The sequence below is a fragment of the Paroedura picta genome, chromosome 5 (assembly GCF_049243985.1).
Source record: "Paroedura picta isolate Pp20150507F chromosome 5, Ppicta_v3.0, whole genome shotgun sequence".
NCBI classification, from domain to species: domain Eukaryota; kingdom Metazoa; phylum Chordata; class Lepidosauria; order Squamata; family Gekkonidae; genus Paroedura; species Paroedura picta.
The window spans coordinates 8,340,746-8,411,772 of NC_135373.1; the positions used below are offsets into that span (position 1 = coordinate 8,340,746).

The window sequence follows — 71,027 nt, forward strand, 5'->3', positions numbered from 1 at the left end:
AAGGTATTGTATATCTAGATGATGGCCTACAGCAGGGGTGGCCAAACCGTGGCTCTTCAGATGTCCATGGACTACAGTTCCCATAAGTCCCTGCTGGGCTGTTAGGGCTGCTGTCCCCATGTTGGGAATTGCCTGGAGATTTGAGGGATGGAGCCCAAGGAGGGTGTGGTTTGGGGAGAGGGGGGACTTAACTGCGGTCTAATGCCATGGAGTCTATCTTCCCAAGCAACCGTCTTCTCCAGATGAGTGGATCTCTCTTGCTTGAAGATCAGCTGTAATTCCTGGGAGATTTCCAGCCCCTAGCTGGAAGTTGGCAACCCTACACAACACAGTTGTCATGAGCAGACCATAGCCCATGGCCCCCGGCAGAATCGCCATGTGGGGATGTGTTCTAAATCAATGGTTCCTGAGCTGTTTGGGTACAGTGACCCACGAGTCCAAATTTAATGGGTATGGTGACCCACTTAACAAAAATGGGGGAGATAACAATCAGTGGGAATGCAAATGCCTGTGATCCATTTTAATGAGCTCCCCAACGCATTTTCAGCAAGCATTTTGCCAATGTGATACTACAACTACTACTATGACAGTATATTGGAAGAGCAACCACTGACGAAGATGAAACAGAAAGCGTGTCACTTACCCTAGGATCCCATTTTGGTTGACTCTTTATGTTTGATCATATGTTTGACCATTTAGACTTTGTAATAACCTTTTCACTTATAAACATAGAGAAGACTACTTTATCATTGTGCCTCGGGATCTCCTTTTTTCTTCAGAATTCCAAAGGTACCTATCGGCTGAAAAGCTCTGGATACTGTCCAAACTCCCCACTCCCCTCTTACAGGGTAGGCAAGAAGCCCCCTTCCTCCAACATGGATGCTGCTTGGCCATAGCAATTTTGCACCAGTCAAGGGCCACGGAAGAGGCATCTATAGGCATTGAAAGGGTGGGTGACATGTTGCCCCCCTCGAAGCCTAAGAAGCCCTCATGGTGAGAGGAAAGAACTTCATTAAGGGCATCTGGCTTACATACCTAATTTTCATTTTTTACCCACTGGGGACTCCAAGCGAAGCCAAATAACACCTTATTGCAGACATGGTGATCTGGGTGGAAAGACATGGGGGAAGTGTCTAAGATGGCAGGGGAGAAATGTCTAAGAAAACCATCTTTCCTTCCCGCACCCCCCACCCCCTGCATACCCAAGAACGTCTTTGCAGAAGTTGTTTGCTAGCACTTCTGCTTTTTCTGGTTCCTGCCTATTTCTCTTGTTCTTATTTCTCTTCAACAAAATTCTCCCCCAACTTCATGTTGCAGAAAGCAAACGGCCAGTGACACAACTGGGGGCCCTCTCTGGCTGCAAGAGAAGTAAGTCTACTTGGAGGGTCTGTGGAGAAGGGGAGGGAGATTCTAGGGGCAGAAAGAGAAAGGAGCCAAACATAAATATGAGAGAGGAGGAGGAGGAGGAGGAGGAGGAGAGAGAGAGAGAGAGAGAGACAGAGAGAGACAGAGAGAGACAGAGAGAGACAGAGTGAGAGAGAGAGACACAGAGAGACAGAGAGAGACACAGAGAGAGATGCATATCCTTCCTGATGCTTTGGCCAATTAAGGAGCCATTCATCAACCTTCTGAATCTGATCTCTCTGCTGACCAGGTCTCGGAGTCTCTGTAACCAGGAGGTCAAACCAAGCCAGAATCTAAACCAAAAGCATTTCTTACAAGAGATTCCCCCACCCCGAGATTTGAAAGTGAACCCGAACCAATTTAGCTGCCTTGAAGCTGAAGCAAACCTTCTAAACACAGACATTGCAGCTCATTCAAAAGGTGGCTTAGTATTCAGAAGACCCCAGCTGAGATGGCCCAGGCTAGGAAAAATTTGTCAAATTTTGGAAGCAAAGCAGGGATGGCCCTGGTTAGGGCTTGGATGAAATTCTGCCATCAGAGAGCAGAAGCAGGCAATGGCAAAACATTGTCTTCTCTCTTGCGTTGAAAAACCTCCCGGGAGGCATAGGTCAGCTCTGACTTCCCAAGTCCACCATACAGAAGATCTGGAGATACTCTGGAGGACAGGAAGAAAGGGCTCTATCTCCACCAACCTTTAAGGCCACCAGCTTCCACATGTTAGCTGGAGATCTCCCGCTATGACAACTGATCCTCAGGAGACAGAGATCAGCTCACCTGGAAAAAATGGCGACTTGGGAAGTTGGGCTCCAAGGCATTATATTCCAATGAAGTCCCTCCCCTCTCCAAACCCTGCCCTTTTCAGGCTCCACCCCCAAAGCCTCCAGGTTTTCCCAGTCCAGAGCTGGCAACTCTTCCAATCAGAAGGGTCCATTGTTCCGGGGTCACCATTGGGGAAAGAAAGATGAGTCCACAGCTGGAGAAAGAATTCTGGGATCCTGCCACCTGTGATTACTTTGGCCCTAAGAATAAACTCTGAAAGCAAATCTTACTCTTGCGTCCTTCACAGGTCTCTTGCATGCCCCAGTCTTTCCCTGGGATGGAAAAGTCCGGATGAATCCTTTCCAGAGACATGGTTCATACGGTGGACTTGAATTTTTTTTTTCTTAGTGTTGAGTTTAAAAAATTGTCTTCAGAAAAATATGCATGTATCAGCCCAGAAATCAGGCCGCCTAGGCTGATCAGCTCTAGCTGGGGCTATCCAGGGAGTTTAAACTAGTTTATATAGTAAACGATTATAAGGTACATTTTATTTTATCACATATATCTTGTAAATGCATTGTTGTTGGTACTGTGTAAAGATCTATGGCCTAATAATAATAATAATAATAATAATAATAATAATAATAATAATAATAATAATAATAATAATAATAATAGCAACAACTATTAAAGAATATCCTTTATGACAAGGATTAAAACCCAGCCTTGGCCTTATAATGTTGTTTGGCTTCAGCCCAGAAAATAAGTGCCCCAAATGGCACTTTCCAGATATCAGGACCGTGTGGGACTTAAAACAGTTCGTCAGAGTGTGCATTCTAGTATGCATCCATATTTTAGTACTCAGATGGTTTAATCTTCTCATTGTATTGACTGTGTCATGAGCTGCCCTGAGGCCTTGGAGAAAGGCGTCATAGAAATCAGAAAGTAAAATAAATACAAAATCTCTAGTCTGGAGATGAGCTATAATTCCCGGGGTTCCCCAGGTCCCACCTGGAGGCTGGCATCCCCAATAGGAAGTGAAAACGAATGGTGATGCGAGGGAAAGTGGTCTGCTCTGGACTGCAGGCCTTCTTCCACCCTGGCCACCGCAAGGTGTTCCCAATACCTCGAGAGCTCTCTCTCTCTCTCTCTCTCTCTCTCTCTCTCTCTGATAACTAAACTCATCCGCCATCTAATCTTTGTAAGGAATTGCCTGCTGAGAGGGTCAGGATTCCCAGCTTCCCTTTCAAATTCTGAGGCCTTGCTTCTGTGACCTCTGCCATCTAGTGCCTGGCTTTCATGTGGACAATTTACTGCCTGGTGAACCCCTGGAGGACTAGTCGCTTGGCAGCTGCCAGCCTTCCCCTTCCTGGAGCTCCATTTTAGAATAACATATCTGAGACAATGGGGGGTCTATGACCGGTTATGCACTGGAGGTTTCATGCCAGGCTGCAGGCTGGAGTTTTAGTTGTAGCAGGTTGTCCCATCTCTTCCTGCACCCACATGGGAGAGCATTTGGCCTGGTGCACATTGTCCGCCCCTGATTTGTGCTCCTGCACAGGAGCTGGGGCAGTGAAGTTCCCAGTGCATAAACGGTCTATGTGGTACAGAGAACCACTACCATCCTCCAAAGTTATATTTATTAAAAAGAAAATGTTTACAAGCACACTTTTAGCACAGCACCAGATTGAACAAGGGATTCCAAAAGAAATGGGTAAAAAGGAAGTTCCCTGACCCTCTCTCTGTACGTGCTTCCTTAGCTTAAAAATGTGCAGATTTCTACAGAGGGTTTCATTACCTTGAAGCTTCCTTCAGCTGTCCAGGCCACCACATGGCCAATGCCTGTCCTCCTCAGGCCTCAGTTAAGAGTTCTGCCTGCCCTGATAGGTTCTCACAGGCTCACCAAGCCTGGGGCATCTAGTGGTACTAGAACTAGAATCAGTGGTACTACTAGTTGTACTAGTACTCGAAGCTCTAAGGCAGGCTTTCTTAACCAGGATTTTATGAGACCCCGGCATTTCTTGGCAGCCTGGGAAGATCCTCCCAAATGGGTGGGAGTTAATTAATGTGAATGTATTTTATGGGATGATGTGACCATATATGGTCATGTCAACCCGCCCTCCATCAATGGCTAATGATGGGCCTGGAGCGGGTGGGCATGTACACAGCTATGCTCCCCAACCATATTCTGCATGCTCGCGCCATTCCTGGGATTTCTTGAAGCCTGAAGAGTTTTCAGGGGTTTCTCGACAGTAAAGAAAAGTTGAGAAAGGCGGCTCTAAGGAGCCCTATGGCTTTTGTATCCTCATCTCTTTATTGTCCTACTTTCCTTCTTCCTCAGCTGCAGAGTGCCTCCCCCAGAAAGAAACTTATAAACGGATGCTGGGGAAGAGGCAGCACCAGCAGAGCATGTATCCCCCCTGGAAGGTGATGAATCCAGCCTCCTTCTCGGCTACTTTAATAGTTCTGATCTTTGCTGTCCCTTACAAAGGTAGGTGTCCTGCGTGGAAGTAACACAATGCTTGGAATACGCCTCTAGCTCCAGACCAGTTCAGCTCACTGCAACAATCCATCATAGCAAAGGAAAGTTCTCACATGGGTTTTCAGCATGGGTTTTCTACACCTCTCACCTAGTCAAAATTTTACATGACTGAATTGCATCACATTCATTGATTTCTTACCCCTGTGAGCAGGAAACCTGTAGGAGGGGTCAAACATGGTGTCATCACATCATGAGGCTGTTTGGCTGGATCATTTGCCAAGGTTTATTCATCTCCTCAAAGATCAGGAGCTTGGAACCCCCTTCAATCATGCAACATTTGGAGAAGATCTCTAGGTTGCATCTGTACACAGGTCCGCTTCTGGTCTCTAGCGTGGGCTCTCTCTCCTTCCTTCCTTCCTTCCTTCCTTCCTTCCTTCCTTCCTTCCGTGATTCGTTTTCGTCCCTTCTTCTCCATCCAACCCCAATCCCTTTCTCTGCCCTTCTAGTTCCAGCTGCCTTCCTTTACTCTGCCTCTGAGCTTTCAAAGCCCTGCCTGTCCACCCTCTAATGTCCAGCTGTTCAAGCCTCTGGGTAGCCAGAGTCCCACCCTCCTTTTGTTTGGCCATCAGGGCATGGGAAGTGCCGGTGTTCATCTGCCCATTACAACTGGCCATTGCCATTGTGGGACGGTCCTTTTCTCCCTGGGCCCCTTTGTCCCTCTCCAGGTGGCAGGGCCAGGTGCAAGGGTCTTCTGGCCTGCCACACTAGGCCCCGCTCTTTTGATGCTGGAACCTTTTGGCAGCTGGCATGGCTTGGGAGGCAAGGCATCATTCTCCTGGTGGTATTGCCAGCCTGACCTGGCTGGTGCAACTTGTTCTGAGGCTCTCCACATGCCCCAGGTGAGTCTTAGATTGATGGAATTGTGAATTTCTTATAACATTGTTGTAAATGGTTCATCCTTCTTTCCCACTGCTAATGAGTTCACTAATATCTCTCCTCATGTCTGCTGTGCATTGGATTACTGCATTTGTTCGCCTACCATACTTGGGAATGTTCGACACTTCCTTATTGGATCCGGAACAGAAAGTGACCATCTCCCCGTAGAGCTGGCATTACAATGTAACGAACAAATTCAGCATGGGGATCCCCTCTACTACTACTAGATAATGATCCTGAAGAATTAAATGGTCTTACTCATTTGAAGAGACTTTAAACTCTTTCCTTGAATCTAAAACTGCACTGTGGTTGGGCCGTAGGGGAGCAGATCGGGAATCGCGCTTGCCCTCTCTGGCCGGAATGCAACTTAAGATCACGTCTCAGGCCAGAAACCTGGGGGTGACCATGGATGCCTCATTAACAGTCGAGGCACAGGTCAAACAGGTAGCTGGCCAGGCATTTTTCCATCTTCGCCAGGCTCAGCTACTAGCGCCCTATCTGTCCCCCGAACACTTGGCCACAGTGATCCATGCGATGGTCACCTCCAGATTAGATTTCTGTAACTCGCTCTACACTGGCCTGCCTTTGGGCTTGATCCAGAAATTTCAACTGGTCCAAAATGCGGCTGCTAGGGTCCTCACGGCTACACCTTGGAGGGCTCATATCCAGCCAGTGCTGAGGCAGCTGCACTGGCTACCGGTTATCTTCTGGATCAGGTTCAAGGTTTTGGTTTTGACCTTCAAGGCCATCTATGGTCTGGGCCCAGTGTATATGAGGGACCGCCTATCGCTCTATGCCCCCCGCAGGGCCTTACCTATTGGTCATTCCCAGTCCCAAGGAAGCTCACCTGGCCTCGACCAGGGCCAGGGCCTTTTCGGTCCTGGCCCCAACCTGGTGGAATGAGCTCCCAGAAAAGCTGAGGGCCCTGTGGGAATTGTCATAATTCTGTAGGGCCTGCAAAACGGAGCTCTTCCGCCAGGCTTTCGGTTGAGGCCGGGCAGCAAGAAGATCTAGCCCCCCTCACAAATGTGACGATTGCGTCAGTCATCTGCCCCCTCCCTTTCCCTTGGTTGCATCAGTCATCTGCCCCCTCCCATTCCCTTCTTAGTGGGTGTGGGATTGGGTTAGTTATATTGAATTTTGCCGCCATTCTTGTCTTAACTTTGGTATTAATGGTATTATGTTTTATTGTTTCAGGGGATTGGTTTTTATATGACCCGCCTCGAGCCTCCGGGGGGGGGGGATATTAAATAAATAAATAAATAAATAAATAAATAAATAAATAAATAAATAAATAAATAATAATAATAATAATAATAATAATAATAATAATAATAATAATAATAATAATAATAATAATAATAATAATAATAATAATAATAATAATAATATACAGCTTCTGGATTGAGGGTTTGGGGTCTTTCTCCCTGGCTGGGTACAAAGCATCATTCCCCTCAAGCTATGAGCTTTGGACTCATCTGGCTGCTTTCCAGTGTCCCGAATGGCCCTGGAAGGCCCGGCTAGACCTATAGAAGACCCAGGGCGAAACATAACTTGATGGTCCCTCTGTTGAATTGCCTGTTAATTCCTGTCTTCTTTCTCTGGAAGGTTTGCAGGGCCAGAATCCGGACTACAGCTTGACGGTTCCTGACTCTGTCTCTGTGCAGCGCGGCCTCTGCGTTCACATTCCCTGCAGCTTCACTTATAAACAGAGAGATTGGCCCAGCCCTAGGAAACTCTATGGTTATTGGTTTCAGAAGAAAGACAGATATTGGCACGATTTTACCCACGAGCCCAGCCGCCATATTCCAGGTATTCTTGTGGCCACAAATGACAAGAGGCAGGAGCTCCGGGCCTCTGTGTCGACCCGTTTCCAGTTAACAGGAGAACCAGAAGAAGGCGACTGCTCCTTCAGCATCCTTGATGCCAGGTCAGAGGATGCAGGGGGCTACTACTTTCGCATTGAGGACGACCCACTGAGATGGAGCTACAAGGCTGGAAGACCCCAAGTTCTCGTGACAGGCAAGACCTTCCTCCTGATATATATCCTGGTGGCTTGATTGTCTCTTCTGTGCTGAGGTGGGAGAAAGAGGCTGGCAGTTATGGTTGGCGGTCTTTTCCCCACTGAAATCCCTTCTGTCGTCCGAGCACCTGGCAAAGATGCTTTCCTTTGCCTCAGTTGCTGCTTCCAGCTTCCTTTCTCTGCTGGAGCCTATTGGACAGGCTGCTGCTTCATCATTATGGCTGCTCTGATAACTGTGCAGTTTGGGGTGTTTACTTGCCAGCCTCCAGGTGGGCGAAGTCAAAAGGAACTGACAGTTCAGACAAAGTGAAAACAACTTTAGAAAGTCAAAAGTAAAACTGAACACTTGGCTACACTTTAACACTGTGATTGCCCCTAAGCGTCCTCTCTGCCCTCGACTCAAACGGGCCCCCTGGTACACGGGGTGCTCCGGGAGAAGAAGAGGGAGGTGAGACAACTAGAGCGAGTGTGGCGGAAGACTCACGACGAAACTGCAAGAACATCTTATTGCACGCATATGAGGGCGTGTGAGATGGCGGTGAAAGTGGCAAAGCGGGAGTTCTTCGCCACGGAAATCACATCCGCAAGCTCTCGCCCGGCCCAATTATTTAGGGTAGTTAGATCCCTCACCGCCCTTCAGGGGCGCCAAAATATTAGTCAATTGGAGCTCGGCTGCGAGGCATTAGCAAGTTTTTGGTGGATAAAGACTTGTCGCTTCGCCGTGACCTTCCTGCCACAATTAATACAGTAAATGAACTGGAGGCCTGTTGGCCACCTTTGGTAGCGAGGTTCGATGGCTTCAGACGGCTCTCTTCCTCCGAAGTGGACAAGTTGCTAGGGTCGGTCAGGGCGACCACCTGCCCCCTCGATCCCTGCCCCTCTTGGCTTCTCAGGGGGAGCGGAGAGAAGACAGGAGGCCAACTCAGGGACATCATCAACTTCTCCCTGAGCTCTGGGGAGTTCCTGAGGGGCTGAAGGAGGCGGTGGTTCGCCGTCTCCTGAAAAAATCAGCACTGGACCCGCGAGACCCTGCCAACTACCGCCCGGTGGCGTATTTAGAGTTCCTGGGTAAGGTGGTGGAATGGGCTGCGGTGGAGCAGCTCCTGGCATTTTTGAAAGAAACTTCGGCACTCGACCCATATCAGTCTGGATTCCGTCCTGGCCACGGGGTTGAGACGGTGTTGGTCGCACTGCTGGATGATCTCCATCACCAGCTGGATAGAGGCGGGTCATCCGTGCTGGTCCTATCAGCTGCTAGGGTCCTTACTGGTACACCTTGGAGGGCCCTTATCCAGCCTGTACTGAGGCAGCTGCATTGGTTGCCAATTGCTGCCTGGATCCGGTTCAAGGTTTTGGTCTTAACCTTCAAGGCTTACACGAGTTGGGACCCACATACCTGAGTTGGGACCCACATACCTATTGCCCTATGCCCACCACAGGGCTCTGCGCTCTGAGGGTGAGAATCTACTGGTCGTTCCCGGCCCTAGGGAAGCACGCCTAGCCTCAACCAGGGCCAGGCCTTTTCAGTCCTGGCCCCTACCTGGTGGAATGAGCTCCCAGGAGAGCTACGTGCCATGCAGGATCTTTCAGCGTTCCGCAAGGCCTGTAAAACGGAGCTCTTCCACCAGGTCCACAGTTGAGGCTGGGGTCAGCATGGTACATTGATTGCTCCCCCCCCCCCCGGGCTTCTTCTTGAGCATCGTTGACCTCCTTCTTCTCCACCCCCGTTTAGTAATGGGGGATAGGAAGGGGATTTTTGTTCTGCCATGTTGTGATGGAGTTTTAATGGAGTTTTAAGACAGTGTAACCCACCATGAGCCCCTTGGGAGTGGCGGGAAATAAATTGAATAGTAATAGTAATAGTAATAGTAATAGTAATAGTAATAGTAATAGTAATAGTAATAGTAATAGTAATAGTAATAGTAATAGTAATAGTAATAGTAATAGTAATAGTAATAGTAATAGTAATATTCTTTGCCAGATGTATTCAGTACCCTAGTTTACACAACGTCTTTACTGACATTTCTTCAGTGACAAGCTATACCCAGCTATACTTCAGAATTGGTTTTAGATAAGAGTGCATTATTCAATAATATTGACCACTGAGGAAGACCCAGTAGGGTCGAAACACGTTTGGTCTGTTCGTGTGCAGTTAGATCATTATAGGTTTTTTTTTTTAATATGGACTTCACTTTGTTTTTAACCTAATATTGGTGCACTTTAATAAATAATTGTTTAAATTTTATATTGTTTTATAGCTCAACTTTTGAGTTCCCGATTTTGTTAAGGTTGGGTCTTTGTTGCCTTTTTGGTTTTGTTTCGGGTTACACAGAAATGTCATACAAAAGACCAAAAGATACATATCTAAGAAATCACTGCAATGGGAGGCTTTTTTCCCCTCCATTTTTAAGTTATGTATTTAAACTGAAGAGAAAAGTGAGGCATAAAAAAAATAAACCGCCTGTTTCTTTTGCTTTGCTTAGAGTTAGAGGGGCCACAGATCTGGGCCTCATCCGCAGTGCTTTCTGGGAAGGAGGCTCTTTATGCCTGTTTGGCACCAGGGCCCTGTGTTGAGATTCAGGCCTGGATTTCATGGACAACTTCTCTGAGAGGATATGAGACGACTGACTGGAATCAACAGCACATGAACCGCAGCTGGACTTATGGGTCCAACTTCACCTTCACACCCTCCCTAAATGATCAGGGTAGAGAGCTCACCTGCCGGGTCTGGTACCCTAATATCCAGGAACAAGTTACAAAGAGCATCCGACTTGAAGTTGCCGGTGAGTATCTTCCTCCCCCTTTATTTTGACTTCCCTCCCCCTGGGACTGTCCCCATCACCCCCTCTGTTTACCTTGGGTTCCCCTTCAGACATCCTTATCATTCTCCTGGTTATTTCAGATCCACCCAAGGCTGTTGAAATCTCCACAAATGCCACAGATCGCGAGCATCTTGGTGAGATACAACGTCTAAAAACACTTGACTACCCTTCCTTATCTCTCTCCCTTCCTGGCCAGAGACCTAACAATCCCCAGGCCTTGTCAGGACCCCTTGAGGGACTCACTGGACAGCTGACCACTACACAAGTGTCCCAAAGCCACAAGCACCCCGCTGGAAAGCCACACTGGAACTGACCCAGGATGCTTGTGTCAGCTGATGCAGAGAGAGGGACCCCCTGGGCTAACAGCAGCTGTTCCAAGCACCCTCAGTCCCAAATCCACAAAAGCTGCCATTTCCCCCAATGTGCAAGCCTCGGGTTTTGAGCTATTTCAAGTTCACCTGCAGGAATTCAAGACTTAGGCTGGTTCACAAAGAAAGAAGAAGGAGATTGCCAAGTTTGAGAAAGGGTTGGGGAATACCTGGAGGTTTGTGAGTCAAGCCTGGGGAGGCTGAGGTTCGGAGAGGGGAGGACCTTCATGGGATACAATGCCATGTAGTGCACCCTACAAACTTGACATTTCTTCTATGGGAAGTGTGGTCTGGAGCTCAGTGGTAATTCTGGGAGAACTCCAGTCCCCACCTGGAGGCTGACTACCCTAGAGAGGCTAGAATAGAGGGGGTAGAAGAGACAGCATCGCTTCAGACTCTAGAGGCCATTCCGCACCTGATAGATATAGTGAAATACTCACCTTATGCAGATGCCATATTCTTGGCATTTTGAATGACTTTGCCAACATCCAGTGTCCAAGCAGCAAACTGGTAGCTACACCCTCGATTTTAAAGCAATAGTTGGGGAATTGCATAAAGTGGATTCCCCAAACTATGTAGCACTAGCCAGAGGAGAGCAACCAGCAAGCCACATGCCAAGGAAATATGTGAAGCCAAAGTAGCCCTAGCGCCACCTCCAGTTCCAGCCTTCGCACCCGCCTCCCTCTCCCTTCTGCTGGGGATGAACACAAAGCATGCCTCTCTAAAGTCCCCACCCCCCAAATTTTGGGTCTGAGATTAATTTTTTTTAAGATTATAGACTCGTGATTCCATAAGATTAATTTTTTTTTAAGATTACAGGTTCCATAAGGGGGGCAATTATAAAAAGCTCTATGCATCTATGATTAGATGCATGGGCGTTTCAATAGAGAAGTTTTACTTAACAAAAAATTAGCTGCCATTGCGGGCCCTTTAAAACATGGAGAAAGTTGATTGGCTGCCTGGCTTAATTGACAGGCCGAGGAGAGTCACATGTAAAGCTCTCTTCCACCATTTCAAGCAGGCATGCGGAGTGCTAAGAAGCATGAGGAGGCGGCAGATGGAGGCGAGAGAGACAGAATGGGCGGAACTGCCCTAGTTTTGGTACTCCATGCACCAAGAAGAAAAATTCTATGTAAAGAGAAAAATAGGTCACCAAAGTGGGGGGGGGGGGGGAGAGTCCTACCTTCCATTTCTTTGCTTGCTGGTCTGGATTTCTGCCTGCAAGGAATCCATCATCATGAGAGCCCTCCAAATTGTGCTCCTCCACCCTCCGCCTGACATGGTGGACCGTGTTGAGGCCATCAGTGTTTTACCACTTTGTTTTCCTCTTCCTTCTCCTGCATGCCTGAAGCAGGGCTTGGGATGAGGAAACCCTGGGCCAAATTCTTTCTTGGCTGCCATCTTCCTAGTTGAGTCTTCCTAAACAGAGCCACACATTTGTAAGTCCATTGACATTTGCAGAGTTTGAAGTGTGCAGGTAGGCTGGCCAACCTCTAGGATCTCCCAGGATCAAAGCCAATCTCCGGACAACAAAAAGCAGCTCCCCTGTGGGAAATGGCAGCTCTGGAGGTTAAGCCCCACAGCATCCTATCCCTGCTGAGTGCTGACATCCCTCCCCAACCTAAACTCCACCTTCCCCAGTTGGGATGCCACCTCCCCCTGGAATTACAGCTCATCTCCAGATGACAGAGATCAGTTCCCCTGGAGAAAATAGATGCTTTGGCCTGCATGTCCCCACTCCATCCTTCCCAGGCTCCAGCCCCAAATCTCCAGCAGTTCCCCAACCTGGTTCTAGCAACCTTACCACCCCCACCCCCACCAGTGGCCAGGGGGACCTGGCAACCCTGTTCCCCGGGCACTGGATCCCAAATCTCCAGGAGTTTCCATTCCAGAGTTGGCAATCCTGTCACAGCAACAGGAACTGCAGGCCCATCCGCCCTAACCTGGATCCTTTCCTTTTACAGCTTGGTGCTCGGGGGAGGCAGGAGGGGGTCTGGAGTCAGCGGTGGTCCGAGAAGGCGAAAGCATCAGCCTGCATTGCCATGCAACAAGCAGACCCCACCCCGCCCTGAGCTGGAGGAAAGAGAACGAGACCCTCCAGAGCACCGGGCAGGGCGAACCATGCGTCCTCTTGCTGTCCAGTGTCGGAAAAGAGGATGCCGGGGAGTACCAGTGCTGGGCAGAGACTGCACACGGCTCAGCCAACAGGACCCTGCGGCTGTGTGTGCTGTGTAAGGTCCCGAGGAAAGGAGGGGCGGGCGTTACCGGAGGGCACTTATCCTAGGCTGAGGGCCTTGACCTACAGAAGCAGCAGCCATTATCCCTGTTGGTTGCTTAAAGCAGGGAATAGAGACCTTCTTTCCCGGTCACAAAGGCCTCTGGCAATTGGCAAATCTATGATTGTATCTCCAAGCAGGGCAATGGAGAGCCTTGGGTGCCGCTGAAAACTTCAGCAGACTGAAGGATTTCTGTCAACGCCACTTAATTTATCCCCCTCCCTTTCCTCCTAGTGCAAACTGATATTTTCCACCCCCCATTGCAGGCCCCCAAGAAACATCATGCCAGGAAGGGGAAAAGAGGCCAGTGGGCTGTCATGGAAATGAATGATGGGACCAACCCAGTGCATGATGCCCAATTCTTCTTCCTGACCACAACTTCAGGAGCCAAGTTATGGTTTAAGAACCTCCCACAAGGCTAGTACCCTATATACTCGCATATAAGCAAACCCACATGTAAGCTGTCAAAAACTGGGCAAACCTATTGACTCGCATATAAGCCGAGGGTGGGAAATGCTGCATCATCACAAGCTCTCCCATCCAGTTTCCCCCCCCCCACCAAATACAGAAAAGACAAGAGGGTGAATAGCTGCTGGGTTTTGTACCCCGCTTTTCACCCACAGAAGCCAAAATAATAGTTTGCAAGAAGTGATTAGGATGAGGAAGAAGTGAAGGCAAAAGGGGAGAAAAGATCAGAGTCCCTCAGTCAAACCGTTGATGTCCTATAAGTTGCCAGAGCAACGATTGGCTGGCTGGAGCAGGCTTTTATTTCAATTACTGTAAATACCCACGTATAAGTGGAGAAGGGGTTTTTCAGTGTGAAAAAAGGTGCTGAGAAATTAGGCTTATACGCGAGTATATAGGGAATATTATAGCATAAATATGCTCACCCCTGCTGCGGGAGCACAGATGCCTTGCAAATGCTGTGTAAAACCTGATACTGAGATTTCGCACACACTAAATCCTGCACTCCAGGCACTAGGCAACTGGATTTCACTGGGTGAAAGAGCAAAACCTGCTTGCAAACAGTCACTGGAGTGCATGGAAACCGCATGTCTGAAAGTGTCCACAATCCCTCTCTTTCTTCATGGTCGCATTTATGCAACCGTGGAACAAAGTGGGCTGCCAGAGCTTTGGGATCTCTCACGAAAGGAAGAAAAGAGCAGGGAAGGGGGTCCCATTCCTGTTCCCAGCATCCCTCGGAATAGAGGTTCACATACAATGCAAGGGGCGTCTTTATAGGGGAAGAGAGCCAAGATTTAAATCTCTCTCTCTCTCTCTCTCTCTCTCTCTCTCTCTCTCTCTCTCTCTCTCCCCCCCCTTTTATTTCTCTCTCTCTCTCTCTCAACCTCATTCTTTCTTTCCTCTTCCTTCCTTCCTTCCTTCCTTCCTTCCTTCCTTCCTTCCTTCCTTCCTTCCTTCCTTCCTTCCACTGTTGTCTTCCATTTTCATCAATTTCCTTCCTTCCTTCCTTCCTTCCTTCCTTCCTTCCTTCCTTCCTTCCTTCCTTCCTTCCTTCCTTCCTTCCTTCCTTCCTTCCTTCCTTCCTTCCACTGTTCTCTTCCATTTTCAATTTCCTTCCTTCCTTCCTTCCTTCCCCTTTCTCTCTCTCTCTCTCTTTCTCTTTCAGTATAACCTTCTTCATAGGGTTGTTGTGAAGCTAAGATGCAGATGGAGGGGACCATGCCCAGTGCTCAGAGCTCACTGGAAGATGGGTGGGATGCACATTTGATAAACCAACAACCCACTTCTCCTCCCAACTATCCATCATTGATTCAAGCACTTTCCTCCCAGCCTGGCTCCAGAGCCGAGCACTGACATGCCTTCTTTAGAGGGAGGGCAAGAAGAAGTGAAACTGCGTTTGGGTCTTGTGGCCCTTTCTTTGTGTCCAGAGTAATGCCAATCGCCACTTTGGCCCAAGGATCTTGGAGATGTTTGCTTTCCCCTGGGCACATAACAGGGGTCTCCGTGGAAGTAAATGGAGTTGTGAATTTGAGCAGGGGTTTGGACTAGATGAGTCCTGTGTTGGACCTGTGTTTGGACCTTCCAGTCCTGTGTTTCTCCCTCAGTGCCCCTAGACAGGGGGAAAGAAGCAGCTACTAAGGGACAGCAAAAACGTTCTTTTTTGCATCCTGGGCAAAACCTGGATTTCCTGGTATCCTCTAAGGCAGGGGTAGTCAACCTGTGGTCCTCCAGATGTTCATGAACTACAATTCCCATGAGCCCCTGCCAGCAAGCGCTGGCAGGGGCTCATGGGAATTGTAGTTCATGAACATCTGGAGGACCACAGGTTGACTACCCCTGCTCTAAGGATTCCACTGTCCCTATTTGCTCAGCAGTTGTTCCTCCTTTTCTGAGAGGGGGTACTGTCACAGCATAGTGTGGGATCATGCATCCTCAGCGTATCAGCAGGGCTGATGAGCACTTACTTTGATAGCTAATCTGGTACCCCAAGAATCTTCCTCCTCTTCCTCCTCCTCCTCCTCCTCCTCGTCCTCTTCCTCTTCTCCCTCTTCAAAATCAAGTTCCTGCTCCTTGTGCCATAAGCGATAAAATAAAAACCCATCAAGGCTCTTTCCTCCTTTGCGAGACTCTGCGAAAAAATTACTAAATGGACAACATTTTTTAAAAAATTGATATGGTCTGGGAAATGGATAATTTAATAATTTTAAAATGGATAGGATGGAGACACTCTGGAAAAATTACACAGTGGTTAACTTCCGGAAAAATTGGGGAGGGGGGGAATCTGGAGCTGCCTGGAGAACAGCAGGCACCAAAAGTCCCCAGTCTTGAACCTGAACACTACCAGGAGGTAATCTTAGAGTGCCAAACCACGGCATTACGAAACCTAGAATCATCATAGAATCATAGAGTTGGAAGGTACCTCCTGGGTCATCTAGTCCAACCCCCTGCACTATGCAGGACACCCCTGTCGTTCATCCACTGTAACCTGCCACCCCCTTCCCAGAATCATACACTGCAAAGATAAATCACTTACCATATGATCATATTATCTTTGCATACATTGCAGAGATAAATCAGGCAACGGGGGAAAGGATATCTGGGCAGGTTGTTGCTGACTCTAAATGTCCAGCGGAGTGTAAGGAATAGGATCCCCTCCCTCACAAGCAAGCATGCACCATCATGTTCCCCAGTGGAGAGCCTCTTCTCTCATTCCATGTTGATGTGTCTGTTTCAGATCCACCCAGGACAATGGCGTTCAGCGTCTCCCAAGCTTATAGGAGAGGCCGAGCACTAATCCAAGGTACCCGGGAGCGAATAGGGTGCAGAGATCAGCCTCCGGGGACCTTTCTCTGCTGGAGGACGCTGGTTCCAAGGGGCTGCTACTCTTTCAGGGGGTTACCGGCCCCTTTGCTGTGCTTACAGGTCCCCCCACGCATGTGGCAAACGGCTCCCAGCTGACGGCTCAGGAAGGCGACCGGTTACAGCTGCTCTGCACGGCCCAAAGCTACCCTCCCTCTGAAACGAGTTGGGTCAAGGGGAGCAGGACTTTGGAGCGTCACGGCCCCTCTCCAGATGCCCGGCTGGAGTTCACCCATTTGACAGTCAAGGACGCGGGTCAATATGCATGCCGGGTCGAGAACTCCCAAGGCTCTGTACGAGGGATTGTCCAGCTCTCCATAGAATGTGAGTGAGTCAGGACTGTCCAGAGTCAACCTTTGGGACTTCCTGAGGTAGGACAAACACTACAGGCACTGATCTCCAAAAGGCAGGAATTTAGGATATACCTCTTCTTTTTCACAAAAGTTGACATTCACACAAATGGCCACACACAAATGGGAGGTCAAGTTCTCTTTGAAACGGGCCCCTGGTCTTCAGCAGCTGCAAGGCAGGGAGAAATGCAACTGGTGTTGCTTCTCCTTTCAGTGTAGTCCCAGGGCTGGAACAGATCCAGAGATGTTGAATTAGTATGATATGACGCCAGCTCCATGCTAGCTATTGAGTCTGGAATTGGCATGATTGTTTCACTCACTTCATTCCAGACCATTTCCTATCCATCTTGACACATTCCATTTCCCCCATAATGTGTTTTTGTCTTTTAGAAACCAAAGAAAGAAGGCAGATCTGGGCCCATTCCACACACATAGGATAATGCACTTTCAAGGTGCTTTGGCAGCTGGATTTTCCTGTGCGGAACAGGAAAATCTACTTCTAAAGTGCATTGAAAGTGCATTATCTATTGTGTGCAGAATAGGCCCTGATTTGTTGTGATTTTTTTTTAAATCAGGCTGTTCTGTGTGGACAGGGTGAATGAGGCTTCCCACACCAATATCCCTTTAAAATTTTTGTCTCTCCTTCTCTCCTCCCCGCCCTTCTAACAAATTATTTCTGCTTCTATCAGGTTATCACAAGTCAGTTTTTAAATGATCAGCTCTTTTGGGGAGTGGGGCTTTACACTTAAGCCCCTCCCAACAAGAGCTAAGCATTTCAAACTGATTTATACTTGGTAGTCAATTCTGTGGACACAGCAACGATGCACAACCTGATTAAAGAGTAGATAAAGGTTTATTTAGGAATTAATATATTTGATAGGAAAGAGGAGAGACAGAGGGAAAAGCGGGGTATAAAAACCAAATCTTCTTTGTACACCAGACATTGCCTTTCCCAACAAGCCCAAGCCCACTGATCTGTTTGATATTTCATCAATGTGCCTTTATTTATTTATTCTGAAGGATTTTAATTGGATGGTTTTGGGTAGGAGACAGTTTGAGAGCCAGTTGGTGTAGTATTTAGGAGTGTGGACTTCTAATCTGGTGAGCTGGGTTTGATTCCCCGCTCCCCCACATGCAGCCAGCTTGGTGACCTTGGGCTCACCACAGCACTGATAAAGCTGTTCTGACCGAGCAGTGATATCAGGGCTCTCTCAGCCCCACTTCCCTCACAGAGTGTCTGTTGTGGGGAGAGGAAAGGTAAGGTGACTGTAAGCCGCTTTGAGACTTCTTTTGGTAGAGAAAAGCGGCATATAAGAACCAACTCTTCTTCCTCTAGAAAGGCCAGCAGAATTAGATGCTGTTTACCAGGCCTCAGCCCCAGGGCCGGCGGAAGAGCGTTGTTTGACAAGACCAGCGGAACTGCTTGACTGCTGGACAGAGCATTCCGCCAGACCAGGCTGAGGCCAATTTTATTTCTTTAGGGCTGAAGATCCTAAGTAAATTTTGATCACTAGATCTTAATGCTCTTTGGGGAGTTATGATTACAAGCCAAAGAATTCATGAGCAGTAACTTTGTTTTGCTCCAAAGTGAAAAGTGGGACATGAGCTCTCTTCTGATAACATTTGATAATTAACCAGTTATTCATGATCACCTCCGAAACTGGTATGGTGGAAGGGAGTAATTAGGCTGAAAATTAAGGAGCTGAAGAGCGGGGAGAGGGGGAGGATAGTTCGAAGCAAGATTTTTTTTTGAAAGGTACTTCACATATAGCAGGAATTTCCCTCTTTGGACAGATTGTTATGGAGAGCCAGCTTGGTGGGTAGAGCCAGTTTGGTGTTGTGGCTAAGGGCAGTGGCTTCCAATCTGGCAAGCCAGGTTTGATTCCCTGCTCCTCTGCATATGGCCAGCTGGGTGACCTTGGGCTAGTCACAGTCCTGATAGAGCTGTTCTCACAGAGCAGTCCTGTCAGAGCTCTCTTAGCCCCACTTCCCTCACAGGGTATCTGTTGTGGGAAGAGGAAGAAAAGGCGATCATAGGTCGTTTTGGAAACTCCTCCGGGTAGTGAAAAGCAGGGTATAAGAACCAACTGTTCTTCTTCCGATGGCACTATAGCAAGTGGTGTGTGGAAATCCTCTTTCAATCCCTCTTACAACAGAATGTGAAAAGGTCTCCTTCAGCCATGCAGAAAGCTTCTTGGCTTAGAGCAAGGCAGCCTCTTCCATCCTCCCCTTTCTCCTAGCTGCCTGCCGGGGTGGCCAACCTGTGGCTCTCCCAGTGTCCATGAACTACATTTCCCATGAGCCAGCAGGACATCGGGAGAGCCACAGTTCCTCCCCAACACACACACACACACCCTGTGTCTCGTGGGACCCTGGCTGGGATTCTGCAGTCTCTTTAATTCCCTCTCCATTTTCTTGCTCCCTCCCAGATGGTCCGAGGCTCAGCAGCAACCAGTCCAGGAGCACCTGCTGGCAAGAAGACGGCAGTCTCCGGTGCAACTGCTCTCTGGACTCCTGGCCGCTGCCCCAGATCCAGTGGGAAGCAGACGGGCAGACCTTCAGTGAGGACAGCCGCAGAGGGGACCCCCGGGTCACTTCCCGGGCCCGAGAGAATACAGTGGCCAGCTCTCTGAGCTGGGCAGCAGGGGACCTAGACAAGAGCCATGACATCATTTGCCGGGGGACAAATCATTTGGGGACCTACACAATCCACTTCCTGTTCAGCCCCCATAAAAAAGGCGAGTGTGACCCTCTGCATTTGCCGTGGCTTTCTGCGGGCCTTGTGGTTTCTCTTCTGTAATGACAGGGAGGGGATGTGAGCACATCCCAGAGGCCTTTTTAATTTCGACGGGAAGAACCGACGCGTAACGCCATGCCACTGAGATTGAGAGTGAATATTAGAGGCCTAACACACACACACACGTACACAAACACAGCCAGACATCACTAGGTGAACTTAAATAATGCAGAAAGGATAAGAGAGGATGGTGAATGGGGCGTTTGGTAGTTTCATGGTCGTGAGCCGCTTGTGAGGTAAATAACTGAGGCCGATGACACCTCCGTTTTGCAGGCCCTGCGGAACTGTGATAGGTCCAACAAGGCCCTTAGATCTTCCGGAAGTTCATTCCTCCAGGTAGGGGCCAGGACCGAAAAGGCCCTGGCCCCTGGCCCTGGCCCTGATCGAGGCCAGGCATACTTTACAAGGGCAGGGGATCACCTGTCTATTAGTACCTGCAGAACAGAGAGCTCTGCGGGGGCATAGGGAGGTAGACAGTCCCTCAGATATCTTGGGCCCAGGTTTCCATCCTCTTTTCACCTTAACAACCAATTCCCTTTTTAACCCAGCAGCAGAGAAGCCAAAAAACACCAATATTCTCCCCCAAAAGAGTTTGGCCATTCTGACCCCAATCTAATACTTGTTCATTTGGAATAGAGTTCACTCTACCTGTGGACTGTCATCTGGAGAACTGGGTTTGATTCCCCACTTGTCCTCCACACACAGACAGCTGGGTGATCTTGAGCCAGGCATGGTTCTTTTAGAGCTGTGCTTGTAGAGCAGTTCTGTCAGAGCCTTCTCAGCTCCACCAACCTCACAGGGTGTCTGTTGTGGGGAGAGGAAGGGGTTTGTAAGCTGCTTTGGGACTCCTACAGGTAGTGAAAAGCGGGGTATAGAAAACCAGCTCTTTTTCTTCTTCCTCTTCTTCCTCTTCTTCCCCTTCTTCTGGAGAAAGAACCACTTAAGTTGGAGGAAGAAGCACGTAGAGAATGGCTGGATCCAACCCAGTGGGAGGATGAAATGGGGGAAAGGGGGGATCTCAAACATAGTTATGGACTTCTGGGAAGAAGGATGGTACAAAAACATCATCAATTTGTAAATGATTCCCCCGGCCATTCTTATAGTACTTTTTATGCTTCCTGTATAGCGTAAATGTTCCAAATCAATGAAGCCATTGCTGACAGAGGCCTTTGGGAAGATTGCCTATTGCCCTCAGGGTGGCTTTGAGAGGAAAGGTGCCTTAGCCGACTGGTTGGAGCATGGGCAGCATTACCATATTTCCAGTCTTTGTGCCAGGGCCACAGAAAGCTTATGCTACCATCAATTCAGCACCTTTTCAGGCACTGCAAAACTCTTCTTTGATGTGACCTTGAGACCACGGTTTCTCATTGCAGGGAGCCATGGAAGTCTAGCCATCTCTGGGCTCTGTGGGGCTCTGGCAGCTGTCCTCCTGTGCGTCCTTTGCCTCGGGCTGATCAAGTGAGTTCCACTCCTTATGATTCCCATCTGCCTTGTGACTTATCTGTCTTGCATCTTATGATTGTCATCCGGGTAAGCAAGTCTTTTATTGATGTCGGAACAGAGTGTACCGTTAAGACCAGTGTTCATTCATTCTCACTCTACTGCTCTTAGGTTTTATAAGCAGAGGAAAGCTAAAGCCTCATCGAAAGCTGATGGCGTGGAAGTTCTGAATTCTGCCAATGGGGGGCACCAGAGAGCCAGTGAGGGCAGCCTGATCTATAGCAACATTCCACCTTTGGTAGGTATTGCTCTCCTGGGTCACAGTTGGACGATAGAGTGAAAGCAAATAGATCTTCGGATCACTCAAAAACATAGGCAGGATCACACTGTGGTGATCTTTAACCAGTGTGGTGTAGTGGTTAAGGGTGGCGGCTTCTAATCTGGCGAACTGGGTTTGATTCCTCACTGTGCTCCCACACGCAGCTAGCTGGGTGACCTTGGGCTCATCACAGTCCTGATAGCGCTGTTCTGACCGAGCAGTCTTGTCAGAGGTCTCTCAGCCTCACCTGCCTCACAGGGTGACTGTTGTGGGGAGAAGAAGGGAAGGCGACTGCAAGCCGCTTTGAGACTCCTTTGGGCAGTGAAAGCCAGCTTCTTCTTCATCTTGATTTCGAGATTACTTAAATAGGATGAAGCATCAACTTCTGGTTTTGCACTCCAAATCACGAGCATATTTTGAAACCACTGGGGGTAGTGGAAAGGGTTGTCAAATCACAGCTGACAGAGTGTTTTCAAGGCAAGAGATGTCTAGAGCAGTGGCTCTCAATCTGGGGGGTCGGGACCCCTTTGGGGGTCGAATGACCCTTTCACAGGGGTTGTGGCAGGGCAAGCAGCTTGGCCGGGGGGCGGCACCATCTGCACAACAGCCTTGCGGGGTAGATCGAGATAGAGAGTTTGTCTGTCTGGATCAGCAGAAAAGAGGGAAATCTGCATGGTGGGACAAGAAGCAGAACTGAACTGAGAAACCCCAGGAAAAAACCCAATTTCTATACAATCATGTACCATGGATCTTCATGCTATTGGTCAGTTTCGGTTTAATTTCTGTGAAAGAAGACTTGCATAATATTATGATTGCAGGTGACCCCAACATGAGGAACTGGATTAAAGGGTCGTGTCATTAGGAAGGTTGAGAACCACTGGTCTAGGGGAAGTAGTTAGCCATTTCCTACTTCTGAAGCACAGCCCTGGTATTCCTTGGAAGTGTCCCATTCAAATGCTATCCAGGGCCAACCATGCTTAGTTTATGAGATCTTAGGCAATCAATCTACCTTGGGCCAGGTTCGTTGTTGCTAGGTGTGAAGTCGTGTCCGACCCATCGTGACCCCATGGACAATGATCCTCCAGGCCTTCCTGTCCTCTACAATTCCCCAGAGTCCATTTAAATTTGCACCGACTGCTTCAGTGACTCCATCCAGCCACCTCATTCTCTGTCGTCCCCTTCTTCTTTTGCGCTCGATCGCTCCCAGCATTAGGCTCTTCTCCAGGGAGTCCTTCCTTCTCTTGAGGTGGCCAAAGTATTTGAGTTTCTTCTTCAGGATCTGGCTTTCTAAGGAGCAGTCAGGGCTGATCTCCTCTAAGGCAGTGGTCCCCAGCCTGTGGGCCACGGCCCGGTGCCGGGCCGCGAAGGCCATAGCGCCGGGCCGTGGCTCCCTCTCCCCGCCCCCCCCCCCCGCAGTAAAAAACTTCCCAGGACGCAAGCTTGCGGCCCGGGATGCTTCTTACTGCGGGAGGGCAGGGAGAAGGAAACGGGGCCGCGCCTGTGCGTGCGCGGCTCGCAGCTCGTGGGCGCGGCCCGATGCGGGGGCGCGGCCTGCGGGCGCGGCCCGATGTGCGTGCGCGGCTTGCGGGCGCGGCCGATGCATGGGCGTGGCCCGCGCGCGGGCCGCGGGCCACGCCCCAATGCTCTGCCAGTCACCAACCTTAGAAAGGTTGGGGACCCCTGCTCTAAGGCCCATTATGCACGGCCGCCAAATCGGCGATTTCGGGTCACATGGAAAACGCGGAGGGGGAAGACGCGACGCACACCTGTTATTCACGGGGCAGGGTGCGACGGCGGCAAAACCCAGAGTAACTGATTATGCACGTGGCGATCCCGGCGCCGCTTCTGGTTGCGCCCCGGTCACTCGGAAGCTGCGCTTTCTTCCGCGTTTTGCTAACGCAGCTTTTTCGGCGGCATGCGCCGAAGCTGCGGCCAGTTGCAGCCGGCACTGTGCATTATCCGTGATTTTAGTCGTCACCATTCCACCCCAAATGTGTGTGATTTCCCCCATGCATAATGGGTCTAAGACTGACCGGTTTGTTCGCCTTGCAGTCCAAGGGACTCGCAAGAGTCTTCTCCAGCACCAGAGTTCAAAAGCTTCAATTCTTTGACGCTCGGCCTTCCTTATGGTCCAACTTTCGCAGCCATACATTGCAATTGGGCTCGGTTCATACAACCATTATTACTCAGGCCAGGTTCAGCCAGCTTGGGGTAGAGGTTAAGTACAGCGGCAGCTAATCTGGTGAGCCAAATTTGATTCCCCGCTCCTCCTTCACATGCAGCCAGCTGTGTCACCTTGGGCCAGTTAAAGTTCTCTCAAAGCTCTCTCAGCCTCACCTGCCTCACAGGGTTTCTGTTGTAGGGAGAGGAAGGGAAGGTGAGTGTAAGCTGTTTTGAGACTCTTTGGGGTAATAAAACATGGTAGAAGAAACCAAGTCTTCTTCTAAATACATGCTGAATTTTAGCACCTTTGTCCTTGAAAAAGAAGAAGAGTTGGTTCTTATATGCAGCTTTTCCCTACCCGAAGGAGGCTGCAAGCGGCTTACAGTCGCCTTCCCTTTCCTCTCCCCACAACAGACACCCTGTGGGGTGGGTGAGGCTGAGAGAGCCCTGATATCACTGCCCGGTCAGAACAGCTTTATCAGTGCCATGGTGAGCCCAAGGTCACCCAGCTGGTTGCATGTGGGGGAGCGCAGAATCGAACCTGGCATGCCAGATTAGAAATCTGCACTCCTAACCACTACACCAAACTGGCTCTTGAAAGACACTGATTGTGATGTGTTCTTTTTTTACAAAAATCATTGGGTTACTTACTTAAGTATTTTTATTTATGGGTAAACGGTGGCCGATCAAAAATTGAAAATCTGCCTTTGGGCATGTTGGCAGGCCAAGAAATAAATTTAATATTTCAATAATAACAATAACAACAACAATAACAACAACAACAATAACAATAATTATTATTATTATCATCATCATCATTATTATTTATAACCCACCCTTCCCTGAAGGCTCAAGATGGGTAACAACATATATAACGAACAATAATAATTCAGTATAAACACGATCAACATTATTCATCCATCCATTGGGGATGGTTTATATCTTATTGTGGGGTTTTTAATGCTGTAACCCGCTGCTAGCCAGCTTGCTGGAAGCAGTGGGTTATAAATCTAATAAATCTAATTATATTAATAATAATATTCTGGTGAGGTTTTGCTGGTTTTCTGAGTAGACTTGTGTTTTGGGCAGGGGGGGCAGAATTCCAGTGTGGTTTCTGGCCTCAACCATAGGCCTGGCAGTAGAGTTCTGACTTGCAGTCCCTGTGGAACTGTCCTAAGTCCTAGAGGGCCCTGATCTCACCAGGAACATCATTTTACCAAATTGGTGTCAGGGCCATTTCGAAATGACCTAGGTTGAGGCCAGTTTAATAATTTTCAGGTTGGGATCCCTGAACAAATTTTGCTCACTAGATCTTAGTTTCCTTTGAGGGCCTTAGGAGAGGGGGCAGTCCTGGAGATACAAAGGTCCAGACCATTCATGGCCTTAAAGGTGATCACCAAAACCTTAAATCTGATTGCCACACAGGCAGTCTAATCCACTCCCCTAGTCAATCCAGTATCACCCTAGAGCAACCCTAGCTTTCGTTTTTAGTTTCTAGCTCCTTTTGTTGAGGAGATATAAGGGGAAAGGTTTATCTGTACAACGAAAAGGGCCAGACAATTATTTTTGTTTAAAGGAAAGGTGGAAACCAGACAAGGTGTGTCCCAGGGGCAAGATCTCCAAAGTGTATCGTAATTGCCCTATGGAGGGGTTGTATGAAGCATTAATACAGAATGGCACCCCATTCACATTATGGTGAATTAACAGGGCCTTGATAGGAACTCTCCACGGAGAAATGGATGGCATTGGTGGGGAATATAACCATTGCCCCTATTTTTTTCCAGGGTAACAAATTACCTCGCAGTAACCAACCCCAAGCGGTCAGAGAGAGGATCCCTGCACCCAGCCTCCGGATTCCTAGTGGAAGCATCCCTGACCCAGAGGAGCTAAACTACGCAAACGTGGAGTTCTCCAAGCTGAAAGCCAGAAAGCCAACACCCATGGAGGAGTCTGTGGAATATACAGAAGTCAAACAGAAATAACCCCCCCACACCCCCTCAAAAAGAAGTAGACAAGGATCCTTCCCAGCAGGACTGCCGGATAACGGGGCAGAAGCCAAGGGCAGGCGAGCTTTGTAGAGTTGTCCGTTTCCGAGTACAATTTTGCCAGAGTGACTTTACTGCCTTTGCACCAATGGAGAAGAAAAGACGTTCGATACAAAAAGAGAATCCCATTGCAACAATTCTGCCTTTGTCATGTGCATTTCTGTTGACTGAGAGGAGGGCACCTAACTGGGAACAGCCAACCGTGTCTAGCCGTTTGGATTTTAAGTGGGCGTAAAAAAAAAAAAATTATTTCCCGCTGGTATGATTAGATGATCCATCTCTTCAGTCTGTCTTCTGTTCATTTCCGAGTGGGCGACAGTGGTTAGAGCAGGGGTAGTCAAATTGCGGCCCTCCAGATGTCCATGGACTACAATTCCCATGAGCCCCTGCCAGCATTCGCTGGCAAGGGCTCATGGGAATTGTAGTCCATGGACATCTGGAGGGCCGCAGTTTGACTATCCCTGGGTTAGAGTGTCAGATTAAGATTGGAGACACCCAGGTCCATATCCCTGCTCTGCCTTGGATGATTGCTGGGTGGCTGTGGGCCCATCATGCGCTCTTAGCCTAACCTACCTCGCAGGGTTGTTGTTGAGGATAAACAGAAGAGAGACTAAAGCTGTTCAGCCATTTTGGGTCCTCATTGGAGATTATTTTAGGTAATACATGTAAAACCGCGAGGCCGCTGGCAGCCTGTTTGTCTGGGAAGCAAAATGACTGGCCAAACTGCTATGATGTCATGGAATGTTCACTCAGAAAAAGGAGGTGTTGAGTTCCCCCTTCAAGGAGCAGCTGAACAGATCCTTATCCTGGATGTTTAGGCTGATCCTGGACTCAGCAGGGGGTGGGCTAGATGGCCTGGATGGCCCCTTCCCACTCTAGGATTCTATGAGTCTAGTTCAGCCATGGGATGGGCTGCCTTAGGAGGTGGGGAGCTCCCGCTCCCTGGTGGACTTCAAGCAGCAGCTGGACAGATAATTATCCTGGATGCTTGAGGCCAGCTGTTCTCAACTTCTGTACCATTGAGAAACCCCTGAAATATTTTTCAGGCTTCGAGAAACTCCCAAAGTGGTGAAATCATCCAGAATACGGTTGGGACGCATCGTTGTGTACATGCCCACCTGGGGCTCCTCCCCACCCCCTCCAGGCCCATCAGTGACCATTTTGTGAGGAGGGGTCGATGTATCCATATATGGTCATTTCACTTCATTAAAGACTAACAATTTTTTAAAAAACCCTAAAAATTAATTAACTTCCACCCATTCAGCAAACCCTTTCAGGGCCATGAAGAAACCCCAGGTTTTATGACACATTGGTTGGGAAAGACTGCATTAGGCTGATCCTACATTGAGCTGGGGGTTGGACTAGTTGGCCTGTATGGCCCCTTCCAACTCTATGATTCTATGTTTTTTTTTTTTAATGGTGGCAATAAAGGGCTTACAAGCAGTGCAACAACTTGTAGAACTTAGCCCTTGGCTTGAAAATTTCACAGTTTTTGAAAGAAATAGTTTGTACAGCTATTTTTTAAAAAATAAAACAAGTGCAATCTCTTAACACTGTGTGGTTATTTTCTACTTGGGAGGCTTTTTCTCCTGGGAAACTAGGGATGTCAGTCTCCATGTGGGACCTGGGGATCTTTTGGAATTACAAGTCATCTCCAGGCAACAGAGATGGAGAAAATGGCTGCTTGGGAGGATGGACTCCATAACATTCTATTCCACTGAGGTCCCACCCTGCCCCAAACCCCGCCCACTCCTGGCTCCACCCCCAAAGTCTCCAGGTATTTCCCAACCCAGAGCTGGCAATCCTAAGGAGAACTGATATCTGCTGTCTGGGAATCAGCTATAGTTCTGGGAAGTCTCCTGGTCCCACCTGCAGTCTGACAACTCTAAACTTGGTTTAATTCCTTATATTCTTTTCGGACCCCAATCCAAAGAAGGCTGGTCAACATGGCAGAAAACCCCCAACCCCTCTTGTTAAACTTCAGAACTGAACAGGGTCAAAATGGGTGTTGTCTGTGGCTTGTTAGTGCATTCAATTTGTTCTATATGTAAATATCTTTGCATTAAACCTGAAATGTTTTTGCGTAATATACCCCTTGACAATAATTCAAAAGTGGAAGCCTGACAGATCTGACACATTGTAGGATGCTGTCCATGGTGCTGAACTGCCCCCTAAGCAGGGAAAAATGGTTTCATTTTGTTTCCCCCGGAATTCAATGCAAGCAAATGGTAACCATATGCAGTATGCTTGTTATTCCTGGATCTTCATTATGCTGTATGTTAATTTGCTGCTCACCCTCTACCTGCACGGATGGACTGGTAACTTCCATTTCAATGTATCTGAAGGTGTGCATACACAAGCTTATACCTTGAATGGACCTTTGTTGACCTTAAAGGTACCCCTGGATTTGAATTTGTTTGGTTTTAGCGTTGTGATGTAGACTGTAGGCCCTCTGTGGCAGGGCCTGCATCCCTTCCAGGGTTAGTAAAACTCTTGATACATTTTGAGGGGAGGGGGTTCATTGATACCCCGATAGCAGCAACATTGGTACACCTCGTAGGAGAGTCCTGTGAGTCCTGCTGCAAATATAAGACTGTTCTGTCATCTTTTGGCTCTGGGTCTTTGCTTGTGGGTCTAGAGCTCCATCAAGTGGAGATAAAATGTACAGTTAAAAAAAAAAGCAAAGTGAATCCAATTAAAGTTTCCTTCTTCTATGGTTCTTGCTTGATCCCGGTCAGCTCAAAGAGGAAAGTTCTGTAGGTGCTTGGAAAAACATACAGCTCAAGTTCTGACAAATGTCCAAGGAGCTTCCCAGTCCCGATGGTCACCAACTGCCCCTCGGGTTTAGCTCTGGAGTGTTTGAACTTGGTGCACAGACAGTTTCTCTCCCTTGATCCAAACAATTGTATAAATAGAATATCAAGAAGGCCCAAGACAGCTGGGGCTTTATATCAGTCAAGACAAACCTTTTGGTGGACAGATGATGTCAGAGTGTGGAGGTTCCTGATTCAGATTAGGAATTCAGTTTGGTAGGGAATTTAAATATTTCCTTCTATGCTCTTTTTGCAATTCAAGACAAGGTTACCAGGGGATCACCCAGAAATATAACTCATCTCCAGGGGGTGGAAAACAGTTCCCTTGGAGAAAATGGTTGCTGGGAAGGGTGGATTCCATGGCTTTATATCCTCTTCTGGTCCCTCCCCTCCCCAAACTCCACTGCCCCTTAAGAAGAAAAACAAGAGCTGGGTTTTTTATCCACCACATTTCTCTACCCAAAGGAGTCTCAAAGCAGCTTACAAACACCTTTCCCTTCCTCTCCCCACAACAGCAACCCTGGGACATAGATGGGGCTGAGTGTGAGATTTGTGCAGATTGCCACAAAAATGAGTCCTGACTTAGTGTAAAGATCAGTTTTTTAGGCAATGCAAGTAAACCAGTTCAATGTGTTGCTAAGACTGAGATACAAAAACTAGAGCAGGCTCAGATCAGTGTCCACCCCCCTGAATTCCAAATTCTGGTGGGAAGAAGGTTCTGTAACATGAAAGACACAACAAATGACTGTAAAGTAAATAGGAGCCCCAGAGTCACAGGACCGAGGATGCAAGGCTGTCCATTGAGTAATCTTATTGAGGTGGAGGGGGGCTGGGATCAAAGAGGAACCTAATGCTGCTGGGGTCTGCAGAAAGGGGATGAGAGCAATAAGCAAAAGAGGATAACCATCAAAGCATGCAAATAAACAGAAAACGAAAGACTACAATCGCAATACAAAAATCATTGCAGAAACGCAAGGCAGAAAAGGCACTTCTGACACCAAAAATGCCCTAAGAGAACTGCTCTCTGAGAACAGCTCTAAGAGAATTGTGATGGGTCAAAGGTCACTCAGCTGTCTGCATGTGGAGGAGTGAGGAATCAAACCCAGCTTGCCAGATTAGAGTTCGCTACTCTATTCTTAGAGCCTCTTGTGGCGCAGAGTGGTAAGGCAGCTGACATGCAGTCTGAAAGCTCTGCCCATGAGGGTGGGAGTTCAATCCCAGCAGCCGGCTCAAGGTTGACTCAGCCTTCCATCCTTCCGAGGTCGGTAAAATGAGTACCCAGCTTGCTGGGAGGTAAACGGTAATGACTGGGGAAGGCACTGGCAAACCACCCCGTATTGAGCCATGAAAATGCTAGAGGGCGTCACCCCAAGGGTCAGACATGGCCTGCTGCTTGCACAGGGGATACCTTTACCCTATCATTATCATCATCATCATTTTATTTCTTACCTTCCACTCCCAATAAGGCTCATGACAGGTTATTTTAACCAGTACACCATTCTGGCTCTGAGCAGCAGAAATTTCCAAACATGGAATTTGCTCCCTTAATTGAAGAACATATGAAGAGTCCTACTGGATCAGATCAAGGGCCCATCAAGTCCAGTACAGTGACCAACCAGCTGTCTCCAGGGAGCACAGGAGCAGGAAAACTGCAAAAGAATCCACCAGCAATCTCTGCCCCAGAGGGCTTACGGTCTACATCGTACATCCATCCCAGCAATAGCTTTAGCGAGACATACTGCATACGGTACTGGAGAGAGTAGACATGGGGGCTTGTTTCCTCAATATGTGATGGAATTAGCAATTCTAGGAGACCTGCTGAATGAGAGGAGTAACCAGAAAGATACTTCCACCTCTGTATAGGGGGGGGGGGGGCGGAGAGAACCGTAGCCAGAAATCTCAGGCAGAGACGGATTTTTATTGAACAACAAAAGTCTTTAACACACAGTCACACTATTTATACTAAACAAACATACACAGAGAAATAAAAAATTAAAAAGGTGAAAAAGTCAATACTTGGAGTCAGCAAAAAGCCTTTGGTGATGTGAAGTCCAATAAAGACAAGGGAAAAAGCAAGATTACCACCACCCTTCGCAGAGTGCTTGCACTCGAAAGCTCATGCCTTGAATCAATCTTTGTTGGTCTTAAAGGTGCCACTGGACTCTGATTTTATTGTGCTACTTCAGACCAACACGGCTACTCATCTGAATCTAGATAATATTTGTTTGTTAAAATCAGGCCACCCAGGAGCACAAGATTTATTTATCCACAAATTCTAAAAAGAATCCTCAATATTCCGTATGTTCTTCTGTTGGCCTTCTATTTACCAAATGGCCCTGCTCAGAATTTGGATTGGGAGAACACCAAGGAAGTCCAGAGTCGCTACACTTTGATCTGGTTCCTTGTCAAGAGGGAGTCATCATGTTAAGAGTGTTCATTAACTTGAACAGGAAAACTTCTTTAAAAGCAAGTTTCTTTATTCAGAGATGTAGACTTCGTTAGAGCCTCTTGTGGGGCAGGGTGGTAAGGCAGCCAACATGCTGTCTGAAGCTCTGACCATGAGGCTGGGAGTTCGATCCCAGCAGCTGGCTCAAGGTTGACTGAGCCTTCCATCCTTCTGAGGTCGGTAAATGAGTACTCAGCTTGCTGGGGGGTAAACGGTAATGACTGGGGAAGGCACTGGCAAACCACCCCGTATTGAGTCTGCCATGAAAACGCTAGAGGGCGTCACACCAAGGGTCAGACATGACTCGGTGCTTGCACAGGGGATACCTTTACCTTTTTAGACATCGTTACAAAGGCATAGACAGGAATGGCAAACCTTGGGAAAGACTCCCCTGAGCACACCTAAGCACACCTCATTCCCCCTCCCCGTTGGGAAGGTGATGGCCTGCATTTCAAAGGAGCCCAAACATTTGGCGCAAACTAAAATGACAGAGGCGTGGGAGACAGGGAGGATGAGCTAAGCTATGGGAACCGAAAGCATGTTTGTCCTTGGGGTACCAAGCAGCTCAGGAACAGGGATGCATCACAGGCTGACGAGGCATGACCGTAAATGGATCAATCACAACTATCATGGCAGAATACAGGGGATTCTGACACATCATAGATAACCAGGTACAATGCTGGGGGATCCTTCATCTCCCGGGGTTCTGACCTGGGTGGCTCAGGCTAGCCTGATATTGTCAGGTCTTGAAAGCTAAGCACTCAGGCCTGGTCAATATTTGGATGGGATACTTGAAAGGAAGTCCAGGGTAGCTATGCAGAGTTGGTCAACAGCAAACCACTCCTGAATGTTTCTTGCCTTGAAAGCCCTCCCGGGGCTGGCGTTAGCACCTGGGTTGTTGCCAGCTAGGCCCCCTCTCCCTCCCTGATAGTGGGTGTATCAGTCTTTTGGGTGCTGGGGATAGAGTTATATATCACCTTGTTTGCTATGGTTTTTCTGTATTGTATTGGTTTGTCCTTTTAATGGGGAGGTTGATGGGTTTTTAATGAGGACTTTGTGACTCGCCATGAGCCATTGTATTTATTTATATTTATATTTATAAATCACCACTCTCAAATGTCTCGAGGCAGTTTACAAGATCAATGAAATCCCCTAAAATACCCTATTAATACAATATAACATTATATCACTGGAGACTTCCTGCTTTTTGAGTGCACTTCCTCCCTGCTTGCCTCCAGAACAGTTGTTGAGCAGAAGAACGACTGCAGCTCGCTAGGCAGCTTGGTCTCTCACTCTCTCTTACTGTTTCAATACATAGTTGTTTCTTGTCTGAATAAAAACTGTTTTCTTCTTTAAGCAGCCAGGTGCTTCTCTCTCTCTCTGTATGTTCAAGCTCTGCCAGTACTAACATAGCCCCACTCCATAAGTCCCATCAGAAGCCATGCCAAGCTGTCAGTGAATGAGAGATGGGGCAGTCACCCTCCCCTTCCCTCAGCTACTGGCCGAGCTCTTTCATGTTGTTGTTGCTGATGGACAACAGCAGTCCTGGGTCTTTTTCCCAGCCTTGTCCCCTGGTTTCCTTAACTGGCAATGCCGAGAACCCATTCCTGGATCTCCCGCATGCAACACCTGTGCTCCCTACCACTCTGGGTGGGCTTAATTTAGCTTAATTGAGAGACACTGAACAAAGATGAGCTCCTTTCACAAGGAAAGCAGCTGGTGAACGGAGAAATGACTCAGCCGCTGCGGCTGGATACGAAGCACGTATCGCTTGCAGTCTGCCAAGTCAGCCTGCCTTAGATAGATCTGGCATCTCCCTGAAGAAGAGAGTTCATAACTTGAGACGTTTCTCTTTCCCCATCTTTCTCAAGAAAGGGCTACTCGGGCCTCATGTTTTGTGAGCTTTGATTAGAGGGGTGTCCATCAGTGGCCTTTCGTTGAAAAGCATGACCTGGCCAGTGTTCTGCTTGGTCTCGTTACATCCAAGTTAGACTGCTGCCGTGTGCTTTTTGAGGGGCTGCCCGTGAAGACTATCTCTGTGTTTCAACTAATTAAACATGGGGTTGCAAGACTGGCAGCTGAGGCAGCTGTCAGGATCCATGGCATAAAGAGAGACACAGGCGGCCAGTTTGTTTCTGGGCGTGGTACTGCATGCTGGCACATTAAATGGTCTGGCACCAGGATCAGTCATCTAAGTTTGCCCTTCCACCTGGAACTTTTCAAGCAATCCTATTCCCCATACCTGCATCTTAGAAGGTGAACTAAATGACCACTGAAGACAGGGCCTTTTCTGTAGCGGCACCTTACCACTGGAGCTCTCCCCACAGCTACCTACATGATACCAAGTTTATTGAGAATTAAACACAAGGAGGGAAATAGATCGATGTTTTGAAAGCAAGAGACATTCAAAGTTGCTTTGCCATGGCCTGCCTCTGAAGAGCAACTCTAGATGGTCTCCCAGCCAGGAACAAGTTATTTTATCATGATGATGATGATCATCATCATCTGGCATGTGTGTCATGCAGCCAGGAAAGCCGAGGATTGTCTGGCAGCCAGGCAAGTGATGTTCGGGGGCAGTTTGCCATGTCCTGCCTCTGCGCCATGACTTCTAGTGCCCCTTGGAGGAACTACCACCCAACTCCCTGGAGGTCTCCCATCCAAATACTAGCCAGCGTTGACTCTGCTTACCATCTGAGATCTGACGGTATCAGGCTTGCCTGAGCTATCCAGGGCTGATTCTGCACTGACTTTGTTTATTTCGTTGTGGATCCTGATGAATTCAAAATGATTGGAACCCGGGTCTTCCTCTATTCGCCCCCCCCCCATTGAAGCAGAAAGTGTTCTGCAGTCAATTGGGGAAGCTCAGGACAGGGAGGGGAGCCAAGCGCAGCAGGAGTCTCTTTCTTTTCTTGAAGGGGTGGGGGGACAGTGTCGGAGACAGCAGGAGGGGGGAATAAATCCAAGAGGCTGCTTCTGGTTATGACTTCTGGAGCGCAGTTACTTTAAGACAAGCCTTGTGACTGGGAACCAGGAAGACTTTGAACTGATGCCTTGGCCAATCAGGGAAGACTGCTTTGCTACGGCATTGGAGGCAGGAAGTTAATTCTCAAAATGCAGAGAGCTGCACATATACTTATGGTGGTTTTTGAAATATCAAAGCTTATATTCACTCCAGGATATGGGGTGGGGTAGGGTTACCATGAATTAATCATGCATGCTGCAGAGGGAAAATTTAACGCACCCGAAATCAAAATGCAAACTGAATTTAGTGTAGACGAGAGGGATTAATTCAAACTGAGACTAGGTAAAAAGCCCCATGCAGATGACACCCAGGTCAGGAGCCAAAGTTTAACTAGGGCTGAAGAAGAGGAAGAATTTTTTTTTTATACCCTTCTTTTCTCTACCCAAAGTAGTCTCAGAGCAGCTTCCAATCGCCTTTCCTTCCTCTCCCTACAACAGAGACCCTGTGGGAGATGTGACTGAGAGAGCTCTAAGAGAACAGAGACTGGGCCAAGGTCATCCAGTTGACTGCACATGGAGGAAGAGTGGAGAATCAAACCCGGCTCTCCAAATTAGAGGTCACCATTCTTAGCCACTACACCAGGTTGGCTCTCTGCTGAGCTTCTGAAATCAGATGAGGTCAGACTAACTCAGGCTACCCTGGTCAGAGATTTAGGTCCCTATTGGGTCATCGCTATATTCAAGAAGTAATAAGCTTCCTATGGAATATTTACATAAGTTAAGGGTGCAAGATAAATCATATTTTAATACATAACTGAAGACTCGAAGTTAGGCTTCCTCAACCAGGGTTTCTTGACGCCTCTGGAAGGGTTTCCTGAACAGGTGGAAGTTAATTAATTTTTATTATTTTTTAAAAAATTTGTTAAGCATTTTTCAGGTGATATAACAATAGAAGAAGAAGAGTTGGTTCTTATATGCCGCTTCTCTCTAGCCAAAGGAGGCTCAAAGCAGCTTACAGTCACCTTCCCTTTCCTCTCCCCACAACAGACACCCTGTGCGGTGGGTGAGGCTGAGAGAGCCCTGAGATTACTGAACAAGAAGAAGAGTTGGTTCTTATATACCGCCTTTTTCTTCCCGAAGGAGTCTCAAAGCGGCTTACAATCGTCTTCCCTTTCGTCTACCCACAACAGACACCCCATGAGGGAGGTGAGGCTGAGAGAACCCTGAGATTACTGAAGAAGAAGAGTTGGTTCTTATATACTGCTTTTTTATTCCAGAAGGAGTCTCAAAGCAGCTTACAGTCGCCTTCCCATTCCTCTCCCCACAACAGACACCCTGTGAGGGAGGTGAGGCTGAGAGAGCCCTGATATCACTGCTCAGTCAGAACAGCTTTATCAGTGCCGTGGTGAGCCCAAGGTCACCCAGCTGGCTGCCACACTCCTAACCACTACACCGAACTGGCTCTTATGTCAACCCCCTTCCCCTACCGCCGCTGCCGCCAATTAGCCAGTGATGGGCCAGAAGGGAGTGGGAAGGGGAGGGTCCCCAGGTGAGCATGTCCACAGCTCTGCTTCCCAACTGCATTTTGCACGATGGCTCCACTTCTGGGGTTTCTCGAAGCCTGAAGAATGTTCCAGAGGTTTCTCAACAGTAAAAAGGTTGAGAAAGGCTGCTCTAAATTGTAATTATAAATCAGGAGTCCTGTGGCACTTTCAAGGCTGAGGGCATAACAATCAAAGCACGAGTCCTCCAACCCGGCCACATGTAACATTGGGGAACTGATCTCCTCAGGAGCCGGGGGGGGGGTCATTAGGCTTAGGAGCATGGCACAGGGAAAGGGCTGTGTGTGTCAGCCTTTGGTTCTGTGCCCTGGGAATGACAGCACCTGCTGTCGTTGATCCTTGGCTGAAAGGAAAAATGTCTGTGCCTTCATGGGTTGAAAACGAGGCCTTTATGAGCCTTCGCCAATTCTCCAAAGAGCTTTCAGCATGTGGCCTGAAGGCAAAACATCACGGAGATTTTATTAAGTGTGGCTGTGTTAATAACGTTAATTTTAGAGATAAATGATTGCCATTAGAATAATTTACTGCTGAACGGTTTAAAAGTTTATTATTTGCTCCTAATTGCTTCACCCTCCCCCCTCCCCCCCCAAAAAAAGGAATCTGATTAGCACCAGTACTTCCGCATATTTATTTTTAATTGTAGAGATAATGTGTTCATTTTTCTAAAGCGATGGCCATCATTTCAGGTGCTATTTTAACTGTGGCTAATATCAGCAATTACCACTCATTTCCTGCTCGAAAGAGCTCAAGCAGGCAGGAGGGGCGCCGACAAAGGACGCTCGGCGAAAGGCACGGTATTCAGGGCAGGCTGGCGAAAGATCGTTCTGGGAATTTAGGCAGATGGTGAGTGGGTGGGCAGAAGGGATGGTGTCCATGCTTGGCTCTTGTGGCCCTTTCTTGCATGCCCAGGGAAATGCCGATCGCCATTCCGGGGTCAGAAGGTGAATTTCCTCCAGACCAGACTAGGGTATTTTTTTTTGGGGGGGGGGGGGTGGCATCATCTGGGCATGGAATTGGGGTGGGCAGGGAGTTATGAACTTCCTGCATTCTGCAGGGGGTTGGACTGGATGACCCCGCAGGCCCCTTCCAACGCTGATTCCGGGAGCCCGGGAGCCCTCAGTTTATCCGACCCCAATGTTTAAAGAACTGAAGCAACCCAATTTATGCATTCCACAGAACTGATTGATGTTTAGTTTATTAGGTTATTCTTATTAGATTTTTAGACTGCCCTCCCAGCAAGCTGGCTCAGGGCAGTGTACAAAAAAAAGGAAATAAATAACATGCACAATTACAACAGATAAAATTAAATTTAAAACAAATTTAAACAAACAGTGACAGGTTAAAAACAAGGTAAAACGGCAACGATACTGTCACAAAATATCTGTTTACAGATGTTGAATTCTCCCAGAAATTCAGGATGATTTGAGAGTGAATCAGTACATAGATGGACAGGTAAGTGAACAGATGAATAACCTGCGTCGGGACATTCTTATGGGCAAAATCATGCCTATTGTGAGGGGCTTTCATGTGACATCAAACCTATGAGACTGTGTTGTACCCTCCAGGGGTGGCCAAACTGTGGCCCTCCAGGGGTGGCCAAATGTCCATGGACTACAATTCCCATAAGTCCCTTCCAACAGCATGCTGTAGTCCATCCTTGTAGTCCAAGGACATCTGGAGAGCCACAGTTTGGCCACCCTTGGACTATGCCATCATGAATGTCCATTCCATTTGTACTTCCATTCGTACTAAAGCGTACTTCTTCAAGTGTTTTATGTAATTCGCATGAACCTAATCCATTCCGGTTTGTTTTATGTTACCTTCTGTTTGCTCTCACACATTTCTCTCCCTGGCTGCTGCTAATATTTATTTTAAAAAATGAAAAAAAGCTTATGAATGTCCTCTCATGTAAGTTTTACAGCTTTCTCGCGTACTCCGTCCTTCTGCGGAACAGTATTAATCCTCGAAAATTTGCTTAATTCATCTATACGTTTCTTCACAACCCCTGACAATAACAAACTATTTAATTTCCAAGAGCAAAATTTGTGCCTAGGTGTCATTGATCAAGCTATATTTATGTTGCGTTGCAATCAATTTATACTGAGAGGCATATTTGGAAGTCTGCAGAAAACAATCTTGTGGGAAAGAGATCAGGAAGACATTGATTCTTGAACATTTTTTTCTGTACACCGGGGGAAAAAATTGCCCGGTTGTATTCAATTTCTGACATCTCCATGGATCACAGCTGAAAACACTTTATGCTTTTAGTGAACATTTGAAAATGGATCGGTTTTAAACATGATCCAACCTTGATCTGTCAAAATATGCTATTCAAAGCATTATCTTTACCTCTAACAACAGTTCTTCTGTACCTTCCCTGAACTTCAAATCTTGCTGTTTATTATTTGGAGAATTAAGACACACAAGTATTAATTTCCTCCAAGGACTCTCCCTTTACATTCTGTTCTTAAATACATTATGTTTGCAGAGATCTATACTGTTAATTCTAAACACTGCTTCTGTCTGTATTTACTGAATTAACCCCTATTTTCCCTCAGATTTTCTCTAAAATGTGTTCCTTCAGGTTAACCTCCTTTATTTCAACTTTGTATTATTTCCCTTAACTGACTCTCTAAGACTAAGTCTTTGAAAAAAGTTTGAGTTCAGTGGGGCCTTAAAGACCAACACTGTGTTTTTTTCTGGGTTTAAACGTTTTTGTCCACATGGTCTTAACGGTGCCACTGGATTAAAACTTTGTTCGGCTGCTTCAGACCAACACAGAGACCCACCTGAATCTATCCCTTTGTTGTTCTCTTCAACACCGTTGTCTTCCCCATAACAAGCTAGGGATGTGAAAGCTGGACCTTGAGGAAGGAAGACAGGAGGAGAATAGATGCCTTCGAGTTATGGTATTGAAGACGAATGCTGCGAATACCATGGACAGCCTAAGTTACCAACAAGTTTTAGAGAGGAGCAAACCAACTATGTCATTAGAAGGCAGGATATTACGGCTAAAGCTTTGGACACATGATGAGATCAAACTCGCTAGAAAATTCCTTAATGCTTGGCATGGTCAGTGGCAAAAGGAAACGTGGTCACCAAAGGATCTGCTGGCTCGACCCGATCAAAGCCAACACAGGGATAACCATGAACCAACTGAAAGAAGCAGTCAGGGACAGGGGCGCATGGTGGAGACTTTCCTATAGAATCGCCGAGGGTCAGACACGACTGAACGGATAACATCATCATCATCGGAATCTATTTTCCTGCTATGCCACACACAGTTTTCAGTTTTGCTTCAAACAAATTAGATTCTTTACTAACTTCCTCCAGCTTTGGCTTTCAGTCTGCATGATTTACTAACCATCTTTTTACAGCTACAGTCCTGTGCATGCTTACATGAAGCAAATTCTTGGGGCTAACATCTGAGCCAACATGCATAGCATTCAATTACATGGGGTTTTAATTTTATTTCAGTCTTTCCTGAATCTCTCCTATTTTTCTGACAGTGTGGATGCTCCCCCCCCCCAATTTTGCCCGTACAAGAGTGGATGGCTTCTACATTTTTCTCTTTTTAAAAATGGATTGTTGTTGTTAAGTGTGAAGTCGTGTCCGACCCATCGCGACCCCATGGACAATGATCCTCCAGGCCTTCCTGTCCTCTACCATTCTCCGGAGTCCATTTAAGCTCGCACCAACTGCTTCAGTGACTCCATCCAGCCACCTCATTCTCTGTCACCCCCTTCTTCTTTTGCCCTCAATCGCAAGGAACTCGCAAGAGTCTTCTCCAGCACCAGAGTTTAAAAGCCTCAATTCTTTGACTCTCTGCCTTCTATATGGTCCAACTTTCACAGCCATACATTGCAACTGGGAATACCATAGCCTTGACTAGACGCACTTTTGTTGGCAGGGTGATGTTTCTGCTTTTTAGGATGCTGTCTAGATTTGCCATAGCTTTCCTCCCCAGGAGCAAGCGTCTTTTAATTTCTTTGCTGCAGTCCCCATCTGCAGTGATCTTGGAGCCCAGGAAAATAAAATCTGTCACTACCTCCATTTCTTCCCCATCTATTTGCCAGGAATTGAGAGGGCCGGATGCCATGATCTTTGTTTTCTTGATATTGAGTTTCAAGCCAACTTTTGCACTCTCCTCCTTCACCCGCATCAAGAGGCTCTTTAGTTCCTCTTCTCTTTCTGCCATTAGAGTGCCATAGAATGCATATGAAAATGCATATAAAATGGATAGAAATATCATATATGTGCCATACAGTGCTCAAACTACAATGTGCAGATTCCTTTTCTCGAAATAAAGCCCTATTGAATAAAACAGAATTGCCACCTAACCGATAGCTTTTCTGCATTCTCACTTAACTTTCTGGTAAGGTCTCATTTCTTCAGGGGGTATTTGTGTTCTGCGTGTGTTTTCCTTCATCTCATGGTCGATTTGATATCACACAGTTTTATTTTCCGGCATATCTGCAGGTTTTTATACTGGGAAAAAAATTGTATGATATTAAATTGACCAGTAGAGGGTGCAAAACACATCCAGAACAGAGTAAGAAAGAAAGCTATTTCTGCACATATTGCAGGATGCAGTTTCAGGGAAATTTAGAAGTGGAGGCCATTCTGCACCTAGAAAATGTAGTGAAAGGGTTACCTCTCGCAGACGTTCTTTCTTTCTTTCTTTCTTTCTTTCTTTCTTTCTTTCTTTCTTTCTTTCTTTCTTTCTTTCTTTTTTCTTTTCTTTTCTTTTCTTTTCTTTTCTTTTGGATGTTTTACATGACATCGTCAGCATCCAGTGTCCCAGCAGCAACCTGGCAGCTACATCCTCCATTTTAAAGTGCTAGCTGGGGAAATCCACAAAAGTGGATTTCCCCAACTATGTTGCACAAGCAGGAGGAGCGCAACCAGCAAGCACTAGCAAAATGGCTGTGTGTAACCTAAATGGCCAGAAGTAGTGTGATCAACCCCCCCCCCAAAAAAAAACAAAACCCAGGACCCCTTTCTGCCTGTTATTCTGCTGTAGGCACCGATCAAGTTCACTTTAATCAGCCCTGCCCTGGAACAGACTTAGGGAGACGCAGAATATGTGAGAATTAAGTCCTCGAAGACTGGAAAAGTCACCAATTAAACTCAGAAAATCAATTGCTCAGTTTTCCGGACTCTGAATCAGAAGGATCCCTCTTGGTTCTGGGCTGTTTTATGTTCTTGGAGGATATTCCTCCTGGTTGCAGCTCAGGATTCCTCTCTGCTCTTTGGAAAATCCAGAGTACCCTGTCACTTTCCCCAGCATCTAACGCTGAGCCTTGATAATGCTGCAGTCCACTTCATGGTAGCCAGTGTTTTGAACTATACCCTGTTGCTGCATCTCAGCGCTCTGCCCCCGTCAGCCGATTGTCATGTTTTAAACTCCTGCCATAAAAAGCTTTTTCAAAATCCGCTGCTCTCCGTCTATTCAACCTCAGCTCAAGGTGCGGGAAGAAGCCAAAACGTGGTGGTGAGGTTTTACTGGCCAGCAGGACGCCCGGTAGTATCACAACCTAGAACGCAGCCCGCTTCTGAGCCACAGACCAAAATGTGGTGGCCCATCACAGGTGAATGTCAGGTTTATGCTACAGGCACCATTTTGAACTCTGCTTGGAAGCCAAAGTGACTCAACTGAGGTGATCATACTCTGGTGGCATTTAGAGTAAGTAAGCCTGGTTGTGAGCCTCTTGTGGCGCAGGGTGGTAAGGCAGCGACATGCTGTCTGAAACTGTCTGCCCATGAGGCTGGGAGTTCAATCCCAGCAGCCGGCTCAAGGTTGACTCAGCCTTCCATCCTTCCGAGGTCGGTAAAATGAGTACCCAGCTTGCTGGGGGGTAAACGGTAATGACTGGGGAAGGCACTGGCAAACCACCCCGTATTGAGTCTGCCATGAAAACGCTAGAGGGCGTCACCCCAAGGGTCAGGCATGACCCGGTGCTTGCACAGGGGATACCTTTACCTTTACCTTTACCTTAAGGTAGAGAGAAGCACAATATAAACACCGACTCTTCTTCTTCTCCTTTGGGAAGTCTTGGCATGTAGGCCAAAACCACCTTTTGGGTTGATGGGGTTGCCTCCCATCAATTAACTGGTATTGAGAGGTATATTGCCTCTGAACATGGAGGTTCCATATAGCCGTCACGGGAAAATAGCCATTGAAGGACCTATCTGACATGCATTGGTGTCTCCCCCTTTCAAAGTACCATCACTATGGCTTCGGGGCTGGTTCATTGCCCAAATGACTCGAGGAATCATGTGGGGTGACAGAAGAGGAGGCAACAGGGGTGCCTGAATACCCATTATCACTTTTTGGCCAGCTCAGGTGTCCTGTAGCCCTCTGAAACCGAGTGGAACGAGCAACCTTGCAGGGCAGGCCTGCAGTCCACCGGTTATCCAAACCATTCCTTTTGAGGAAGGGGCTATAGCAGCTTGAGATTACAGAGCTAGGCCAGAGAAGGGGCCTTCCAATCCAGCTCTCTTGTTAGCCTTGGAATGCAAGTCTACTTTGCAAACCCTGGACAGCCACTGTGGCATCATGGGTAAGAGCGGCAGCCCCTCGACTGGAACGAACCAGGTTTGATTCCCTGCTCCTCCCTCCACATGCAGCCCGCTGGGTGACTCTGGGCCAGTCCCATTTCTCTCAGAGCTCTCTCAGCCCCACCAACCTGACTGGATGGTTGGTGTGGGCAGAGGAAGGCTTGGCAATGTTAAGTTGCATGAAGGCTCCTTTGGGTCATGAAAAGTGGAGTACCAAAAAAAAACTGCTCTTCTTCTTCTTTGTCTCTTTGCTCTCTGCTACAGAGCAGGCAAAAATCAATCGACGATTTATTACAGCCACAGAGCAGCAGAATAAAACACACATTAGCAGAGTGGTTCTAAGAATATATATACGGCCTTCCATTAAGAGGCATCCAGAAGCAAATATGGGCCGCTAAATCAGCACCACGCCTCGGCCGACTCCGGCAGCTGCACAGACTCTGGAAACTTTGTTGGAGGTTTCAGATTTGACATATGCAAGAAGAGGAATGCCACCCCTCCGATCTTCCTGGGACTTTTCAGAGGATGGGTGTAATAAATATATCCTTACGATCATGACAGAAGAGGCAATCCAGCAGCACGTGTCCAGCCGCCTCCAGGAGAGGAAGGGCATCCAGGCTGCCGAAACAGCATGCCACAGCGTCTGCCTTGGAACAAGGCAGATGGAGGAACACTGGGAGAATTGTCAAAGGATTTCATGACTGGGTTCAACTGGTTATTGCGGATTTTCCAGCTCCGTGGCCGTGGTCTGGTCCTTTTAGCCGCTGATGTTTCACCAGTAACGGAGGCTGGCATCTTCAGAGGTAGGACGTGGCAAGATGGGAATTTCTCCCGTCTAATGAACTGCACCCACACACAGGAAAAATGTGTCCTCATGGAGTTGCTAATGAACTACACCCAGACATGGGGAAACACTTCCTAATGGACTTGCTAATGAACTCCACCCTGACCCAGGAAAAGCTTGGGGAAGCAGTTTGTGGGTCCTTTCTCTGTTGCATACACCATCAATAATGTTATCGTGTAGGTTAAACTCCCCAAGGCTTCTAAGAATGTATACCCGGTTTCCACAGCAGTCTGCTCAAACGGGCCCTAACTGGTGGGACCCAGCTCCTAATGCTCTGATTTCAGTGTTTGTTGAAAAGCACACACACTACAAAGTGGCCAGGATCCTGGAATCTTGAACACACAGGGGAAGACTGCAGTACCTAGTGGACTGGAAGGAATTCCCAGAGGGGGAAAGGGAATGGGTCAATGCGGGCCACGTGCAGACTCCTAAGCTGGTCCGGGAGTTCCATGAATGCTATCCCGACAAGCCAGCTGTGGGGTGAGGGAAGAATAACTGGTTTGGAGAGGCTGGATGTCAAAAATTACATATTCCAGCCTTTGCCATTTGTTGTTTTCTCTGCCTTGCATTTGGTATACTTGATAGTTTTATGCATGAAAAGTAGCTATGGTGCTGTATTTTACACCAGGAATACCAGCTGTGGAGCTTTTGATGTTTGGAGCTGTGTTATCTCCTCCTTGACCTTGGGGAAAGAGGCTCCAGTTTTGTCTTTCTGTCCAGGCAATGGGGGTGGCATTTCGAGAGTTTTGTGCTCAAATGGGTCGGTGTGGAGAGCCAAGGGACTGGAGGTTAATACAGAGCGACAGTTCTATGTGTTTAGTCTTAGCAAGGACTTAGAGATGTTAGCATCGCCGTGCCTTCAATAAAGAGATTTTCTTCAGCAAAGCCTGCTTATGGGGAGCAATTGGCTGAGCTTTCACATAGGCAAATGCAAACCACCTTTGAAACTCTCTTGCCTACAGGATCACTATAATGCGCCTGCAGCATGACAGCACTGACTGTCACTGTTAATCCTCATTTAAAGCTACTCACTGCTGGAATATGCAAATTCTGGAGTGTGCATGATTCCACAGCATATGTGAAGAATATCCTACAGGGGGCATCGGAGGAGATGTATAACTAGCATAGCTGGACTAGGAACTTCCTGGTATTTTCAAATAATGTCCTCCTGATTGGGTCAATTTAAATCTTTCTACTGCGTCGAGCACACTTCCTCCCTGCTTGCTTCCAAAATTAGACATTACTCAATTAGACTGTTGGCCATTTTGTGGTTGCACCCGCCACCCTGGGTCAGAATTTCAAAGGCCTTCATAAGGCTCAGAAGATTTGAGGTTTAATGGAACGGACTCACTTTTTATAAACGTTTATTTGGCTGTTCCTAACATTGCAGCATACAAGACCTTTGGATTTGACATCAGCTAGTTGTCTTAATTTCAGAAAGCTTCCTTCTGATCAGTTGTATTTATCCTACTTCACGATTTTGATTCTTTGTATCTCCAGGGAGGCCGGAGCTGCTGGCCACTCACTGCCCATCATGCATAAGGACTAATTCTATGTCAGCCCCCTTCCCTTTGGAAGGTTCAGAATCATAGAATCATAGAGTTGGAAGGGGCCATACAGGCCATCTAGTCCAACCCCCTGCTCAACGCAGGATCAGCCCAAAGCATCCTAAAGCATCCAAGAAAAGCGCGTATCCAACCTTTGCTTAAAGACTGCCAGTTTAAAATGGGGTTTGCACCAACCATCTCCCTGCCTCACCGCCTCCTCTCAAGGCTTTGGTGATTAGCCTTTTTAAAGAATTCCCAAAATGGTTTTCTCCCCGCTGGTCAGAAGAAGTGAGCTCTGACTCTGAAAAGCGCACACCGAAATAAATGTTGCTCGTCACAAAGATGCCACCGGACTTCTGGGGTTTCAAATGTCAGGCCGAAGCTGCTGGAAAGAGGTGTGGAAGAAGCGATATTTGAACGGCAGGGAGACCCATCCCAGCGTCTCCGCTACGCAGGCTCCTGGCGTGATCCAGAGGCAAGAACAAAAGCCGCTTGTCCTTATTGTGAACGTACGTGATGCGGCAAGACAAACGCAGTGCTGATGCCGACAGAGTGCCGGTGGCTTTGGCAGAGGAGGAGAAGGGGGGGGGAGGAGGGAGGCTGTACCGCATCAGTGACATCAGCCGGCCGAGAAGGGACAGGTCAGAGACTGTCAGAAGGTTATTTGCGACACAAAGGGGAGACAAAAATACGCAATCCACAGGAGACCCATTCACAGATCTCTACACACACACACACACACCCTTTTCTTCTTTAATGTAGTGCAGCTGCAGGGGGGCAGGTGTTAGAGTTGATTAGACAAGAGTGGTGGTCTCCACAAATACAGAGATCAGCAGGTCCCCTGGACGAAATGGTAACTTCGTGCTGGAATATGCAAGGTCTGTTTTGCGCATGATTCAAGAGCAGACTATCCTACAGGGAGCGATGGAGGAGATATGTAATTAACATATTCAGACTAGGAACTTCCTGGCAGTTTCAAATGACCCCTTTCTGTGTCCTGATTGGCTCAATTGGAGACTCCCTGGTCCTTAGAGCCCACTTCCTTCTTGATTCTCTCCTGAACACAGTGGGCATTTCCGCACATCGGCAAAAATACTGTTATGCCAGCTGAATTGCACAGCGCTAAATATTATCACGCCTGTCGGCCCCTCCTCAACTTTTTGCTGCCTTGCCACCTTTTCACACATCATACCCTCCACATCTGCTGCTGGAAATGGCGGAAGAGAGCAACACGATTTATACGTGGCTGTCTTCCACCTGTCAGTCAAGCCTGGCACCCAATCCCCTTTCTCCATGCTTTAAAGGTCCCACGATGCCCGCTAATTTTTTTAAAAAAAATGCATACTTCTCTGTTGCTATGCCTATGCATCTTATCATAGATGCATAATGAACACCACCCGTTATGGAATCAAGAGTCTTGATATTTTTAAAAATTAATCTCGTTCCTGATTGGGGGGGCTTTAAAGAGGCATGCTTTGTGTCACAACTTTGGGAAATGGCATTGCCTGCACGCTTGTCCGCTTTTTTGTTGCTCCAGGAAGTTAGCCATTTTTTTAAAGACATCCCCATCTCCGTGAACAAGGGAGGGGGAGGGGGGGTGCGTGGGTGGGACGAGGCAGGTGCCTTTAGTGCATTTGAGACTCCATACCTTCCCTCTGCTGGTTGCCTGCTGGTTGCTTTCCTGCAGCTCATGTTAAATAGGTTGGGGAATCCACTTTATGCAATTCCCCAACTAGCACTGGAGGATGTAGCCGGCTGGTTACTGCCCAGACACTGCATATTGGCTAGGTCAACTGGAGGGGTCGGAATATAATGACTACATAAGGTAAGCATTTCACTACATTTAACAGATGCGGAAATCCCCAGTGAGCCAGTTAGACCGTTAGGCCTTCCTCTTTGCAAAGCTGTTTCTCTTTGCAGGAAAACTATTTCTTCTTTAAGCAGCCAGTGCTGAACACCTTTGCATATTTGAACTCTACCAACACTTCGGAAGGATATCTTTGTGGTCTTATACCCCGCTTAAGTCCCTTTCCCTCCCCAAATTCTGCACTCTCTAGAGCAGGGGTAGTCAACCTGTGGTCCTCCAGAGGTCCATGGACTACAATTCCCATGAGCCCCTGCCAGCAAAGGCTGGCAGGGGCTCATGGGAATTGTAGTCCATGGACCTCTGGAGGACCACAGGTTGACTACCCCCGCTCTAGACTACACACACATACACACACACCAAATCTCTAGCAACTTCCTAACCCAGAATTGGTCCCTTTATTGCTGGGGAAAAACCGGAAACAAAATAAACTTTCTCCCTGATCAAAGCAGTCCTTCCAAGGGGGGGGGGGGTGTCCTGTCGATGGGGGTTTAAAAGGCTTGTCTCCTACCTCCAAACACATTGGCAGCCCCCCCACACCCTAATAGCAACATGCACTTAATAGCAGAAATGTCGAATTTTTGAAAACAGAATCAGCCACAGGTCTCCTGGAGGAATCATTTGCTTCCTTGGGTAACAGACACTCTTCAATGCCTCAGAATATCACTAGGGGTCTCTGTACTGCAAGGGAAATGGCTGGTACCTTAGTTAAGGGTGCCAACCTCCAGGTGGGGGCTGAGGTTCTTCCAGCATTACATCTGGAAGTTCCAAAGACCATTTGTTCTGGAAGAAATGAGAGCTTCAGGGGTCATCACCATTCGGTGCTCCCTCCCTTCCCTCAACGGTGCCCCCAAATATCCAGGAATTTCCCAACACCAAGCTGGCATGCCTAGCTCTGGGAGGTCCCTGTTGGAATTCGACCGTGCTCTCCTTTTTCTGGCTGTTCTTATTTTGCTGCTCGGGGAGTTCTTTGCTGATGTGCTGAAATTTCCATTTTGCTGTTTAGCTGGCTTTAATGAAATTATTGATTGTATTGCATGCATTAAAAAAAAAAAAAACCCAGTTCCGATGTCAGCCAGTTTTTGAACAATCCATCTGGGGAGAAAATGACATTGCTACTAAGTAAACCGTCTTCTAGGGTTCTGGTGCAGAACAATGCTCAGAAGAGAACTGGGTGCAAAAGTGTCAGGCAAAGATGGGGACAGGAAGTGGGGACTTAAAAAAGAAATTATCTGGTTACCAATTGGCAGGGTTGCCATTCTCCAGGTGGGACCTGGAGTTTTCCCAGAGTTATAACAGGCTACAAAGCAGTTCCTCTGTCGAAAATGATTCTAGATCATAAATTCTAGGTGGAATCCTTCCCCAAATTTGCCCCTTCCCAGGCAGCCACCCCCAGATCTGCAGGAATTTCTCAGGCTGCTGTTGGCAAGCCAACTAGCATGGGATGACTGTTTAGCTCCAAACTCTGAAGTATTGCTGTGATGCAGGCCTTTCTTAAAAGGACAAACACAGGCTAGGATCATAGGTCATAGAATCATAGAGTTGGAAGGGTCCTCCTGGGTCATCTAGTCCAACCTGCTGCACTATGCAGGACACACACACAGCCCTATCGCTCATCCACTGTCACCTGCCACCCCCTAGAGCCTTCACAGAATCAGCCTCTCCATCAGATGGCTATCCAGCCTCTGCTTAAAAATGTCTGAAGATGGAGAACCAACCACCTTCCGAGAAAGCCTGTTCCACTGAGAAACCGCTCTCACTGTCTAACTTCTGGCAGCCCTCTGAATCAGTGGCCATTCACTGTCTTGCTCAGGTCTTGCAAACAGAGGCCCTTGGTTCCCTGTTGTGCAAACCGATGGTTGAAGAGAGGCACAATACCAGGTCCCGAAGGTGACTGCAGTGCAGCCTGCCAAACTATCTTCTCTCACACACAGGAATGTGAGCATTGTACTTTCCAGGGAGATGTGATGGAGCGCGTTGTACTCTCTCCAGCTGGGACCGAGTAGTTTGAAAAGTTAGAATTTAGGGGGAGTGTCCAATCTGGCGACCTGACTTTGGCGACACCTTTTATGTTCTTATATATGCTTCCTGCGTGCCATACAAGAAATGACTCTGCCATACAATTCTGGACGCCGTCTCCTCTTTTCCTGGCATTCTGGCCTTTTCTGGAGAATGCCAGCTTCTGAGTGGGACCCAAGTCCCACAGGCTCAGTTCGGTCATTGTGGCTTCCAGGGAGAGTACAGTGTATATGCATGTGTGTTTGTGGTGTGTGTATATGTTAAAATACCAGGGCTTGGGGGGGGGGGGGAAGGGCGATTATATCTCCTAGAATCAAAGCGTCGGAAGGGGCCTCCAGAGTCATCTAGTCCAACCCCGCTGCAGACTGCGGGCCATTCACAGCTACCTGCCGACCGCAAGTGACCCCAATTCCGTGCTCAGATGATGCTCCGGGAGGAAGACGCCCTAACCAAAGGTGAGCGCTCAAGACGTAGCCTATCCGGAGCGGCAGGAATGGCAAAAGTCCAGGCGGTCCCGATTCGGGGCCGGGGCGGAACTTGCCGGAGCCCCTTCTGCAGAGCCGGTGAAATCGCGTCGGGCCCAGCAGGGGGCGCCAAGCACACGCTTTCCGAGCCCGGCCCGTGCCGATGGAGTCCGGAAGAGTTCCGCTCCCGGCTCTTGCTAGTCTCCGCGCGACTCGCGGGGACTGGGCGGGTGACGTTTTTGATTCCTCCGCAGTCGCGCACGTTTCGCATTCACGCCCCGGCTGTGACCGCCTGGTGTGACGGTTGAGAGCGGCGGAGTCTCTTCCGGAGATGGGGTGGCCAGGTGTCTCCTCGCCCGCCCCCCATTCGGGGAGGGGGGGACATGGGTTGGGTTGCCAGATCCAGGTTGTGAGTTCTGGGGATGGAGCCTGGGAAGGACCATGGAGAATCCACCCTCCAAAGCTGCCATTTTCTTGCTGTTGGCTGGAGATGAGCTGCGATTCCAGGGAATCCCCAGGGCCCGCCTGGAGGCTGGCAACCCTAACCGGAAAGCCGGGTTTGACTCCCCACTCCTCCCCATGAAGCTTGCTGGAGGGCCTTGGGCCGTGTCTGCCCCATCTACTGAGCAAGGGGCCTGTTGTGGGGGAGAGGACGGTGCTGGTACGCCATTCGGAGCCTTCTTGAGAGGTAGAGAAGAGGTAGAAGAAGAGTTGGCTTTTATATCCCACTTTTCACTACCTGGAGGAGACCCCAAGTGGCTTATAAATGCTTTCCCCTTCCTCTTCTCACAACGGACCCCTTGAGGTCAGTGGGGCTGAGAGAGCTCAAGGAGAACTGTAACCAGCCCCAGGTCACCCAGCTGGCTGCCTGGGGAGGAGTAGTGGGGAATCAAACCCGGCCCCCAGATTAGAGGCTGCCACTGAGCTGACTCTTTTTGTACCACGCTGGGGTTCAAAAACTGGTTCTGTTCATCTGTTGGCTTCAGAAAACTACAGCAGAGAATTTCAAACTTTTTGAGCTGGGGGGGGGAGGGAAACTTAGGAATTTTGACACAGCCACAAAATGGCTGCTGCAGCTTCCATGATACAGTGAAGAGCCTCATGCTGTGGTGGCAGCAGCTGCCAGAGGAACCCTTTCAAAACTCTGCAGGCCCAGTCAAAATCTCCAGGGGCCAATCAGAAGGCTGGCTGGGCAAAAGCCCCTGCTTGACCTCACCCATCTTCTAAAAACCGTTGGCTGAGGCTTGGCAGCCACCCTAGTGGAACTTGGACTGAGAGATCTTTCCACCCAGGTGGAACTTGGACTGAGAGATCTTTCCGCCCAAGTGGAATTTGGATTGAGAGATCTTTCTGCCCAAGTGGAACTGAGAGATCTTTCCGCCCAAGTGGAACTTGGACTGAGAGATCTTTCCTCTCAAATGGAACTGAGAGATCTTTCCGCTCAAGTGGAACTGAGAGATCTTTCCACTCAAGTGGAACTTGGATTGAGAGATCATTCCACCCAAGTGGACTTCTTGCCCCCCTGAGACCCTGCTTGACTGTCACGGCTTTCCATTGAGGTTTATGAAATCATGCACAGGGGCGGAAAAAGTGGGTTGGATCCAGCACAGAATTTCTGCTTCCGCTAAGGCTCTTGTGTGTGCACGTGCAAGAAAAAGGCTCCACTTGAGTGGAGCCAGATTTAGGGAAGGAGCCTTAGCTCAGTGATGGAGCATCCGGTCCCAGGTTCAATCCCCCGCCTCTCCAGTTTAACATATGAAGTTATGGGAAGGACCTGGAGAGAGACCCTGGAAGGACCCACTGCCCGCCTGAGTAGACAATGCTGCCCTTGAAGGGCTGATGGCTGGATTCAGCATTAAGGCAACTTCCTGGGCCCACGTGGCTGATGGTGTCCCCAGTTGCGTTTCCACTAAGCAGAGGTGGTCAAACTGTATCTCTCCAGATGTCCATGGACTACAATTCCCATGAGACCCTGCCAGCATGCTGGCAGGGGCTCATGGGAATTGTAGTCCATCGACATCTGGAAAGCCACAGTTTGGCCACCCTTGATCTAACGCAGCCAATTTCTGGGCCCATCATATGTCGAAAGGAAAACCCTCCGGGCTGCCAAAGCTCTTGCACAACCGGAAATGCGCAGATCTCCCTTTATGTTTCTGGCTGCACATTGCTGGCTTTTTCTCTTTCTCCCCAAACATTAAAACTCAAGGGGGCGCCCAATGGAGCTGATGGGAAGAAGATTCAGGGCGCTGGGGGGGTGGAGGGGGGGGGGACAGGACTTTTTTCTGTAGTCATCCCGTAAATAAATTGTGGACAAAGTGACCGTCTGTAATTCATATCAGGAAATAGTGTTCAAGGTATTGACTGCTGCTAGAATGACATATGTACTAGATCGGAAATCCTGGCTGAAGCCGATTGATGGAGCCAAGCGGGGGGCGGGCTAGAAATGGGGAAAGGAACCGGCTGCCGGCATTCTGGAAAAGGTAAAGGCTGGGAAGTGTGCCGGCCCCCGATGGTCCATTACTCTGCAAATGAACTGGCTGCCTGAATTATTGCTAGGATCAAAGTATTTATGGCTAACGCAAATGGCTGATATATTGTGTATGATTTTTTTTAATAACTCTATTACTTGGGATCTCGTATATTTCTCGTTTTCTTTTTTTCTTTATAAAGGCAGCCCTTCTTTACTCAATGAGTAATTCCATTGCAGGATTCACTGCCCCCCGAGGTTTGAAAAGAGGGGTAGGGGTAGGGGGGATATCAACTGTGAGTAGCCACAATGATGTAAAAAAATGGAACCTCCACGTCCAGAAGCAGTAAAACTCTCAAGATTCAAGGGGCTGGCAGGTTACAGTGGATGAGCGATAGGGTTGTAAGTGGCCTGCATAGTGCAGGGGGTTAAACTAGATGACCCAGGAGGTCCCTTCCAACTCTATGATTCTATGAAACCCAGTGCTAGGGGGCGGCATGAGAGAAAGGCCTTGAATTCCATGAAAAGTTGCTCACTTCCAGGTCAGGCCTGGAGAGCTTCCAGAACTGTGACAGAGAAAATAGCTGCTTTGGAGGGTGGGTTCAAAGGCATCGGGTCCCCAAACTCTGCCCTTCCCCTACTTCTGAGTCCCCAAATTTCCAGGAATTTCCTAACCAAATGGGCAAACCTGCCTCTATATGTCCTGCTTGTCGTCCTTGACTGGTTACTGCATGACCCAAGATATTGAAACTAACTAGAGAGCCAGTTTGGCGTAGTGGTTAGAAATGCAGACTTCTAATCTGGCATGCCAGGTTTGATTCTGCACTCTCCCACATGCAACCAGCTGGGTGACCTTGGGCTCGCCACGGCACTGATAAAACTGCTCTCCGTGCAGTGCTATCAGGGCTCTCTCAGCCTCACCCACCCCACAGCGTGTCTGTTGTGGGGAGAGGAATGGGAAGGCGACTGTAAGCCGCTTTGAGATTCCTTCAGGTAGGGAAAAGCGGCATATAAGAACCAACTCTTCTTCTTCTTCTAGGTGGACCACTCACTGCTCTGCCAGTGGTTCTCAACCTTCCTAATGCCGCGACCCTTTAATGCAGTTCCTCATGTTGTGGTGACCCCCCTCCATAAAATTATGCAAGGGTTCTTTCACAGAAATTAAACCCAAACTGACCAATGACGTGAAGATCCGTGGTTCATGACTGTATATAAATTGGGTTCTTTCCCGGGGTTTCTCAGTTCAGTTCTGCCTCTTGTCCCACCAGGCCGATCTCTCTCTTTTCCGCTGCTCCAGATAGACAAACGCTCTCTTAATCTACCCCGCAAGGCTGTTGTGTGGATGGTCCCCCCCCCCCCGGCCAAGCTGCTTGCCCTGCTGTGACTCCTGTGAAAGGGACATTCAACCCCCCAAAGGGGTCTGGACCCCCATCTTGAGAACCACTGTCTAATGCAGTGGGCACCTATTTGTTCCTTGGAGGGCTTGAGGCCCAAGCTAACCTGATCTGTCCAGATCTTAGAAGCTAAGCAGGGTCTTAGAGCTTTTTGTGGTGCAGAGTGGTAAGGCAGCAGACATGCAGTCTGAAAGCTCTGCCCATGAGGCTGGGAGTTCGGTCCCAGCAGCCAGCTCCAGATTGACTCAGCCTTCCATCCTTCCGAGGTCGGAAGGAAAATGAGTACCCAGCTTGCTGGGGGGTAAACGGTAATGATTGGGGAAGGCACTGGCAAACCACCCCGTATTGAGTCTGCCATGAAAACGCTAGAGGGCGTCACCCCAAGGGTCAGACATGACTCAGTGCTTGCACAGGGGATACCTTTACCTTTTTAAGTAGGGCTAGCCTTCCCCCTTAAGTAGGGCTAGCCTTCCCCCTTCAAGGATCGCTGCCTTGTTGTGGCAAGGGGGCTTGCGTAGTTCAGTGAAGCTATGAGCTATACCGTGCAGGGCCACCCAAGACGGACAGGTCATAGCTGAGAGCTCTGACAAAAGGTGATCCACTGGAGAAGGCAATGGCAAACCACTCCAGTATCTTTGCCATGAAAACTCTATGGACAGTTCCAATAGGCATAACGATATGACGCTGGAAGATGAGCCCCTCAGGTCGGAAGGTGTCCAATATGCTACTGGGGATGAGCAGACGGCTAGTACGAGTAGCGCCAGAATGAATGAAGCGGCTGGGCCAAAGCCGAAAGGACGCTCAGTTGTGGAAGTAACTGGTGGCGAAAAGACAGTCCGATGCTGTAAAGATTTTTATTCCATAGGAACCTGGAACGTCAGATCCATGAATCAAGGCAAGCTGGACGTGGTTAAACAAGAAATGAGAAGACTGAACATCGACATTTTAGGAATCAGTGAACTAAAATGGACAGGAATGGGTGAATTTAATTCAGATGACCATCAGGTATACTACTGTGGACAAGAATCTCACAGAAGAAATGGAGTAGCATTCATAATCAATAAGAGAGTAGGAAAAGCAGTCTTGGGATACAATCCCCAAAATGACAGAATGATCTCAGTTCGAATCCAAGGCAAACCATTCAACATCACAGTGATCCAGGTCTACGCCCCAACCACTGCTGCTGAAGAGGATGAAGTTGATCAGTTCTATGAAGCCCTACAACACCTTCTAGAAGCAACGCCCAAAAATGATGTGCTTATCATCATGGGGGATTGGAATGCTAAAGTAGGAAGCCAAAAGATAACCGGGATAACAGGCAAGTTTGGCCTTGGAGTACAAAATGAAGCAGGGCACAGGCTGGTAGAATTTTGTCAAGAGAATACAATGGTCATAGCAAACACTCTTTTCCAGCAACCCAAGAGACGACTCTACACATGGACATCACCAGACGGTCAACACAGAAATCAGATTGACTATGTGCTCTGCAGCCAAAGATGGAAAAGTTCTATCCAGTCAATAAAAACAAGACCAGGAGCTGATTGTGGTTCAGATCATGAGCTTCTTGTTGCAAAATTTAGGCTTAAATTGAAGAAAGTAGGGAAAAGCACTAGGCCACTCAGGTATGAACTAAATCATATCCCTGACGAATACACAGTGGAGGTGACAAATAGATTTAAGGAATTAGATCTGATAGACAGAGTGCCTGAAGAACTATGGACGGAGGTTCGCAACATTGTACAAGAGGTAGCAACTAAAACCATCCCAAAGAAAAAGAAATGCAAGAAATCAAAATGGCTGTCTGAGGAAGCTTTACAAATAGCTAAGGAGAGAAGGGAAGTGAAAGGCAAGGGAGAAAGAGAAAGATACACCCAATTGAATGCAGAATTCCAGAGAAAAGCTAGAAGAGATAAGAATGCCTTCTTAAATGAACAGTGCAAACAAATAGAAGAAAACAATAGAATGGGGAGGACCAGAGATCTTTTCAAGAAAATTGGAGATATGAAGAGAACGTTTCATGCAAAGATGGGTATGATAAGGGACCAAAATGGTAGGGACCTCACAGAAGCAGAAGAGATCAAACAAAGGTGGCAAAATTATACAGAAGAACTATACAAGAGGGAGCTTAACATCCCTGATGACCACAATGGGGTAGTTACTGACCTGGAGCCAGACATCCTGGAATGTGAAGTCAAATGGGCCTTAGGAAGTCTGAGCAACAATAAAGCTAGTGGTAGTGACAGCATTCCAGTTGAACTATTCAAAATCTTAAAGGACGATGCAGTAAAAGTGCTACACTCAATATGCCAGCAAATTTGGAAAACTCAACAATGGCCACAGGATTGGAAAAGGTCAGTTTACATTCCAATCCCAAAGAAGGGCAATGCCAAAGAATGTTCAAACTACCGCACCATCGCACTAATTTCTCATGCTAGCAAAGTTATGCTCAAAATCCTACAAGCTAGGCTCCAGCAACATGTGGACCGAGAACTTCCAGAAGTACAGGCAGGATTTCGAAGAGGCAGAGGAACTAGAGATCAAATTGCCAACATACGCTGGATCATGGAGAAAGCTAGGGAGTACCAGAAGAACGTCTACTTCTGCTTCATTGACTATGCTAAAGCCTTTGATTGTGTGGAGCACAACAAATTGTGGCAAGTTCTTAAAGAGATGGGAATACCAGAGCATCTTATTTGTCTCTTGAGAAATTTATATGCAGGTCAAGAAGCAACAGTGAGAACTGAACATGGAATCACTGACTGGTTCAAAATTGAGAAAGGAGTTCGGCAAGGCTGTATACTGTCGCCTTGCCTATTTAACTTGTATGCAGAGCACATCATGAGAAATGCGGGATTAGAGGAGTCACAAATTGGGATCAAGATTGCAGGGAGAAATATCAACAACCTCAGATATGCAGATGATACCACTCTAATGGCAGAAAGTGAAGAGGAACTAAAGAGCCTGTTGATGCGGGTGAAGGAGGAGAGTGCCAAAGTTGGCTTGAAACTCAACATCAAGAAAACAAAGATCATGGCATCCGGCCCTCTCAATTCCTGGCAAATAGAAGGGGAAGAAATGGAGATAGTGACAGATTTTATTTTCCTGGGCTCCAAGATCACTGCAGATGGGGACTGCAGCAAAGAAATTAAAAGACGCTTGCTCCTGGGGAGGAAAGCTATGGCAAATCTAGACAGCATCCTAAAAAGCAGAGACATCACCCTGCCAACAAAAGTGCGTTTAGTCAAGGCTATGGTCTTCCCAGTTGCAATGTATGGCTGCGAAAGTTGGACCATAAGGAAGGCCGAGCGTCAAAGAATTGAGGCTTTTGAACTCTGGTGCTGGAGAAGACTCTTGCGAGTCCCTTGGACTGCAAGGCGAACAAACCAGTCAGTCCTAGAGGAGATCAGCCCTGACTGCTCTTTAGAAGGCCAGATCCTGAAGATGAAACTCAAATATTTTGGCCACCTCATGAGAAGGAAGGACTCCCTGGAGAAGAGCCTAATGCTGGGAGAGATCGAGGGCAAAAGAAGAAGGGGACGACAGAGAATGAGGTGGATGGATGGAGTCACTGAAGCAGTAGGTGCAAACTTAAATGGACTCCGGGGAATGGTAGAGGACAGGAAGGCCTGGAGGATCATTGTCCATGGGGTCGCGATGGGTCGGACACGACTTCGCACATAACAACAACAAGCCTTACCTGGCTATCCTTTGCATGGGAGACCACCGAGGAAGTTGGTTATACAGTGGCAAAACCACCACTGAACGCCTCTTGCATTGAAAACCATCCAAAGTTGCCGTAAATCGGCGGAGACTTGGCCGGCACTTTCCGCCATCTCAAGGACCCCGGGCAATTTATTCCCGCGCTTCTTGAAAACCGGCTGCTATTCATGGCTCCGAGACAACCAGCAAATAAAATAACCAGAAGGCCCATTTTTTAACAAAACAAGCAGCCATGCACCGTCCACCAAACCTCCATTTCTCATTCCCGCAAGAGGTTTCCGTGCCCACGTGGGCAAATAGAGAGAGAGAGGGAGTTGTTGCCAGTGCAAAATCTTGGCCAGTCGCCAATCAGGGCTTGAGAAAACCCGGAAGGGACGGGGAGGAGGAGGAAAGAGCAGGCCCTTCTGCTGAGTCCCATTCTTAAAAATGCTGGCTGAGTGAAAGAGCAGCCAGGCTAGGAGGGGGACCCAAAGAAGGGACAGGCCCCTTTGCCTCTGCCTTATCTCCTGGATTAGTGGCTCCTTTTGTAGTGGTGGCTAGAGTTGCCAACCTCCAGGTAGCGGATGGAGATCTGGAAGTTCTCCTCCAGTGGAGAGATAGCTCTGTGCATTCATCTCTGTAAAGCAGCTCAGAAGGTCGGCCCGTCAAAGTGAGTGTGGTCTGCTCAAGTAGCTGCAGACTGCGGTCTTTCACATCACCATCGGCCTGGTCTTCTTAACTGGACATGCCGGGGATTGAACCTGGGCCCTTCTGCACGACAAGCAGATGCTCTGCCACTGAGCCAGGGGCCTGCTCATTGTGGGCTGAGCTCTGTACCCTCTTTGGTTGCAGGTATTTGAACCTGGGGGGTGGGGAGTGGACAACGGCTTCAGCAGAAGGGTTAATGGCCCTTGGCTCACCCCCAGGATCTGCCAGGGCAGCGGAGTCTGTATAATGTTTGGATTGCAATTTTGCATCTTGGCATAAGCTGCCTTGGAGTCCCCAGAGAGGGAGAAAAGCAAGGTTGAGACATTTGAATAAATTACAAGCATAGCCAGAATGGTCAGGGGGGGGGGGGGGAGTTCCACGTGTGACATGTGTCCAAGTGAAGGCGAAGGTAACCAGTGCCAAATGTCAGCATCTTCTAAGAGTTTGTGAAATTAAATACCATTGGAGACGCTGTAGGGGGACTCCCTCTCTTAGAGCTGAAGCCAGTCACTGTCTTACAGCACTGTGCCACCTCATACAAAAAACTTGAGCCCACATCAAGGTGTGGTAAAATGGCCAGTCAGAGCTTGGGATACCAACCTAAAGGTGAGATCTCCCAGAATTCTTGCTCCTCTCCAGCCTACAGAGATCAGTTCCCCTGGCCGCTCTGGAAGGGGACTCCATGGCATTAGTCATGGAGTGGCAATTTTCTCCAGGCAAACTGATTTCTGTAGCCTGGAGATGAGCTGTAATCCCGGGTACTTTCACCTGGAGGACTTAGAATCATAGAGTTGGAAGGGATCTCATGGGTCATCTGGTCCAACCCCCTGCACTATGCAGGAGACTCACATCCCAATCGCTCATAACCTGCCACCTCTTAAGCCTTCACAGAATCAGCCTCTCCGTCAGATGGCTATCCAGCCTCTGTTTAAAAATCTCCAAAGATGGAGAACCCACCATCTCCCAAGGAAACATGTTCCACTGAGGAACCGCTCTAACTGCCCGGAACTTCTTCCGGATGTTTAGATAGAATTTCTTTTGAATTAATTTACTCCCATTTGATTGACTTGATGGCAATCTACCCCATAGAAGTTCCTCCCCTCCCCCAACTCTGCCCTCCCCAGTTTCAGCCCCCTAGCCGGCCTTGGCTACCAAGGGGTTTAAATCTGGGCTTGGAAAGTGCTCCAAGAAGCAACCAGGGGGTTGGTTAATAAGAGCCGCTTTCTTCAGAGGTGGGCTCCCAGTAAGAGTTGCCAGCTCTGGATTGGGAAGTACCAGGAGATTTGGGGGGGGGGGGGTTGGAGCCTGCAGAGTGTGGGGTTTAGAAAGGGGAGAGACCACAGTGTGGTATAAGGCCACAGAGTCCACCATCCACCCGCCTTCTCCAGGGGAACTGACCTCCTGGAGATTCGTAGTCATTCCAGGGCCTAGTCTGCACACACAGGATAATGCACTTTCAATGTGCTTTGGCAGCTGGATTTTCCTGTGCGGAACAGGAAAATCTACTACAAAAGTGCATTGAAAGTGCATTATCTATTGTGTGCAGACTAGGTCCAGGAGGTCTCCAGCCATTAGCGAGAAACTGGAAACCCTGTTCTGCTGGGTGACTTGCTAGGCCACCCGTGTCTACTCATAGGGTGGGTGGTAGGGATGCTAGCTCCAGGTTGGGAAACTCCTGGAGATTTGGGGATGGAGCCTAAAAAAGGACAGGGACCTCAGTGGGCTGCGATCCCAGAGAGTCTGCCCTCTGAAGCAGCCATGTTCTCCAGGGGAACTGATCTTTGCAGCCTGGAGAGGAGCAGTAATTCTGGAGAGATCCCCAGGTCCCCCCTGGAGGCTGGCATCCCTAGAAAGGCTCCTGCATCCCATGTTCCAAAGAAGGATTGGGAAATTCCTGGTGACTTTGAGGAAATAATGCCCTAGAACCCCCTCCCAGAACTGCCATTTTGCCCAGGGGAACTGATCTCTAGATGTCTGGGGATCAGCTTCAATTCCAGGTGCTTGCCAGGCCCCGCCTGGGAGGCCGACAAATCTGCTCCAAAACCCAGCCTTTGAATAAGCACGTGGCCCCTTTTCCATTTCAGCACAAGCCACCACCGCCACTGGTCCCTTGGGGCTTCCTGTCCCCCTCCTCTAATGCCCCAATCCGTCTTCTTTCTAGCCGCTCCGGAGGGAATGCCGCTCTCAGGGGAGACGGGGAAGCAGATTTATCCGATGGCGACTAAGTTCTAACGGCGGTTCTTCCCTTGCCTTTTTATTGGATCGCTTATTCACGCAGGCAGGCGTTCAGGGCTGACGGATGGCTCGCTGGGGAAGCCCTCCTCCATTGCCCAAACAAAATCAGAAATGAGCCATCGGGCAGATTTATGGGCCCTCTGCGGAGTCCCCCAAACCGCCCCCGGGGGAGCCGTAGCCACCGACCGTGGGCAGGCCGCCTCTGACAGAGTAGCCAATGGGAAGCTTACGGGGGGAAGGCCCTTTTTAGCTCTCTATGCCAGGCTTTCTTGACCAGGGTCTTGTGAAACCCGGGGGTTTCTTGATGGCCCTGGAAGGGTTTCCCGAATGGGTGGGTGGTAATTAATTTTTTAATATCTATAAGGTAAAGGTAAAGGTATCCCCTGTGCAAGCACCGAGTCATGTCTGACCCTTGGGGTGACGCCCTCTAGCATTTTCATGGCAGACTCAATACGGGGTGGTCATTACTGTTTTCCCCCCAGCAAGCTGGGTGCTCATTTTACCGACCTCGGGAGGGTGGAAGGCTGAGTCGGCTTTGAGCCGGCTGCTGGGATCGAACTCCCAGCCTCATGGGCAGACAGCTTCAGACAGCATGACTGCTGCCTTACCACTCTGCACCACAAGAGGTTCCATTTTAATATCTATATTTATAAAATTATTAAACATATATTGGTGATGTGACCATATATGGTCATGTCAAGTCACCCACCCCTCCCAAAGTGGCCAATGAGAGGCCTGGAGGGGGTGGGAAGGGGAGGGGCCCTGGGTGGTCGTGTCCTCAGCTCTGCTTCCCAACCCTGTTCTGTACCACTTCTGGGGTTTCTTGAAGCCTAAAGAATGTTTCAGGGGGTTCTCAACACATGAATCTGCCACTTAGCGTTAAAGAGCCGCTGGAGTTAGGATATGATCAGGTGGGGCAGTTGCTGGGGCCCATGGATTCTGGCAGGCCCGGCTGCTGCTGTCTCCCTACTCATGCGTCTCTCTGATGCCTGCCCTTACACCCCTCAAACTTACTCCCACCAAGAATGCAAAGAATGCCCGAGAAGCAATCCTGTCCCCTGGAGTTGGATGGGGCTCACTTCTTGGTAAATGAATTTGGGGGGGATATTATGTAATTTCTGGGATGGGAATTTCTCCTGAACTCTATGGTAAAGACCATAGAGAGACGGGGAAATGCCTAGAGAATCACCAGCGGGGGTGTTTTTTCTCCCGTTTTTTCCTCCCAATTTTTCAAGGGCAGGAAAAGTGTGTCTCTCCCTGAGGGATGTCAAAGTCAGGGAGGAAGTGGGGGATTATGTAGGGCCTGCCACTACACATGAAAATTTAGGCTTGCTAGGCTCCAGGTGAGGCCTGGGTCATTGAAATTCCAACTTATCTCCAGACTACAGAGATCACTTCCTCTGGAAAAAAATGGATGCTTTGGACAGGGGCCTCTGTGGCATTAAAGCCCATAGAGGTCGCTCCGATTCTCAACCTCCTCCCTTCCCAGGCTCCCCTCCAAATCTCCAGGAGTTCCCCAACCTGGGGTTGACATTCCATTGGGGATTCTCCACACTCCAGGTGGGGTACAATATGCCAACCCATGTTGTGGCTTTGCTCCAACTTGTCAAGATATCAAGACAGCTGTGGGCAGAGCTTCCAGGAAGAAGGCAGAGCTAAGATTCTCCTTCAAAATGGTAGCACAGAGCTCCATTTTTTTGGCTTCCCTTTTAGCAAATAGGGTTCACAGGTGAGCTGCAGTGTACGAGAGCTTGCCAGGCTAAAGGCCAGGGGTGGCCAAACTGTGGCTCTCCAGGTGTCCATGGACTACAGTTCCCATGAGCCCCTGCCAGATGGCAGGGGCTCATGGGAACTGTTATCCATGGACATCTGGAGAGCCACTGTTTGGCCGCCCCTGGGCCTGGCAAGGTTCTCATCTTATCCATGATGCACCCAAGGGACAGGTGATGTGTGTGTGGGTGGGGGGGGGGTCCTGGACAGCAGTCGACACTGTGGGACTGGGGCGTGTGGATGCTGTCCCTCGTGCCTCCACCCTACTTGCGGTTGTTTCCCCAGTAAGGAGATGGCCCCCATCCCCCTGTCTGGAAGCATCTTCTGGTAGGCATCTCACCCAACAGGGAGAGCAAGTGGGTTCATATCTCTCATCATGAGACCCCCCCCCCCCAAGGAGGGCCCTGGAGGATCCCCTACCCTGCTGCCTTCCCCGACACAGATGATGCCTGGCGCCTGCGGGCACCTCCTCCTTCCGTCCCCCCCTACCCACTTACCGCCTACCCATCCGCCAGCCTCCCTTTATTTTTCAACCTTCGACACCAATTTCACAGCAAGCTGATTCCATCATTCCGGGCCATTCGGCGCTTGTTAATCATCCCTTCCCCCTCCCCGCATGCCACTGTCTCCAGACCCGGGCCAGGCCATAGTGTAGGGGTAGGGGTCGCCCGGAAGACACCTGGGGCCCTTCCAGCTCTGTCTTTGAAATCTGCATTCCCTCCACCCCCCCACCCCCCAGACTCCTTGCATCTCATTCTCTGTCTCCGGCAATGACAATCCACCGAGCTATCAATTAGTTAGCCGAGATAAAGGGAAAGCGAGAGTGCTAGATTAGACATGATTCGATTAGAATAGCTTCGTTAAGAGACTCAAGACTAGACAGACAGATAGATCAGTCTTTGCTCTAATGCAGAGAGCCCCACAGATAGCTAGATAGAGACAGTTTTCCCACTTTTCCTCCCCAACAGAGACGCACAGTCGTAATTTAATACAGAATTCCGATTTGTTCATTTGCCCCACACGTCCCATTCCCTTCCAGGCAACATCTAGTTAGGTGGCCCACACTGGCTATATAATGGCTTGCCCGGGATTTGCGTGCCCTGAGCATGCAGTGGGCAGACCTGTATTCTGCACATATTGGATAATGCACTTTCAAAGCACTTTAGAAGTAGATTTTCCTGTTCCGCACAAGAAAATCCAGCTGCAAGAGTGCATTATCAGATGTGTGCAGAAAAGAGCCTAGGGTGGCCAGCTCTGCCTCAGCAGATGCCAGGAAATTCTGAGGATTGTACTTGAGGGTAGTGGAGTTTGGGGAGGACATGATGTTATTGCTGGGTGACACTCTAGGAATTTACTCCTGGCCTCTGTTGTAAAGACTAAAGAAACATGGGGAAATACCTAGAGTGTCACCGGGGGTGGGTGGGGGCTTTTTCTGCCATTTTTTACTCTCATTGTTTGGCGGGCAGGAGATCAGGGCAAGGATGTGGGGGACTTCCTGCAGCATGCAGGCAAATAGTAAGCCTAGGTAGGTTGTGCCTCATTTAAATGTTATTCCATTGGTGTGCATATGTTCCTACCATGCCTGCCTTCAGCTGGATTCATCAGGCCGGCACATGCTTGACATATAGTTGATCAAACTGCAGTTCCTGGGTGACAATGCAAATATCAGTAAGCATTTCAGGCCTGTTGGGTTGACACAAAGCACGGGAATTAACAGGACAGAATATCTTCCACTGACTCATCTAGTTTGCGCCTTAAAGACCAACAACCTTTATCAAGAAAGGTTGGTTCTTATATGCCGCTTTTCTCCAGAGCTCCACAGGATTAAACCATCTGGCACTGCCAGCCTTACAGGCTTCAGTAGTGGCTGTCTGGGGGTGCCAGATCAGTTGGACCAGCCGGTGGTGGGGATGGGTCAGAACTTAGTGGCAGCTGTAAGGGAAGAAACAGGAAGTAAACACCACGTCACAAAGTGAAGTAGCATATCACGGATATTGAGGGTGACGCTCTGATTTGTGGGCAAAACTCTATGGTAGAATTAGCTTCTTACCACCTAGTTTTGCCCTCAAACCAGAGTGATTTCCCCCCCCCCCAACCTCAACAACATCCCTATGTTGCTTCCAGGTGACAAAGGGATGTCATGTTTACTTCCTGTTCGTTCCCTCTGCGCACCTGGTAAGTCCCCCCCCCCCGATTACTTAGAGCCTTGAAACGGGGGTGCAGGAGGAGTCTCCAAACTGGGAGATCTTCTAATTCCAACTGGGGGTTAGCGAATCTACGGCTATCTGCTGGAAACAGGGTTTTGCTTGTCCACCTGTAAAATGCCGGCTGATGCAGGGGCTGCCCTGCAGAGACGAGAAGGCTGACTATATATAGAAACCCTTGCTTTGGGACACAGAGTTGCCGTGTTGGTTTACGGTTCCGTTTTACCCTTGTGGTTCTCCCATTCCTAAATCAATCTGTCGAGGGCTGCATCAGCATGGTCAGAGCTAAGCCAGCAGTGGGTATCAGAATATAGGCGGGCTCTGAAGAAAGGAGGTAGATGGGCAGAGGAACTCCTTCGGCTCTAGCCACTAGACTTCACTCTCCCACAAAGAACCGAGATCGGAACGCAGGAATCCTGGATTCACCCCCACACCTCTCCGTCCACCCTCTCTGAAACCACTAGACCTTACTTCCCCCCGCCAATTAAATCCTCTGGCGGCCGTGCCCATTATGGGAACTAAATTTTTATTTTCCTTTGGAAATTGCCCTGTAATCTCCTTTGTAATCGCCACGGTGCTAATTATGCAAATGGCATGCAAATGCAGCACTAATCATAGGGAGGTTACGGGGGGAACGGAGGCGGCATTTAAGGGTGGAGGAGAGGGGTGAGGAGGCAGAAGGCCTGGGGCTTGTGGGGGCACGGCGGGAGCACTCAAGGAGCAAGGCTGCCAGGGCCCGCAAGGAGAGAAATGTTAAGACAATTCTGCCTGGACCCCTCTCCGTAACCAACCAACCTCTAAGAAATATCACAGGCAATAAAATTGACCTTGAAACAGGAATTCTTCTTCTCCCTCCTGCGCGTACAAAAGGCACGGCTGTGGCCGGGCTCGTCCAGGTACTTGAAGGGGGTCTCCATCTTCTGCCCCCCTCTTCCCCGCTCTCCGAGATATTTCAAAGCGCTCGTTATCCAGCTTGCCTTGAGCTGAGGAAAGGAAGGGCAAAAATGTCTGGAATCAAATGTATTCCACCAACGGCTCGCATTGTGCAAGAAGGGGCCCTTCTGTGAGGTGAGGTGAGATTTGCCTCACCTGGCAAATTTGGGGGACTACTCCACGAGCCAGCGTGGCATCATGGCTAAGAGCAGTTCTCTCTCATCAGAAGGACTGGGTTTGATCCCCTCTTCGTACTCCACCTGCAGCCAGCTAGGTGACCTTGGTCCAGTCACCGTCCTGTTAGAACTGTTCTCATAGTACAGTTCTTCCAGAGCTCTCTCGGGCCCCACTTCCTCACAGGGTGTCTGTTGGGAGGAAAGACATGGAAGGCGATTGTAAGTTGCTTTGGGACTTCTTTGGGTAGTGAAAAGCGGGGTATAAAAACCAACTCTTATTCTTTGAGAGCCTGCAGGGTGTGGTGGCTAAGAGCGGCAGCCTCTAATCAGGGCCTAGTCTGCACACTTAGCATAATGCACTTTCAATATGCCTTGGCAGCTGGATTTTCCTGTGCAGAACAGGAAAATCTACTTTTAAAGTGCATTGAAAGTGCATTATCCTATGTGTGCAGACTAGGCCCTAGAGCAGGGGTCGTCAAACTGCGGCCCTCCAGATGTCCATGGACTACAATTCCCAGGAGCCCCTGCCAGCATTTGGGTGGGTGACCTTGGGCCAGTCACAGTTGTTCTTGCACAGCACTTCTCTCAGCCCCACCTGCCTCACAGCCCCACTGTTTTTATGTCTGGGGTTTTTAATGGGGTTTTATTCAGACTAATGTAACCTGCAATGAGCCGCTGGGAATGGCGGGCAATTAATCTAAATATACAGGATGTCTGTGGTGGGGAGAACAAAAGTTTGAACACCAGGGCACATTTAAGACTAACAAAGTTTTATTCAAGGTGTGAGCTTTCGTGTGCATGCCCACTTCTTCACTAAATCGAATGGAAATCACTAGATTATAAGTGGGGAGGGGAAAGGTCTTTACAGGCTGCTTTGGGGCTCCTTCAGGTAGTGGAAAATGGATAACCCAGCTCTTCTTCATCTTCTTCTCCTTGAGATGGCCAGTTTGACCCATGGGGATGTAACATTCTCCTGTGAGAAAAGCAGTGACCATCACAAGAAGGGCCCAAGAGTGCTCATGGGGGACATGAAAAGGGGAAGGCTGCAGAATTCGAACTGAGCTCCGGACTACAGACTCTGTGGTGTTATTCCCAGGGGAGATCTTTACCCTTCCCAATCTCCACCCACACATCTCTGGGAATTTCCAAGCCTTGAGTTGGTAACCTATTTCCAGGAGTTGTGCAACCATCCATTTATTAGTGCAACGATGTGTGCCGTTTTGGGTTTTTATTCCACTTAGCGTCCCAGCGAGTCTCACGTATAGGTTAGCAAGCTTACAGGTAGGGTCAGTCTTGCTTTGGTTCAATGGCATCCTGAAATAGATTACCCTTTGAAGACCGGAGTACATGTGAGGTCAGGAGATGAGTTCATGGATCTCCTATACTTTTGTTTTAATTGGATATATTAGCTGAGTGGGATCCATATTCATAGTGGAATCGCTCGGAAGAGAGAGGGAAATCTAACCTTTCCCTGTGCTATTTAATCTCTCCTCATGAGCTGCTGTTTGTTCCATGTATATTTTTGCAGGCTACTGAAGGGAGGCAATTGCAGTCAGGAAACCAGTCAGAGGATAACAATATACTCTCCAAATTAATGCCCCCCCCCCATGTCTATTTCTGCTTGCTGCAGGATATCTGCTATCACATCGAGTTTGGCTGAGGGATGCGCATTCAACTAATTAATCAAGGCTTTATCCCATTCACTCTTTAACATAGTCATTAGAACTGATCTGACTTCAACAATTTTTGCCATTTGATAATGGCTTGACCATTATTCTTGTCCGTTGCTCTAAGATACTGGTGGGGAGAAAAATGAGGTATGCATATCACATACAAATACAATGAAAGAATTAATGAGTAAACAAGTTACTGTGTGTCTGACAGGAATACCATCCAACCAAGAGAGTTAGCACATGTCATCATCCAACAGGATAATCAAAACTGGCATTTCTGTGAGACCAGTGAAGGATTATATCTATACGCTAGCATCAAAGCCCGTTTAAAAATGGGCTTTGAAAGAGGTGGCAGGCAGGAGGGTTCCCGCAGAGCATAGCACTGCAGACTGACTTCCTCTTGCTCCCTGGCAAGCAGGAAACCTGCAAACCCAGGGGACCAGTCATGGGAACTGGACCACCGCTGCACTCACAGTGGAGTGTGGCTGGCCAGCCTCCCCCCACTCTCTGGAAAGTTGAAGGCCTGGGAGTACAGTGGCCCAGCTGGCGAATTGAGCTGCTCAGGCCAGTGCAGCCAATCTTCTACCCCCCCCCCCCACTGTCCCAGCTTATCTTTTGCTGGCTCATCCTGCAGCCTTTCCTGACTTCTGCAAGCCTGCCCATGGCAAAGGGGAGGGCTGGCTGGGACTTGCTTCATCGCAGGAAGCCTGTAAACTAGCCTGCAAACTGAGCACAGTGAAGCCAGGAGATGCCTCAGCGTGCTTTCTGGGGGTTAGGAGAAAAGAGGAGGGTTCCCATTCTTAGGCTTGGCGAGCCTGCCCGGGGTCAAAAGGGAGCCCTGGTTGGGACTCGCCCCCTCCCTTCCCCAAACCCCCAGAAGGTGCGCACTTCCTGGCCCTGGTGAGCCTCCCTGGAGCGGGAGGGGGGCTGGTGAGTCCCAGCCAGCCCTCCCCTTGGCCCTGGGAAGGGTCACCAAATCCAAGAAAGGGTGCACCAGTCCCAGTGGCATTCAGGTACTGAATGGTGGTGAGTGTGCAGAGTGCTCCTGGGGGCGGATCCGAGCAGGGCCGGCCCAATCAGGACACCTGATTGAGCCATAGCATTCCAGAGACCAAAAGCAGAAGCCAGACGGGCTCCACCCAGGAGGGCTCTGTGCAAATATTTATACACCTAAGTGTTGAAGATATGAGACAGAACCAGCGATCCCCAGAACTGCTCTCTCTCATTATTAATTTCATGTTAAAGTTTCTTTGCCTTCCTCTGCAATTGTGCCACGGCCGCAATAAGGAAAAAGACACAAAGTCTCCCATTTTCATGGTAGAGGAATGGGTTTGTTTGAAATTGAGGACAATGCGTGTAAAGGGGACTGCAAGTTGTCCTTAAAGTTGTCCAGTACTTAACGCCTTGTTCCCAGCAGGCTCCGATAATAGAAAATGGCCAAGAAGGAACAAAAACATCAAAAGCAACTGAGCACAGTGAGTTAAGCTGTGTGTTTGTGTGTGTGTAAATTCTAGCACTCTTTGCCTGGGATGTTTTGCTTCAGTTTAAGAAGAGTTCACCCTTCATCTCACTTGAGGATCCCCCCCCCCCGCACGCCAAAAGCAGGGGGAACTCGCACCAATTCACACTTCCTTGGTCCCACTGTGCCAGCCAAACACATAATTGCCTCTCAAACCGGGCCGCTCTCTTGTAGCTGCCTGAAATTTGGCAGGGAGCATCCCTCAGGCGAGGGCTCCATGAGAATTTCCTCCTGACTGAAGGGAAGGGGGAGTTACAGGTGAAAATGTGTTTCCCTTTGGAAACGGAAGAGAGCAAAGAAAGCGAGCCCAGAGTAATCATAAAGAACACAAATGCGCAACGTGAACTTTCAGAAAACAACCCGAGGAACGCGCTTGTGGGCCTCTCTCTGCCCTGCCCCCCTGGTGCCCAGTTAAGGACGCTTCAAGCATTCACACCCGGATTGTAGCACTCAAGGGGGGGAGCTGTCGGCTGCGAGACGTCGGCAGAGGTAGCCCTACGGAGCGTCCTCATACGGCTTTCAATCTGTCTACCCTTGAAAAGAAAAGTGCGAACGCTTAGCGCTGTTAAACAAGAAAAAATAGAAAAACAGACCGAACCACTCTCGAGTGGAAGGCACTCTCTGTTTATGTGCTTGCGGCTCAGGGAGGGGGGGGCAAAGGGGATAATGCAGCAATTGCTACCCTCTTTTGGCAAGAACGGCACAAGGCAAAGTTCCAAGAATAGAAGGGTGTCATTTTGGGTCACATCGGGGGGGACGGCAGCCCTTGGTGGTCTGGAGATGATTTGCCATTAGGCTACAGCAGGGGTAGTCAAACTGTGGCCCTCCAGATGTCCATGGACTACAATTCCCAGGAGCCCCTGCCAGCGAATGCTGGCAGGGGCTCCTGGGAATTGTAGTCCATGGACATCTGGAGGGCCGCAGTTTGACTACCCCTGGGCTACAGTGTTGGAGGCCCAAGCTGGCAGGAGGAGATTTAGGACTGATTAGGGCTCCATAGGAACTTTTTACTCAATCTCGAGTTGAGTTGCTATGCGGGAATGGCCAGCTTTGTGACTAGCTGGTTGGGAATTTAGATAGGATCCCGCTCATCGAGGTTCTGCTGCATCCTGAATAGAGCAGGACTTCCCAGGGAAGAAGGGAGGCAAAGAGCAGCTGCCCTGGAGAAAGACACCTGCTTTGGAAGGTGGACTCCATGGAATTATAGCCTGCTCGGGACCTTCCCCTTTCCAAATCGCACCCTTCCCAGCCTTCGCCAACAAAATCTCCAGGTATTCCCCAACCCTGGACTGACAACCCTACCTGGAAGCTCTTCTCTGCTTTGAAATGCAAAAGGAGATCCCGTCAATCACCGTCCTCTTTCCTTTGGCCTGGGTTGCTTTGAATGTGACCCTCAGCGACACTGGGCTGGATCCGTGGAGGGGCAGTGGCTTGGGAGCAGAGCATCTGCTTGGTTTGCAGGAAGTCCCAATAGTCCTGGATCCACAACAGATCTCCTTCCAAATAATACAGCTGCAGAGAATTGTGTTGATTTTGTTTGCTTCGGGACACTCTTCGATTTAATTGCTCTTGGTTAGACATGCCAGTTTTGGGACTTTATCCTGCAGCCTCCATTTTCCAGGATGGTGGGTATTTAAAATTCAGGTAGGACACTCATCTTGGTGGCAAAATATATTCTTTTGGGTTTGATAAAGCCAAATATTCTGTTATATTAGTTATAGACACTGCCATTTTTTTTCCTGTGGCCACCATTTTGCAAGATGTTTTTTTTTTTTAATTCTTTTTTTCACAGGTTCAATGCCTGGCAACTTTTCCGCTTACAGCAGATACTTTAGTCAGCAGAACTGAGCTTCCCTCCTTCCCTCGCATGCTGCACCCCTTGAAATCTCCCCAAAATGTTGTTCCTGTGGGAGGGGTTGATCTTCCAAAATGGCATAAAGAACAAATCAGGGCCTGCATCAAGAGGCAATTGGCAGAAATTACATTTTCCCTTCTGTGGGTCTGAACCCTTCTCACTTTTCCCGTCATTTCTGGGAAACTGCAAGCGGCCTGTTATGTGGCTCTTTGTTTTTAAGTATCCTCTTTTCTCTTTGGGACTATTTCCTCAATAATGCTTGCTTTCCCCCCGTTTTTTTGTAATGTGGCCATTGCCCTTTTCCCATCAGGGCTTCAAATGTGCTCCGTCTGTTTTGCGTGTGGAAAGAGGCCAATGAATTTCCAAGTGTTTATCAGCCTTGGCTGATGCTGGGAGTACAATTCCCGAGGGGAAATACAATCAGGAGCATGTGCATACTACATCCAGCATGGATGCACCACTGTTACGGGCTGGTCAAGAATGCTAGGAGGTGTGCAAACTTTATTGAATGCTTGCCAAGGAAACTCGCAAGTACTGAGCTGAGGCAGACAATTCAAATGGCTCCCCCTGGGGCGGTAAGGCCAGAACGAGACGTGCCGCTAGGGGCCGATTACCGTCCTCACAGCAATCCACAGAGGAGTAAACATTTCCCAGGCTTCAATCAAAACGGGGACCTTTAAATATCTCTGTAAGACATAAAATGCCATGTCTATTATGCATTCCAAACCAGATTCCCAATATTTTGAAACCACTGGGTAATTTCAGAAAATAGTCATCAAATCCACTACTAGGGGGAGAGTATTGCCAAACAATCCGATCCCCCCCAAGTAGGGTTGTGAAGTCCCTGGTTGAATCTGTACGGAGCTTTTATTCCAATCCCAGGTTGATTCAATCCCTGCCGTCGACAATGAATGCGATTTCCACTTTGTTTTGGGGCAATTTAAATTTTGCTTCTGCGACAAGCATGATTGATCCGGAGTGACCCTACCTTTCCCCTGCAATATCCTGCAATGGATATAACTCTCGATATTTGAAAAATCGGCATGAGTAAAGGTTCAGCTGTCTGCTTTCCCTGAAATAACTTGCTGCTGAGCCTCCAGCGTTGGGGCCAGAATAGCTTTCAGCATTGTTCTGTCTTTCTCCATTTTATCCTCACAACGCTCCTGCGAGGTGGGTTAGGCTAGGGAGAGTCACAGGCGAAATGGTGGCAACCCCTGGAAACCCTTTTAGAGGGGAAGGGAGAATGGGGTGGGGCAAGGTGGTGTTCTGATTAGACACACTGGTGTGACATTCTTGCCTTTACTGTGGTTCGAAGATATTTATTTTACTTTGTGCTCCAAATTTTGATAAAGTTTCGCAGGCCCGAAGCCTTCCAGGGGAGAGCTGCAGTGGAGTGTTGGTTTTGTGCTGATATATTCCCACACAAATGGGGTCGAAGAAAAGACAACACTCTCCTCCCGAGCAACCAGACTGCAGATCTGAGAAAAAAACAAAGCCAGTTCAGAGCTGACATGTGATGTTGTGATGTCACTTCCTGTTGGTACTTGTAAGTGGTGCCACAGCCCCCTAGGAATCCGTCTATCTCTGTGGGAACTTAGTCAGACAAATTCCTTGAGTGTTGTGAGGTCACTTCCAAATACAAACAGAAGTGACAGTGTGAATCTTCTCATGATGTTGCTCCTAAAGGAGGGAAGAGGCCCAAGTGCACACCAGAGCCCGAGTGCAGGAGGTTCCCCGTCGCCCCCCAGGAGAATGATAAGCATAGCTGAAGGTCATCCAGGAAGCTTCCACGGCTGAGCCTTGGA

At 48.6% G+C, this 71,027-nt stretch overlaps 1 protein-coding gene across 6 annotated transcripts; it reads left to right on the forward strand.

Annotated features, from left to right (window-relative positions):
• The first annotated feature begins 1,305 nt into the window (after positions 1-1,305).
• Positions 1,306-27,045, forward strand: LOC143836997 (sialic acid-binding Ig-like lectin 13). 6 transcript variants are annotated; one of them, XR_013230883.1, is made up of 12 exons: positions 1,306-1,368; positions 4,505-4,654; positions 7,190-7,603; positions 10,088-10,387; positions 10,507-10,560; positions 12,759-13,025; positions 16,270-16,335; positions 16,458-16,718; positions 20,915-20,999; positions 21,153-21,279; positions 25,248-25,767; positions 25,959-27,045. XR_013230883.1 is itself a non-coding variant. In XM_077336384.1 (12 exons), exons 3-12 carry the CDS (start codon positions 4,543-4,545, stop codon positions 25,443-25,445), a joined length of 1,884 nt encoding a protein of 627 aa, XP_077192499.1. In that variant the 5' UTR covers positions 1,320-1,368; positions 2,471-2,703; positions 4,505-4,542; the 3' UTR covers positions 25,446-25,889. The 6 variants fall into 6 exon arrangements, 5 of the variants coding, with proteins under 5 accessions (XP_077192498.1, XP_077192501.1, XP_077192500.1 ...); XM_077336384.1 differs by lacking the exon at positions 25,959-27,045 and adding an exon at positions 2,471-2,703 and having other exon boundaries at positions 1,320-1,368; positions 25,248-25,889; XM_077336383.1 differs by lacking the exon at positions 25,959-27,045 and having other exon boundaries at positions 25,248-25,890.
• Positions 27,046-71,027: the final 43,982 nt, after the last annotated feature.

What these genes read in the sequence shown, in the direction of transcription:
- LOC143836997 (XM_077336383.1), top strand. Translation starts at nt 4,543, where the DNA reads ATGCTGGGGAAGAGGCAGCACCAGCAGAGCATGTATCCCCCCTGGAAG. An exon ending in ACCCCAAGTTCTCGTGACAG is followed by an intron (nt 7,604 to 10,087) that starts GCAAGACCTTCC and finishes TGCTTTGCTTAG; the next exon opens with AGTTAGAGGGGCCACAGATC. An exon ending in TGTCCAGCTCTCCATAGAAT is followed by an intron (nt 16,719 to 20,914) that starts GTGAGTGAGTCA and finishes TTCTCATTGCAG; the next exon opens with GGAGCCATGGAAGTCTAGCC.